The sequence below is a fragment of the Oryctolagus cuniculus genome, chromosome 17, assembly GCF_051225735.1.
Source record: "Oryctolagus cuniculus isolate XC-2025 breed Fujian yellow rabbit chromosome 17, ASM5122573v1, whole genome shotgun sequence".
NCBI lineage: Eukaryota > Metazoa > Chordata > Mammalia > Lagomorpha > Leporidae > Oryctolagus > Oryctolagus cuniculus.
This window is the reverse complement of record NC_142883.1, coordinates 9,752,351-9,824,439: the sequence shown is the minus strand read 5'-3', so window position 1 is coordinate 9,824,439 and position 72,089 is coordinate 9,752,351. Positions and strand designations below refer to the sequence as shown.

Genomic DNA, 72,089 nt, shown 5'->3' with positions numbered 1-72,089 from the left:
ATTTGGGGAATGAACCAGGGGATGGATGATCTCTCTCTCTCTCTCTCTCCGTAACTCTGCCTTTCAAATAAATAAAATAAATCTTTTTTTTTTAAAAAAAAGGATTTGTCTTTCTACCTGTCAGTTCCTCACCCTCTCTTCTTGGACAATCACTAATCTGCTTTCTATGACTAGCATTTTACAGAATTGTATACAAATAGAATCATACAGCATGTTTTTTTTTTTTTTGTACTGCTTTTCTTCAGCAAAAAATATTTTCAGACTCATTTGTGGTGTTGTATATATCAATGTTGATTGATTTTCACTGTTGAGTAATATTCATTTCATGGATATATTATAATTTGTTTATCCATTCATTTGTATTGTTTCTAATTGACATCTCCTTCAAATGAAGCTGCTATGGACATGCAGTCTAAATATGTAAATGAACATATTCCTAATTTCTCATTTTAATTAATTAAGTTATTTGAGAGGCAGAGGGAGAGAGAGATTCCATCCACTAATTCACTCCTCAAATGATCACAGCAGCTGGGACTTGGCTGGGGCCAAAGCTGTGAGCTGAAGAGTCTATCCAGCTCTCCCACGTGGGTGGCAGGAACCCCACTACTGTGCCTTGGTTTGCATTGGCAAGAAGCTGAAATCAGGACCTGGGGCTGGGAGTCAAATGCAGGCCTTCCAACATGAGACACAAGCATTTTAGCCACTACGTGCCCTCTTCATATTCTTTCATTTCTATTGGGCATATACAAGAAGAATGGCTAGATCACATGGTAGGTATATGTAATGTTTCAATAAGCTGGCAAAATATTTTACAAACTGGTTACTGGTTGTATCATTTCGATTTTCACCATATATGAGATTTCCAGTAATACCACACATTAATAAAAACTTGCTATACTTATTTTAATGTGGTATTCTAATAGGTGTACAGTAGTATCTCATTTTACATTTCCTTAAGGAATAATGATGTTGACCATTGTATGCACTTATTTTCCACCTCTATATTTTCCATGTTCAGATAGCTATTTTAAAAAACTCATGTGCATTGTTGATTGGATTGTTTGTGTTCTTGCTGAGTTTTTGGGAGTTCTTTATGTATTTTGGGCTTGTATACCAAGCCCAAATATATTTTGGGTGAAAAGTTTATAAGATTAGTATTTAGTATGGATTTTCACTCAGTTTGTTTCCAGCCTTTTCATTTTCTTAACAATGTCTAACCAAAGAAAAAATACATATAAAATTTTTCATTAGCGCCAACATATTGTGGTACAGTGGGTCAAGTCAAAGCTCATGACCCTGGCATCCCATATCGGAGAATCAGCTTGAATTCAGGCTGCTCTGGTTCTGATCCAGCTTCCTGCTAATGTGCCTTGGAATGCAGCACACAATGGTCCAAGTCCTTGGGTACCTGCCGTCCACATGGAATACAAAGATGGAGATACAGGTTTTGACCTGTCCTAGCCCTGGCTAATGCAGCCATTCAAAGGAAAAAGTCTTCATGTCTTTGTAGGTTGTTTGCTTTTCTGAAGAATTAAGGGAGCTTACATTTTTCTTTGCTTTTTAAAGATGATAAGGAAGGACTTTAAATAGCATATTATCAGAGTAATTAAAAGTTTAACACGAATCTCAAAAACTCAAAAGAAAAATCACTGTGTCATTATAATTTCATAGTTTTCATTCCTTTATGCTAAACACTGGTTGCTCCAGAATTTATGCCTGAACACCTTGAAGGTGAAAAAACTGAAAGATGCACAAACCAATTTTGTTGAGTTGATTTCACCAGACAAAAAATTGGCCATCTCTTGTATAGAAATGTTGAAACATATTTCTCTGATGGTGACTTAGAGAATGGGAAGGCAAAGGTAGGTGAGGTTAGGTGATTGAATTAACTAAGGATATGTGCCTTCCAAATTTGCCAGGACTCAAGAGATGATGAAAGTAAATTCAAGGACAAGTATGATATTTTAATAAGATAACTGCTTGGAAAAAAAAGCAACATGATATTGAGTTAAGATTTTTGATTAATAGTTTAGATGCTGGTTAGGAAGCCTGCATCCCATATCAAAGTACTGAGTTTGAATCCCAGTTCTGGCACTTGATTCCACCTTCCTGCTAATGCAGACCCTGGAAGGCAGCAGTGATAGCTCAGGTGATTGGGTTCCTGCCACTCACACAGGAGACCTAGATGGAGTTCCTAGCTCTCAGCTTCAGCCTGGTCATCGTGGCTGTTGTAGGCATTTGGGATAGGGAACCAGCTGATGGATACCTCAATCTCTCTGTCTCAGTTCATCTGTTTCTCTCTTTGCCTTTTAAGTAGATATATAAATATTTTAAAAATTTTTTACTCCTTTTTTCACCCACATTTATTCATTTATGCACTCATTCAATATTCATGGAGTACTTAGGTTCACGATAGCATGCTAAGCCTAGAAAAAAGTATAGATAATCATATATTATTCTCAAGGTGCTTACAGACTAGTGTGGACATTAAAAACATAAAAGAAGTGATAAATAAGGGAAAGAAGGAAGGATCAAGTGGAAATATAATATAATATGCAGTCTTTCAGAGGAGTAAGAGGTTTTTTTTTTTTTTTTGAGGGTAGGAGTTCATAGATAACAATGTAGAAATGAGTATATGAAGTATAAAATTGAATAAGCAAATGCATAAATAATGTATCTGGAGATAGTAGGATTAAGCTTTCTAAAGTAATAGTTGCCGGCGCTGCGGCTCTATAGGCTAATCCTCCACCTGCGGCGCTGGCACCCCGGGTTCTAGTCCCGGTCCCGGCACCGGATTCTATCCTGTTGCTCCTCTTCCATGCCAGCTCTCTGCTATGGCCCGGGAGTACAGTGGAGGATGTCCCAAGTCCTTGGGCCCTGCATCCGCAAGGAAGACCAGAAGAAACACCTGGTTCCTGGCTTCGGATCAGCACAGTGCACCAGCCACAGTGGCCATTGGGGAGTGAACTAATGGAAAAAGGAAGACCTTTCTCTCTGTCTCTCTCTCTCACTGTCCACTCTGCCTGTCAAAAAAAAAAAAAGTAATAGGTGATTATGGACAAATTATATAGATATATTTATCTTGATTTGGAGACTATGCTATATATATATATATATGTATCAAAATACCACATCATATTCTATAAATACATATGATTTCATGTCAGTTTAAAAATGAATGTATGAGGACTTCAAATTATTCAGTGTAGTTTTATCAGAGGTTAAGGAGAAAAAAGAAAAGAAAAACAACTAAAAATATCCATATATTCTATTTTTACATTCTGTGCTGCCTAATGGAATGTAAATATGCTAACTTCTTTTCAAGTGTTTTCTAAGTAGCCAGATTTTTTAAAAATGATTTTAGTGACATCATAAGCATGGATTGGCTACAACATCAAATTTGTTTCTGCCAAGGTTAACCAACTTGACCTGGATAACATTCAACATTGGGTCCAGAATATTTAACTGGCAACTCAATTAATGTGAAATCTGTGATGATTAATTTTGTGGGTCAACTTGACTTGAACACATAGTGCCTAGATATTTTCCCAAACATTATTATGAGCGTTTCCATCAGGGTATTTTGAATGAAATTATCATTTAAATTGGTAATGTGTAAAGCTGATTGCCCTCGCTAATACGGGTGGGCTTCATCAAATCAGTTGGTGGCATAAATAGACCAACAGGGTGATCAGTCCTTGAGTAAGAGAGAATTTTCCTTCCTGATGACTTTCAAATTGGGATATCATCTCTACCTGATTCTATAGTAGCTCCTCATGTTTGCACTGGAATGAGGACAATGGTATGTATATTTTGGATTTGTCAGTCTCCATAAAGATGTAAGGCAATTCCCTATAATAATAAACTATTTATACACACATAGGCTACCCACCCCCCTTAACACACACATAAATATTCTATCGTTCTTGTTTTTGGAGCCCTCTAATCAAATCTTGTAGGAATCCTAGTTAACATATATAGGCAAAAATAGAACCACCGAGAGTCCCTTGGTGAGAAAAGTTATGTTTAAATAATCACTGTCATTCCTATAATCTAGATAAGAGTTCAACATGCCACTCCAGCCAGCCAGCGACCATTTTTTCACTGATAATATTTAGCCTGGCTAAAGGGAGACAATGGCTTTTGCAGGGCTGAGGAGAGCGCCTGTTCCAGTTGTTCACCCTGATCATTTCCATCCCAAGGTCATATGGTTGGCTGTTGAAAATAGTCATTGCACTTGCATTGGCAAATATTTTGTTTCCCCAAATCAGATCTGTGGTCATAAATACCTGTATGTAGCTCAGCTCTTAAAATAGCTCAATAGCATCCCACAGGCAGTACATACTTCCTGTTGAACCAGCTGGAGAAATCTGCAGAGCACCATGCCAATGGAGAGAGAGCAATGGCAATGGCTGGAACCCAGCCCTGATGCCAGAGGAGCTGGCAAAGGTCTGCACATAAAATGTAGTCTAGACCTGGTCAAGCCTTTAGCTCTTCCAGGAAACTGAGCTCGAAGTGAGGAATTTGGGCTTTTATTTTCCCTAGTGGGAAAATACTTAGAGATCATTCATATGATACTGGATGATTACGTGTAAAAATAATGTTTTTGTTTTCCTTCTTTAAACTCTTGCATTGGTTTTCTCTTTGGAGCCCTCAATTCAACTTTATTTTTCTAAACGCATTCATTGAAAACCTATTGAGCATCCCTTGAATGCCTGTATCATCCAATATACTCGTTCAGAATCCGTAAGTTCCTGTGGCTCTATATCTTGTTTTTGTGGTTTCTTTCTGATCCCCCAAACTACATCCTTTTGGCTACTTGTCTAGATTTTAGTCATTTCCTTTTCTTTTCTATGGCTTGATGATCTGTCCCTTTATCCCTCTCTGGTCCAAAAGAGCTTGACATAATGTGGCAACTATTTCCTTTACATAATGATGGGTTGGGAAGAAAGAGGTGGGTTAACTTTCCTAATAGTCAGCAATTGGAAGGAGTTACCTCTACCAATGTCAGTTGGCTCTACTTCTTAATCTTGATTTTTTAAAATATATGGCAACAGGGAAAGTACTGTGCCTTTACTAACTTTTTTCTAATAAATAAATTAAGAGGGATTTTTAATGGATTCCTCAGATTTTTCTCCATTTTTCTTACAGATTTGATGGAGAACACCTGCTTTTCTTAGTCATCTGTTTGAGAAAATTTTGTTTCTCTTGCCTTTGAAGTCACAGCTAGTAAGAAGGTAGGTAATGAGAAAAATATAATTTATCTAAGCACTCATTAGACAAATTTTTCAGATGTAATTAACAATATCTTTTTAATGAATAAAGTATATTTTCATATGCTCATTGAATATCAGAAACTGAGAAACTCAGATGAGTAGATATAGAAAAATATTTTTAATCGATTGGTGACCTACATTTGCCAAAATTTAGTAGTAGAGTCATTTTAGGACAAAAGTTGGCAAATCTGTTCTATAAAAGGCCAGATAGAAAATATTTTCTGCTCTTGTTGGCCATATAGCCTCTATGACAAATGTGTCAAATCTGCAGTCATAAAAGCAAGCATGGATGTTGCATAAATAAGTACTTGTGGATGTGATCTAATAAAATTTTATTTACAAAGGCAGATAGCTGGGCTGCTTTAGCCTAGGGCTTACTGTTTTAGGAATCAAATTTATACTAATAAAGTAAAAGCCATATAATATCTCTTAGAAACATATTTCTTAAAGGAAACAAAATAGAAGTAAATGTACATTACAGAAACTTGGAATAAATGCTAAAAAACACAGCTACTGTCTCAGACCTAGGGTTCTGAATCTTTAGCAGAACCTAGAAATCTGATAATTAATACACATCAAAGGGAATTATTTTGCACAAACATGAGACATTGCCATCAACATAACACTGTAGGTAAGTGGCTTTGGTTGCCCACAAACCAGCAAACCTAGGAAGCAAGATATTCTTATGGTGGGCCATTTCCTCCTTTTTGAGTTTTTCTTTAAATGCAGGTATACTGTGTCAGTTAAGAGAATGGACTTTTCAATCCATTGAGCATGGCTTCAGATTCAGGATCTGCCATTTATTCATTGAAAGCCATTTGGTGAAGTCAGGATCATATCTACGACAGGACCACTAGGAGAAAAAAAAAATGAAAGACTGATTGTAAAGTGCTTAGCATCTTCCCTACTTCCTTGTCAGCCATCACTTTGTAACAGGTGTTTTGATGCCATCACCATCTGCTTTTGCTTCTGTGATTAATGGGATCTACTCTGTTTGAGATCCCAGAAAATGACATATTATGATGGTGTGGGACTGCCAGAGGTACAGGTCTGGCCTAGAAAGCGCATAGGTATAGTCAGAATTAACAGCCTTTTCCTATGTTTTTCAACAGCAAGGAAATTGACTTCAAATCGGGTGAAACTGGGGTTGGTTCTCTGCTCACTTAGTTTGAGAAACAAAAACAAAGATAGATGAGTAGGTTTATGGAAGAGGCCTCCAAGGAACAATCTGTTCATTCATTCCAGAACTAAAATCCTTTACTTCTAAGAGGATATGAAAAGAATGAATCTTACAGTAACAAAAATATTGACCCTTATTTTATGATGATGTATTCCTTACATCATCAAGTGGCATGTGTTATTATTAGTGCCGCACCATTGATAATGAGAACGAAGTTTAGGGAACCTATGTGGTTTGTCAAAGTCTACACAGTTATCACAGAACTGAGATACCTATAGGGAAGGTGAGAGGGTGAGTGGGAAGGAAGGTGGGGTGGGAGGTATCATTATGCTCTTAAATCTCTATATATGAAATACATGAAATTTATTCACCTCATACAAATTTTAAAAATTTAAGATTAAAACAAACAAAACACCTGCCTATCTCAAAGCCTCTAATTTTAACTTGCTGCCCAGAATAAAGACAGGAACCTTGTCTGTCCTCTTCCTGCATGTTCCCCCTACTACTGGAACAGTCTTGGGTAGGACTCAGACATTTTCATTTTTTTAAACTGTCCCCCACCCTTAGAAGCCTAAGGGGTTTCTATTATGCATCAGGATTGAGAAATACTGCTCTTCATTCTACTTTATTATTTACAACTGCATATTTTCTTCTTGTAAGTGATCCCCACTCTTTGTACGTGTCAATATTATTAACTACAATATCTATAAACATCTCAAATGTTACATTGAAAGCCAGCCAAATACTAGGATATTTTAAAACCTTGTCTTGACGTCAAGCATGGAAGATCAAATACACTAGCTTTGCGGCTGCTAGTAAGCATTCCCAGTGTTTGCCTAGCTCCAAAAAAAAAAGTTCTTGTATTTGTTTTTTTGGCATCTAAAACCAGTCAGTTCCACAAACCACGTTTGCTTCTGATCAAAGGCAATTCTAGGTCACTGGTTGGATGGGACTGATCCAGCTAGTGTGCACAGTCTGATGGTGTCATCTACTTTGAACAAAGTGGCTACAAGATTAAACAGTATTTTATAAGTTAATATGGATGAACTCAATTAGATAGCTGGTCCTAGTAGACTTATTTTTCCACTCTGCTTTACTCTGTGGATTATTTTCTTTTTGTTAACAAAAGATTAATTTGAAAGACAGAATTACAGAGAGGGAGAGAGATGGGGTTCAGTATCTTCCATCTGCTGGTTTACTCCCCAAATGGCTGCAACAGCCAAAAGCCAGAGCCAGGAGCTTTTCCAGGTCTCCCACGTAGGTGCAGGGGCCCAAGTACCCAAGTACCTGGGCCATCTCCCGCTTCTTTCCCAGGGTCATTAGCAGGGAGCTGGATCAGAAGTGGAGCAGCTGGGACTCAAACTGGTGTCCATACGGGATGTTGGTACCACAGGTTTTACCTGGTATGCCACAGCACTGGCCCCACCTACAGACTCTTAATAGCAAAGAATAAGTAATAGCAACCTGAAGAACCCAGGAAAGGTGAATAAATGAGAACACGTAGCCTCTGTGAAATACTAAGGCAGTTGACAAGACTTCTTGCAGTTGAAGTTCTGCAGAGATGTGGCCATGGAGGTAATATGGGATTTGGAGCTAGGGTTAGCTGGATTTGGTTCCCTTTTGATACACTTTGATGCTTATTAGTCAATCTGTTAAAGCCTATATTCTTTTCATTAAACTACACAGAAAAACACCTGCCTTTCAAAGAGATGAACCTTAGTTCTGAAGACTATGAAAAAGCACAGAAGGGGAATTCAATAAGGGATGCTTACTTATGATTATGTATATCAGATTTTCTTGTTGCATGAATTGTTTATGTGACAGTTACTACTTTAGCAGCTGTGTTACACAACCGATTTTCATTAGTTATATTGCCATGACAGCAGCACCATATTGTTCATATTTTTCTCAAAGAGGGCATCATGATTTTGACTGGTCAAAGAGCTGAACTGATGATATTTAAAGCAAATATCTTTGTCCATTACATCTTCTTGGATTGATTAAAAATATCTATTTTCTTTGTAAAATTCTTTTTAATTTTATTTAAGTTAAAAAAGTTTCATATATATTTTAGATATACAGATTTAGGAACATAGTGGCAATTACCCCTTACCCCTCATCCTGCCCATGCTCCAACCCTTCTTCCCACTCCCTCTCAGATTCCCACTCATAATTTTTACAATGATTTATTTTCAGTATACTTAATGATTGTATAGTTAACCCTACTCAGTAAAAGAGTTCAACAAATAGTATGAAGAGAAAGAAATAAAATAAACAAACCAAAAACACTGTTCCTCAATGGAAGAGACAAGAGCTGTAAACAATCATCAGAACTCAAAATGTCTATTTCACTCCAATACATTACATCTCAGGTACTCTATTAGTTACCTCAAATCAGGGAAAACATATGATATATGTCTTTTTGGAGCTGGTTTATTTCACTAAGTATTATGGTTTCCAGTTGTGACTATCTTGTTGCAGAAGACAGGATTCCATTTTTTTTCAGCTGAGTAGTACTCTATAGTGTATATATACCATAATTTCTTTATCCAGTCAGTGTTTATGGACATCTGGATTGATTCCATATCTTAGCTATTGCAAATTGTTTTGCAATGAATATGGGGGTACAGATAATTCTTTCATATACTGATTTGTTTTGGTTTGAATAAATTCCCAGGAGTGGGATGGCTGAATCATCTGGTAGGTCTATATTCATATTTCTGAGTTTTCTCCATACTGTCTTCCACAGTGGTTGTACCAGTTTACATTCCCATCAACAGTGGACTAGGGTATCTATTCCCCACATCCTTGCCAGCATTTGTCATTTATTGATTTCTGTATGGAAGCCATTCTAACTGGAGTGAGGTGAAACCTCATTGTGGTTTTGATTTGTATTTCCTTGATAGCTAGTGATTCTGGGCATTTTCTCAAGTGTCTGTTGGCCATTTGAATTTCCTCTCTTGGAAAATGCCTGTTCAAGTCTTTTGCTCATTTCTTGACTGCATTGTTTGTTTTGTTATTGTTGAGTTTCTTGAGCTCTTTATAGATTGTGGATGTTAAGCCTTTATCAGTTGTGTAGTTTACAAATATTTTCTCCCATTCTGTCAATTTCCTCTTCTCTTTGCTGAGTGTTTCTTTTGTAGTGTGGAAGCTTCTCAGCTTGATGCAATCCCATTTATCAATTTTGGCTTTCATTGCCTGTGTTTCTGAGGTCTTTCCCAAGAAGTCTTCACCTATTCCAATGTCTAGCCAAGCTTTCCCAATGTTATCTAGCAATTTGATGATATTGGGTCTTAGATTTAGGTCTTTGCTCAATTTGGAGTAGATTTTTGTGTAAGGTGTAAGGTAGGGTTCTAGTTTCATACTGCTGCACATGGAGATCCAGTTTCCCCAGCACCATTTTTTTTTTTTTTTTTGACAGGCAGAGTGGACAGTGAGAGAGAGAGACAGAGAGAAAGGTCTTCTTTTACCATTGGTTCACCCTCCAATGGCTGCTGCGGCTGGCACGTTGTGCCGATCTGAAGCCAGGAGCCAGGTGCTTCTCCTGGTCTCCCATGCGGGTGCAGGGCCCAAGCACTTGGGCCATCCTCCACTGCACTCCCGGGCCACAGCAGAGAGCTGGCCTGGAAGAGGGGCGACCGGGACAGAATCCGGCACCCCAACTGGGACTAGAACCCCGTGTGCCGGTGCTGCAAGGTGGAGGATTAGCTTATTGAGCCGTGGCACAGGCTCCCAGCACCATTTATTAAAGAGACTCTTCTTGCTCCAAGACTTGACTTTAGCTTCTTTGTCAAAAATAAGTTAGTTGTAGATGCATGGATTGATTTCTGGAGTTTCTATTCTATTCCATTGGTCAACAAGTCTGTTTTTGTGCCAGTACAAGGCTGTTTTGATTTTAAAGGAGATACTGCATTTCTACAGGGAAAATTTGTACTTTTACAATTTCTAGTTTCTTATGATATTCTTTTCTAGGTTTATGGGGTAAAGTATCTTGTATTTTGATAAGCATTCTAGCCTATAATTGATTTATCATTATGTGTAGGACAAAATGTAGCTAATATTGATAATAGATTCATATGTTCTTGAATATTACCCCCAAATTTAATGATGTTCCATAATCTTAATATTAGTAGTTATAGTTCTGTATTTTCTTAAAAATTTATTTATTTATTTGAAAGGCAGAGTTACAGAGAGGCAGAGACTGAGAGAGAAAGGTCTTCCATCCACTGGTTCACTCCAAGTTGACTGCAACAGCCAGAGCTGCACTGATCTGAAGCCAGGAGCCAGGAGCCAGGAGTTTCTTCCATGTCTCCCACATGGGTGCAGGGGTCCAAGAACTTGGGCCATCTTCTACTGATTTTCCCAGCCACAGCAGAGAGCTGGATAGGAAGTGGAGCAGCTAGGACTCAAACCAGCGCCCATATGGGATGCCAGAACTGTAGGCAGAGGCTTTAACCTGCTGTGCTGCAGTGCCAGCCCTTGGGTTCTGTATTTTATAAGAGTATATGTTGAGTGGAGTGATGCTCAATGAAGTTCCTCAGTAGGTACAGAACTGAAACAATCAAGATTTTTGGAGGATCTTCTGAAGGCTTGGTATTTGATTCTATTCAAGGAAATCAAACCAACCTAATCTGTATGGTTCTGAAGGGACATATAATCATGCTTCACCAGTTACTTATTTATTGAAAATATATTTTTATTTATTTGAAAGGCAGAGAGATAGATAAGGAGAGAAACATGGAAAGAAAGAAATCTTCCATCTGCTGGTACAGTCCCTGGATGCCCCCACCAGCTCAAGTTAGGCCAGGCTGAAGTTGGTCTATATTGGTCTCTCTTGTAAGTGACAGAGATCCACAAATTTGAACTATCACCTGCTTCCTCCCAGGGTATACATTACTGGGAAGGTAAAATCAGAAGCAGAACTGGGACTTGAACCCAGAGGGTGTTCAAAGCAGTGTCAAAGCTGTGCCAAACACACACCACACATTACTTGTTTTTAACAGCTTTATTGAGATATAATAAATAAATCTACAAAAAAGTTTATATGTGTTTAACATGTAATGCTATCAAGGTATTAGACATATTCATCACCTCCAATATTTTCCTTATTTTCTTTCATGTTATGAGTGTCTATGTGTGTGTGTGTGTGTGTGTGTGTGTGTGGTAAGGCTACTTATCATGAGATCATCCCTCTTAAATTTTTAAGTGCACAATACTTTGTCATTAACCATAGGTACCATGTTGAACAGCAGATTTCTAGAGCTTACATATATTACATAACTTAAACTTTGTGCTCAACAACAACCCCATTTCTCTGTCCCTCCAACCCTTGGCAACCACCATTCTATTCTCTGCTTCTGTGAGTTTGAGTATTTTTAGATAAAGGAAATCCTACCATTTCCAACAACATGAGTGAACCTGCACAACACTACCCTAAGTGAAATAGAATAAAGTCACAGAATAACACGTAATAGTGCATGGTTCCACTCACAGGTTTCTTTTGTAAGAGGCTAGTAGAGCATTAGACCAGAGTGTCTCAACCTGGACATAACTGAATTTTTGAGCTGCATGATCCTTTTTTGGGAGGAGCAAAGTGATATATTGTACATCATAGAACAGTTAGCAGCATCCCTGGTCTCACACTAGATGCCACTAGCACCCTCTTCCAATTCTGATCACCAAAGATGTATCAAGGCATTGGCAAATGTCAATGGGAGCCATTTTGTCCCACACTGAGAGTCACTAAGAAAAAGAGAAGAAATTTCATTCATAGAGAGCATGCTCTAATCTACTTCTTACAACTGTTTGGACCTGGAATATGATCACAGTGGTCCTGAATAATCCATAGTTTAATATGAGGGTTCAAGGAATATGTCTAGTAAAACGAGGATACACCTCAAGGTTAGAATCAGAAGTGAGAGAAGGGTTATGTTTTAGAGGTATTGATGTCCGTGCAATGGGGACAATGCCTTCACAAGAGGCATTATTTCTGAGGGTGATATATTATCTGTGATATAAGTAGTCTTGAGAATTCATTTATGAACAGGTGTTTGGTGCAGTGAATAAAACAGTGCTTAGGATGTCTGCATACCATATTGGAGTGCCTATCTTTGAGTCCTAGCCCTCTTCTCAATTCCAGCTTTCTGCTAATGACTGTGCTGGGAGGCAGCAGGTGATGGCTCAAGTACTTAAGTCCCTGCCACCCATACGGGAGACTTGGATTATTTTTCTGGTTGCTGGCTTAAGCCTGGTTCAACTCATTGTTGCAGGCATTTGGGGGAGTGAACTAGTAGAGGAAAGATCTCTTTCTTTGTGTCTGTTTTTATCTCTCTGCTTTTCAGATAAGATGAAAAGAAATAAATAATAAAAGAATTAGTCTACCTTGCCATGTGCTTCTACATTTCCATTGTGATTGATGGAAAGACAAACACTGTACATCCATCTGAATTAAATAGGATGCACATGTCATGAAGATAGGGGCTACAGCTCTCTTGCTCATTATGTTGTGCTTCTGGAAGCATGCTTGTCCTGAAGTTGCTCTCAGTAAATATTTGTTTAAGAAGACTAATGAGTCAACAAACAATTTATGGGGGAGACAGTTGGGCCAAGAGTCTGAGAATAGTTATTTTTCTTCTATCATCTTATTGAGAAAATCACTTCATTCTCCTGGTACCTGACCTGAGACATGGATAGCTGTGTTATGTGATTTCAAGAGTTTCTTTCAGGGGCTAGCGTTAAGGTGCAGAATTTTAAGCCATCCCTTGTGATGTATTATCCCATATCAGAGTACAGGTCTGATCCAGCTCCCATATATTGCCCTTGGAAAAGCAGTGGAAGATGGCCCAAGTGCTTGGGCCCCTGCCACCCACATAGGAGACCCAGATGGAGTTCCTGGCTCTTGGCTGTGCCAGGTTGTTGAGGCCATTTAGGGAGTGAAACAGCAGATGGAAAGTCTCTTTTTCTCCTAGTCTCTCCCTCTTTCTCTGTCACTCTGCCTTTCAAAAGAAATAAAATAAATCTTTAAAAAACTTCTTCTAGCTGTGAAATCTCATGGCTTCTGGCAGCACACAGATAGTGTTGTGTAATTGTTGCTATAAAAATTCCTTGGTAACTCGAGCTGAGTGCTTAGAGAGGAGAGCAGGCTAGTCTCCCTAGGGAAGGTATGTTGCACCAAAGGGGATCAGAGAAATCTGGGCCACAGTTACATAAAAGAACACCTACTGCAGGTGTATATGGAAAGAGTAAAAGATGAAGGCAAGGTGCTAGACTATGTGATCCTTTCACTACTTATGTTAGATGTTTGTTTCTCAAATAAAGGTAAAATACTGCACATCTAGTGTGAAGAGATTACTTAACTGACTACTACATGCACTAGCATCATGTAGTAGTACTAGCATGTAGTAGTCAAGAGGTTATTGTTTATTAGATATATTGGAAATGGGTAATAAATAAACTTTCAGTATATTTTTAGGATATATCTTTCATGGTAGGTATACATTAGTCCAAATGGTTTTTGGCTCACACATGAGCTATTTATTAATAATTTTAGAGCATCATAGTATCATCATAAGAATGTTCAGGTATATAAGTAATTTTAGAGCTTCATCTGTCTCAGACTGCAAGCCAAAGAAACTATTTCCACAGGAAGCCTAATTACCACCCACATAAACTAGTCAGTAAAAGTGACCACAGTTTTACACCATGGGAAGTTGGAAAGGTAGAAAGCAAGAAGATTGCAAAAAAGCTGCCCATAATCCCAGAGCAAATCCAGATGTGAAAGTACCATGTTTCAAGTTGCCTACTCGTGCTGATTTAGCCAAGGTTATGTAGATAATGTTAAGTATAATTTATGGTTGGGGAAGATTTGTTGGCAATGTGAAGGAATTTGTGAGTGCATATGTGTGTGCAGTTTGAAAAAAATAGACATCTCTGAAAATTATTACAGATTTTTAAATTAAGAAAAGTTTGGTGACAGAGAAATGTGATTAAACACACATGAATAGGCGTTAGAATTCTGTGTTAAAACTTGGTACTGTCATGGGGTAATCTAGGAAGAGCATAGAACCAAGTCATGGGAATAGGATGAGAGTTCAACAGGAGAGGGAGTACAAGGTTCTGATGCCACTGAGGATGGGGGATAAGCAGGACAGAGCTCAGCAAGCATCATAGCATGGGGTACCAGAGTGGATGTTGAAAACAAAGGACGTTTAACCATGCTGACTGCCTTTGGATTGACAGTTCTAAACTGTGGCCATGACGGAAATTCTGTGGAAAACAAAGCACAGAGTTTCAGAAAATGTTAGACAGTGGAAGCATGAAGTAAAAGAAGATCCTTCACTAGAACACAGTAAAGGACACCTCTACCAGGATCTAGCACGCTAAGGCTGGTACAAGGAAAATCTTAGGAATTTGAGACCAAGAATTTGGCTAAAATCTGGTTTAGTAAGCAGGATGACTCTCCTAGAACAGTCACAGAGTTGCAGATTGTTTCTGTCAACAAAAATAATAACAAAAATCTACATTTTTGCTCAAAGTATCATCATAGGTTCTGAGACAATAAGGATTAAATTTGAAATATTATTATCCCTGTGAAATACATTTAATCTGGAAAGGAAGTCAGAGGCATAGAAGTCAAATATCAAGGTGTTGTGAAACTCTGAGGAGTGATTACTTGGTACAATTGATGAAGGCTTCCTAGAAGAAATTGCTGAAGACTTGTCTAGAAAGAGGATGAATAAGAGTAAAGAGTTAGGAAAGTGCTGTGGTTAAAAGTGACACAAGCAAAGGTGAGAATTTCTCCATCAATATGTGAGGTGAGTGTATGTGTGTATGTGTGTGTGTTAAGAAATTAGAAGGATTGAAATTTCTTTGATATTTGGGGTTTAAATTCCAAACGGGTAGTAACAGACATGGGTAGAATAGAAGTAGGAGAAATGCTGGGAAAGCCATTGTATGCCTTATAAAATTTGGATTTTATCCTATAGTAGATTTTTTTAAAGATTTATTTATTTATTTGAAAACCAGAGTTACAGAGAGAAAGAGAAGAAGAGGCACACAAGAGAAGGAGAGGCACAGAGAAAGAGAGATCTTCCATCCTCTGGTTCACTCTCCAAATGGCCACAGCAACCAGACCTGGGCCAGACTGAAGCCAACAGCTTGAAGATTCTTCTAGGTGTCCCACATGTGTACAGGGACCCAAGCACTTAGGGCATCCTTCTCTGCTTTCCCCTTAGCAGGGAGCTGGATTTGAAGTGGAGCAGCCAAGACTTGAACCAGAGCCCATTTGGAATGCCTGGTGCATCAGGCCATGGCATGATCCTTTGTACCACAGTGATAGCCCCCATAGTAGTTTTAAGGAAGGGTTTAACCATAGTGACCATTTGGATATGAATATTTTTATAATTTTTATTTATTTATTTGAAAGGCAGAGTTAAACACACACACATGGAGAGACAGAGAGAGAGAGAGAGAGAGAGAGAGAAACTTTCATCTGCTGGTTCGTTCCATAAATGGCCACAATGGCCAGAGCTGGGCCAGGCAGAAGCCAGGAGCCAGGAGTTTCTTTCACATCACCCACATGGGTTCAGGGGCACAAGCACTTGGGCCATCCTCTGCTGCTTTCCCAGGCACATTAGCAGGGAGCTGGATCAGAAGTAGAGCAGCAAGAACTCGAACTGACACCCAAATGGGGTGCTATCATCACAGGTGGAGGCTTAACCTGCTATGCCACAATGCCAGCTCTTAGATGTGACTATTGAAGAGTATGAAAGACAACTTTGAAGTTGACAAAAAAAAAGAGGCAAAGAGTTAAATTTGAATGATATTTGTTCAACTTAACGTTGGATAAGAAAAGAAAAGGCAGATGAAAATTAAGTAAGTGTTTAGAGGGTGAAATTACCAAGATCATGATTCTTTAAATGTCAGTGTTGACGGACAAGACTGACTCCACCATGACTCTCCGGTTTCTGGCTCAAGAAATGTTGTCTATTGACCAAAGAGAAATATAATAGAAAGAATGGGCAGTAAGATAGGCAAAATAACCACTGAGATTCTTACAAAATTGCCAAAGTGTACATCAACAAGTTAGATACAAAAATGTAAAATCCAATGGCAAGCTCAAATATGGAAAGCAGGTATTTTAGTCAGTGGTAAATCAGTGGGTGTGATTTGAGCACAAAGTATTTGTGGATTTTTTTCCTCAAATTTTATGTTTTTGGAGGAGAAGGAGGTAAAACCTCTAATAGTCTACTCAGATGGAACCTGGAGATTCCATCTGGAATTCCAATGGAGAAAAAGATAATTGTTACCTATTGTTCTTGGTTGAGGTCAGGACTGGTACAAGAGATTCATATTAATTATTTAATAACTTCAATAAGCAGATACAGTAATTAAAATTTAAGATTTACAACTTGTAGAAATGGGCTAATAAAGATATGTGTGTATTATTTTGAGTAGAATTATAAATTACTCTGTGTCCTATTGAGATATACAAGGATTGCCCGGTGATGATTTGGAAGGAAATGTACTCAACATTGCAGATATTTAAGAGTAAGCTCAAGAGGCCAACACTGTTGTGCATGGGTTAAGCTGCCATTTGACCACTAGCAAACATATTGGTTTGTTGGTTTGCATTCCCATGTTTCTGCTTCCATGTCAAGTTTCTGCTAATGTGCCTTGGAAGGCAGCAGAAGATGGCCCAAAAACTTGGGCTCCTTTCACTCACGTGAGAGACTAGGATGAAGTTTCCTGGATCCTGGCTTCAGCCTGGCTGTTTTGGCCATTTTAAGAGTGAAACAGTGGATAAAAGATCTCTCTCTCTCTCTGTCAGCACTGTGGCATAGTGGGTGAGGCTCCTACCTGTGATACTGGCATCCCATATGTGTGCTGGTTTGAGTTCCAGCTACTCTACTTCCAATCCAGCTCCCTGCTAATGGTGCCTGGAAAAACAGTGGAGGATGGTCCAGGTGCATGGGATCTTGCACTCATGTGGGAGACCTGGAGGAAGTTTCTAGTCCCAGGCTTCAGATCTGCCCAGCTCTGGCCACTGGGGCCATTTCATAAATGATCTGCTAGATGGAGGATCTCTCTCACTGTCTCTCCTAACCCTCCTCTCTGAAATTCTGCCTTTCAAATAAGTGAATACATCTTCTAAAAATATTGTCTCTCTCCCCATCCTCTAATATTCCACCTTTCAAGAAAATAGATAAATACATCTCTTAAAAAAAAAAAAACAGTAGGTTCTATGATTACTAGACATGAATGTTATAATGGAAACCTCTCTTGAAGACCAGAGTAGGTAATTAGATGGACCATTAAATAAGATCACCATATAACCATATATTCAAATAAAAAAATCTAGGAAATACAGTTTCTGATTCATTGACTTTATATAAAATATCAAACAAAGGTATACAGCTAAGTCATATTTTTAAAAAATCTAATAAATGTCATATTTGTTTTACAGTAGAATTTTTTCTCTCTCTATTTTTGAAGATTTATTTATTTATTTGAGAGGTAGCGGTACAGGGAGAGAGGAAGAGACAAAAAGAGAGAGAGATCTGTGGGGAGCAACTGAGACTAGACTAAGTTACTGGAATTAAGACTTATTCTATGCATCTGCTCTCCCACAATATGGTGCTGGGGAGGACCAAACAACTTCTACGCAGCTGCCTCATCAGTTTGACTGATAAGCTGCAGGAGCTGATCCTGCTCCTGATTGGAGGAGAGCAGCGTGCTCGGCGTGTGGGTAGCAGAGTTGGGATTGGTGGAAGAGGACTATAAAGGAGGAGAGAGACAACGTGCACCAGGAACATCTGAAGGAACACCTGAGCAGCCCCCGAGAGCCGGCCCGCGGTGTGCCGCTCCTCCGCGGAAGCGGGAAAGCAGCAGGGGGGGCTGCACGGAGGTGGAGGGGCCGGCAGCTAACCCGGGAAGAGCCGGGCAGAAAGAACAGTGCAGGGTCTAGTGTCATTCCTCCGTGAATGGGGGAGCGACAGAGATCTTCCCCTCATTGGTTCATCCCCAAATGGCCGCAACAGCCAGGAATAAGCCAAGCCAAATCCGGGAGCCAGGAGCTTCATTTGGGTTTCCCACATGGGTGGCAGAGACCCAATTACTTGGGCCATCCTCCACTGCTTTTCCAAGCTCATTAGCAGGGAGCTGGATTGGAAGTGGAGCAGCTGGGATCCGAACTGGTGCCCATATAGGATACTGGCGTCATAGGTGACAGCCTAACTGCTACATCACAATGCCGACCCCCAAATGGAATTTTCTTAATATGTAACTAATATAACTTTCAAAATTATTTCTAGCTATAAGATTTCGTGTTGCATCCTCTGTGATTAGTATAGTATTTGACATTTGGTGGGCACAATAACTGTGTTTAATACATGTATGGATATTATTGACGACACAGAGCTTAGACTCAATTATTTTTCTCATGAAGAAGCAAAAAGTGAGGAACAATAAAATAAAGCTAATAATGTCACTAACTGAAGTCATTTCAAGTACACTTATAGAACACAGCTAGGAAAATATTTTGGCACCAGTTTTGAAAGCATGAATTCTAGACTTTTGTTGGAGTTATAGAAGTTGTCTGGTCTAATAATAGGCACATTATCATTCTTAGCTAAAAGTATGTATTTTTACAAAGAGACTTTAATGGAATTTTTAAAGTGGAAAATAAATAGTACTAAGAGGTGAAAATAGTCTATCATACTCTTCATTCAGAATGAAGTTATATTTTCATTTTACTATGATTCAAATGTAAGCTCCATTAGGACAAAGATCTTAGATTTGTTTCATGTACCTCATATTACTTGGATGTATTTAATTCAGTTAATAATCTTAATTCCACTAAAGTGGATGATATCTAAATACTCAAAAAATAAGGATAAACTCTCACATGTGCTGCCATGGTCTTAGGACAAAGTTATAATATACACCTTTTTTTTTAAGGATTTATTTATTTATTTGAAAGTCAGAGTTACACAGAGAAAGAGAGAGACAGAGAAAGAGAGAGAGTCTTCCATCTGCTGGTTCACTCCCCACTTAGCCGCAAAGGCCGGAGCTGTGCTGATCCAAAGCCAGGAGACAGAAGCTTCTTCCTAGTCTCCCAGGTGGGTACAGGGGCCCAAAGACTTGGGCCATCTACTGCTTTCCCAGACCATAGCAGAGAGCTATATCGGAAGTGGAGCAGCCAGGACTCAAACCAGTGCCCATATAGGATGCCGGTACTGCAGGTGGCAGCTTTACCCACTACGCCACAGTGCCGTCCCCTATAATGTACATCTTAACCAAGAACTTGTGAAGTTAGTTGTAGGAAGGGTCAGAATAACAGCAGCAAAGACATCATCTCTGGCTTTTGGTTACTACTTGGGAATAAGGTAGGAATAGCAGAAAATCTTGGGCAACTTGATTTCATTTCCTAAAAAGTATCAGGCATCTGAGGTTTCAGAGTAATGAGCGAGCCCAGAATCTAAGAAGAGATAAGTGAATGCAGAAAAAGTTTTGGCTGCTTGCTTACCTTGGGTAGAAACAGCCTGAAACGTTCATGCCTAGCAGGAGGGCAAGAAAGCCTACAAAGTGTGGGGGCCTGAGATCCCAATGCACATTCACACTCACTGGCAGATTCTTTTACATGGACCCCACTGACCATCTCCCAAAATTACACACCATGATCCTGCAGTTATTATGAAGCTCCTTCACAATTAAACACTGAAAACAAGCCCAGCTGCCCTCTACTCCTCATTTGTAAGTTGCCTTGTCAGACAATTAAAGAAGTTACTTTATATCCTTTTGCCTCTTCAGCAAAATGGGAATAGAATTAGAATTATTAACTTGGCTTCTACCATCCTCATAAAAATGATTTATGCTGATTTCAGGAACTAGAGATTTTCTGGAGAATTATAGTATAACCTCTAATCAATTGTATATGTATATTTATGTATGTGTATACAATCATATATAGGTCTGTCTCCCATCCATCTCTCTCTCTAAATATATAAAAATATCATCTATATATTATTATATAAAATTCTTTCAAGATTCATTATAGTGTCATTACAAACATTTATAAGCCAAAGAAATAGCAGAACTATTATAATAAAACATTTTGAAAGGAATATCCTAATAAAACATTGATAGGATTTAAAATATTAGAATTACAGAGTTCTCTGCCAAATATATAGTTGAAAAGACATTCCTATTTAAACTAACAGAAAATATTGGAATTAGTATGTTAGCAAAGGATTATTGGAAACATATTTCTTCAGCTAAACAATTACATCTTAGTGAGAATCAGCTGCATTTCAGCCAATGAGGAGGCAAAGAAAGATTCTACAGGATCTAAGTCTACTCAATTTCTTTGTGACAATTTAAGGTCATTCTGTACTCAAGTGAATAGAAATGCCAATGAATGTGTGTGTTCTTTTTAAGCATATGGAAGTTAGAAAGTTAACTGAGTTGGTTTAATGTGCTTCAGTTGAAAGGACATAGGGGCATTTATTATTTATCGACTCCCCTTTCCTTAGCTTCTTTGTGCAAAGCATAGAGGTGAAATGGTCTTTGATATTGTATTGGGTTGATTTATAACCCAAGCTCTTAAATTTTCTGATCTTTAGTTCCACTTCGTTTTAAAATGAAGATAATATCTTATATGATTTTCATAAGGATTGAGTTACATTAAATGGCCTATCTAGGAAACGTAGCATGATTCCTGGGCTATAATTACTTCTTAATACACATTAATCTCATCAATCATGCCTTAATCCCTAAAAAGTATCCTTAGTTTATTATCCAGCAGTGAATATGCATGGATGAAGAGAACAGGGATTCCAAATTTTAAGTATTAATCCTGGAATCTTGAAGAGAATTTGTACAGAAATCAAACCTGGATCATGTAAATGGAGAAATATGATGGAATTGAAAAAGTTGTAATGATTAATAAATTGCACCCTATTAGAGAACTGAAAAACATTTTAATCTGTACCGCTTGAATGGATACATTATAGTAAGAATAAGTATTAAGGTAGATTTAGGGGCTGGTGTTGTGGCGCAGCGGGTTAACGCCCTGGCCTGAAGCAATGGCATCCCATACGGCCTCTGGTTCTAGTCCCGGCTGCTCTTCTTCCAATGCAGCTCCCTACTCTAGCCTGGGATAGCAGTAGAAGATGACACAAGTCCTTGAGCCACTGCACCCACGTGGTAGACCTGGAATAAGCTCCTGGCTCCTGGCTTCAGATCGGCACAGCTCTGGCCATTGGGGTTATCTGGGGGAGTGAACCAGTGATGGAAGACCTCTCTCTCTGTCTCTAGCTCTCTATGTAACTCTGTCTTTCAAATAAATAAAATAAATCTTAAAAAAAAAGGTAGTTTTTTTTTATTTGACAGATAGAGGTAGACAGAGAGAGAGAAACAGAGAGAAAGGTCTTCCTTCCGTTGGTTCACCCCCCAAATGCCGCTATGGCCAGAGCTCGATCCGAAGCCAAGAGCCAGGTGCTTCCTCTTGGTCTCCCATGGGGTGCAGGGGTCCAAGCACTTGGGCCATCCTCCACTGCCTTCCAGGGCCACAGCAGAGAGCTGTACTGGAAGAGAAGCAACTGGGACTAGAACCCGGCCCCCATATGGGATGCCAGCACTGTGGGCGGAGGATTAAGCAAGTGAGCCATGATGCCGGCCCCCAAAAGGTAGATTTAAGGGGTTGGTGCTGTGGCATAGCCGGTAAAGCCGCCACCTGAAACGCTGACATCCCATATGGGCACCGGTTTGAGACCTGGCTGCTCCACTTCCGATCCAGCTCTCTGCTATGGCCTGGGAAAGCTGTAGAGGATGGCCCAAGTCCTTGAGCCCCTGCACTCACATAGGAGACCTGGAAGAAACACCTGGCTCCTGGCTTTGGATGGGCAGAGCTCCTGCCATTGTGGCCAGTTGGGAAGCGAACCATCGGATGGAAGACACCTCTCTCTCTCTCTCTCTCTCTCTCTCTGCCTCTCCTTCTCTCTCTGTGTAACTCTGACTTTCACGTAAATAGATAAATCTTTTTTAAAAAAGGTAGATTTAAATAATGGGTTCTATATTTGTAGATTTTTATATTTGACAAATGTATTCCTGACCATCATATCACTGAAGAGTCACAATATCCTATAAGATTAGAATTATTATTCTCATTCTGCAGATAGGGAAGCTGACTCAAGAGTATTAATTCACATCACAAATCAAATTCTCTAGATTTGTTCAGGACAATTATACAAGATTTAAAAGTGGGTGCCCGAATATTGGATGTCCTCTCAGTGGAATGCTGGTTTTACATATGCATACATAAAAGTCTGAGTCTTTCATTCATCTGAGCCTAACATAAATATTTCTTATGTGTTGAGATATGTAAATAAATTTTCCCTGGTAGATTTCCAATTGATTTCCACCTTGTGTAATAAATGACTCAGTTATTACATTTTATTCCTTCTGTATATTGACCTGTTTTGCAGCTAATAGCAAACTAATTTCAGCATTTATGATTATATTTTTATCTGTGTTTAGATTTTCTTCTCAACTGGTTTTAACATTTTTCAGGTTTCCTCATTGGTTAAAAATTGAAATGTTTGTTATATAAAGTTATAAGAGTCATAATTTTACTGTTTTGAAAATTATAACAGACTCTTTGACTACGACCTTGTCTAAATATGATCAGAGTTGGTGAACTCAAAAGGCTTCCATAGCCTTGGCAACTCATGACAAGAGCCTAGGGTGATTACTGATGCCATAAACAAGAGTGTCAATTTGTTAAGTCAACAACAGGAGTCACTGTGCACTTACTCCTCACGTAGGATCTCTGTCCTTAATGTGCTGTACATTGTGATTTAATGCTATAACTAGTACTCAAACAGTATTTTTCACTTTGTGTTTCTGTGTGGGTGCAAACTGTTGAAATCTTTACTTAATATATGCTAAACTGATCTTCTGTATGTAAAGAGAATTGAAAATGAATCTTGATGTGAATGGAAGGGGGGAGGGAGAGGGAAAGGGGAGGGTTGCAGGTGGGAGGGAAATTACGGGGGGGAAAAGCCATTGTAATCCATAAGCTGTACTTTGGAAATTTATATTCATTAAATAAAAGTTAAAAAAAGAAAATTATAACAGATGTAAATTCAGTTCTTATGTTTCTTTTTTTAAAAAAAGATTTATTTGTTTGAGAGGCACAGTTACAGACAGAGAGGGAGAAACAGAGAGAAAGATCTTCCATCTGCTGGTTCATTCCCCACATGGCCACAATGGCTGGGCCTTTCTGAAGCAAAAGCCAGGAGCTTTTTACAGGTTCTCACATGGGAACAAGGGACCAAACACTTGGGCCATCTTCCACTGCTTTTCCTGGCCATTAGCAGAGATCTGTATCAGAAGAGGAGCAGCCAGGACATGAACCAGTGCCCATATAGGATGATGATGCCACAGGTGGAGGTTTAGCCTACTAAACCACAACACTAGCCCCAGGTCTTATGTTTCTAATCCTAGGATATTTTAACCATGAAAATTCAAAAAAGCTAAATACATTTTGTCTCAATCAATTGTAAATTCCAAAACGACCACCCATCACACATGGATGAGACCTACTGAAGTAATAATGCCATTCTGACAACAAAATGTATTTACAGGCATACTCACAGACTGGAAACAGATAAAATGGTTGTTAGCCACAGATGACATGGTTGTGTATGTAGACAATCCATACAAATCTATAGATGAAGAATATGTATGAAAATATGCATTAATAAACAATTTTTTAAAGATCTCTGGATAAGACAAACATGATAAAGAAGGTACCATTTGTAGGTTTAATCTAATTTAATTTGTTTAATCTAAACAGAATATTTAGGAATACATGTAAAGTTTTATATTTATATAAATACACATGTACTTGGAAGATCCAATCGTTTACAGATTACGTATTTTCCCAAATTAATTAACAGAATGAATGTAGTCATTGCAGGTGCTTCTGGAAACCATCAAGCTGATTCCAAAATTTGTTTGGAAGTACAAAGGGCCATCGATGGCCAAGACAATGTGTAAGAACCACTAAGTTGGAAGACACATAGTTCCAAAGTCAAAAGCTGGCAGTACTCCAGTTTGTGAAAATACGGCATTAGCAAAGAGGCAAAACAGATTAGGGAGCACAAAGAAAGAGTGCATATGTGTGGTTATTTGATTTCTTACAAAAGTGAGTGTGATGATTAATTTTGGGTATCAACTTGGTTGAATTAAGTGATTCCTAGAGAAGTGGTAGAACATGACATGTGGGCGTGTCTGTCTATGGTAGTGTTTCCAGAGCAGATTGACCTGTGTGAGTGAATTGAGCAAACTGACCCAACCCAGTGGGGTCCCAGCCAAATGCGGTCCCAACTGGAAAGCAGAAGAGAGAAACGCACACACGCGTGCACACACACAAATACACACTACTGATTCTGTCCCTCTGGAGAGCCCTGACTCATGTAGTGAGACAGCAGAAAGGTAGCCTTTTCATTAACTGGATTTAAGTAAATCTGAGATTTCTATGGAGAAAAATACATCTTTCTTTGGTCTATTGTCAGCTCCTCAAAAGAGCACCTCCAAAACCATTATTGAGCAAACTATGTTTGACTGAAGTCAGAGGACTGTATTTAGGGATTTGGATTTGAATTAGGGTTTAAGAGCTAGACTTTTCAAAGCTGGATACTGAGATTAGGAAAAAGTGCACATAAGACTTTAAGATTGGTGGACACAGAGAATGGCTTGAAGTGAATCTAGATGAATAAACTGATTTTTGGATACCTGAGCTGCTTGCTGATGTGATGAATCTATTACCCTGAGAAAGAAAGGTAGTTTCTTAGAAAAGTAAGCTATTTTCCTGAAGAATCTGGTTTGCAGAAATTTCCTGAAGCAAATAGTTACGTCACACAACTGGCAGCCTCAGTCTCTGTTCACTAATTATGTTATCTCTACTCTTACTTCCTATCTCACACCATACCTAAAAGCCAATTCTAGAGAGAATGCAGGCCTAAATGTAGAAGAAAGTAAATCTTCTAGAAGAAGATGTACAGAAATATCTTTGTAACCTTCAAAAAGGCAAAAAATTCTTAAACCAGACAAAAATATCTACTTATCTATCAAGAAGAAAAGAAGTGTATAAATTGAAGTACATTCAGTTAAGAATCTCTTCATTCTAGAGCCGGCGCCGTGGCTCAATAGGCTAATCCTCCACCTTGCGGCGCCGCCGGCACACTGGGTTCTAGTCCCGGTCGGGGTGCCGGATTCTGTCCCGGTTGCCCCTCTTCCAGACCAGCTCTCTGCTATGGCCAGGGAGTGCAGTGGAGGATGGCCCAGGTGCTTGGGCCCTGCACCCCATGGGAGACCAGGAAAAGCACCTGGCTCCTGGCTCCTGCCATCGGATCAGTGCGGTGCGCCAGCTGCAGCGGCGGCCATTGGAGGGTGAACCAACGGCAAAGGAAGACCTTTCTCTCTCTGTCTCTCTCTCTCTCACTGTCCACTCTGCCTATCAAAAATAAAAAATAAAAAAAATAAAAAATAAAAAAAAGAATCTCTTCATTCTAAATAAACCACAAGAGAGCAAAACGACAAAAAAATTAATGAAAAAGTGGGTAAATGTTTGAATGACAACTTGATGAAAAAGATATACAAGATGAATAAAGCTGAGAAAATAGTATTTTATAACTCACCAATTCCATTTCTTATTGTAATTGCATAAAAATTCAAAAAGGGCACCTTTAATCTTTGTTATTATAATTGAGCAGTTTACCTTTGGTAGTAACTGAAATGGAACATCCCAAGTTTCTTTATTGTGGGAAATGTTCTATGTAGTGGTCATTTTGCCAGCTTTATGTACAGAATATGCTTATATTGTGAAAATTAATCATGCTGTGCTTTTTCTGTCTTCTCATCTGAGCTTACAAGAAAACTATGAGAAAGGATAGAAGAAAAGGAGAAAGTAAAGACTTAAGCGAGGGTCACTTCTAGGAACTGACAATCTAATATTCCCCAGAATGACATGAAAAGCAACATGGAAAAGGAATAACATAAATTGATTACTTTTTGCATTAAGTAAAGCAAATTAAAGAATGAGAATGCTAATCTGGCATGATTGTAGCTTGTTCACCTCTCTCTCAGTTCTTAGACTTCTCCACTGGCGTGTTTTTCTTGGTGTCAAACTTAGTCCTTCATACCTCATTAGGGAAGCATTTACAGTTGGATGGGTGATAGTTCTCTCCACTTGGAGCCAAATGTAGATCGTAATTGACAGCCCAGACCCTGTTCTCTTTATTCCCCGTGTGCAATTAGAAAGAAAGAGCATATGTTTTGAAGTTGAAGCTCAGGAATGGGATGTTTGGAGTTCCTGAAGTCATTCTTCACTCTGCGAAACCTAAATTCATCCCACTCCCTCTTGATTGCACATGTGCAGTGGAACATTTGCTACAAGGGGACTCTAACATGAGCTTCAGCTGACATCCCTTTCTGCTGGTTCCAGAAATACAAATTAGCCTGTGCTGGCAGAAGATTAGGGACCGCTCTTCAGGCAGTCTTTCATTCTGCAGTTTTATTTTCCATTCATCTTGCCAAGAGAGTATCTTTTTCCAGAAGTTTCTCCTCTGCTCTCCACTGCCCTCCTCTTCTCTTATTTTAGTTTTTTTTTAAGTCCCAGATCCAAGTGTATCCTCACTGAAGCCTCTTGCTGTTTCTTATCTTCATATGTTCATTCACTGCTTATATCTTTCATCCATGCATTTTATGTCTAATTTTAACATTCTTGACCAGTAGGAAAAATATCTCTACATTAAGGCCAGGTCACAAAGTAAGGAAACTACCTGTTTTGCTCAATAGAATTTTATTTATCATTCAAATTTTCCTAAATCCCATGAATTTGAGAGGTCAACCATAATGCCCTACCAATTATTGATTGCTTGTATCCTATCCATAATGACAGTTGTATTCTCTCGTTTTTATATACTTTTTTTAAAAGATTTGTTTATTTATTTGAAAGTCAGAGTTACACAGAGAGAGGAGAGACAGAGAGAGATACAGGTCTTCCATCAGCTGGTTCACTCCCCAATTGGCCGCAACTGCTGCAGCTGCGCCGATCTGAAGCCAGGAGCCAGGTGCTTCTTCCTAGTCTCCCAGGTGGGTGCAGGGACCCAAGGACTTGGGCCATCTTCTACTGCTTTCCCAGGCTATAGCAGAGAGCTGGATCAGAAGTGGAGCAGCTGGGTCTCAAACTGGCGCCCATATAGGATGCTGGCACTTCAGGCCAGGGCTTTAACCCACTGCACCATAACGCTGCCCCCCTGTATTCTCTCGTAAGTCATACAATAAGAAGACAACTAGGGGCTGGCACTGTTGTGGTGTGGGTTAAGCTGCTGCCAGCGGCACCAGCATGCCATATGGGTGCCAGTTCGAGTCCAAGTTATTCCACCTTCAATCCAGCTTCCTGCTGATGCACCTGGGAAAGTAGAGGAAGATAGCCCAAGTGGTTGGGCCCATGCCATGCCCCTGGGAGACCTGGATGGAATTCCTGGCTCTTGGTTCCAGCTTGGCCCAGCCCAGGCTGTTATGGCCATTTGGGGAGTGAACCAGTGGATCAAAGATCTCTCTGGCTCACCTCTCCCTCTCTGTAACTCTGCCTTTCAAATTAATAAATGTATTTTAAAAAATAAAAATATGTACTGAACTGCTAAAAAAAATCACAATCATCTTCTGTGTCTTTCTTTGTCTTTTAAATTTGGTCTCCCCCACCCCCTGCCCAAAATACTTGTATAATATTCATATGTAGGAAGCCTGACTTAGTTTAATTAGCATATTACTCAACACATTAATGTGTCTAAGGGAAGCACTCTTTGGCCTTAGCAGCAGGAGAATGAGAGAAACCCAGAGCCAGAAGATTGACTCTTCATTCTCATTTTCTTCTTCTAATTCTGCCATAGTAGCTATTAATTTCTCTTGTTTACAGTTTTCATCTTTGAAAGTCTCATTATCAAAAGTCTTGCCACTTACACACAGGAAGGATGACTGTAGCAGTGGGGTCTGCGGTTAACCTTTGCTATTCGGGTATCTCGAGGGAAGGAGGAAAAGACGGTGGTTAGAGCCCATGGAAACTCTACCCCGTGACCTGGACCTGAGCGTTGGCTGAGACTTTTGTGGTGTTAACTCACATCCTTCAAATTAAAGCATTTAGAATCTCTCTCTCTCTCTCTCTCTCTCTCTCTCTCTCTCTCTCTCATCTTCTGTGTGTTTGAAATAGTTCAGCCTTACTGCTAAGGCATATTGATGTTTGGTCCTTTGTTATGTTTTAAATGTAATGTACTTCTTGAGCATGAAGTGAGTATCTTATGAAGTTATGGGCACGTACAGTAACACCCTTCCCAAAATTTTGCTTTTATTTCTACTGTTTTAGAAGAAAAAGTATATATATATATACACATATACTCCCACTAATATTTAACATATTTTATTTCCATTTCATGATTAGTTGGTAGTATCACTTGAATGTAATTGAATTGTAAAGTCAATAAAAGAGATGAATTTTGGCAGTCCTTGCCAGAATAAGAGATTCTAGAGTTATAGTTTATTATATTTTAAACACTGATTAATACTGATATTTCTTTTTAATTTAGACAAGTTAGTGGTCTAAAAATGCAGAGAACAGTTGGGATAAAATTTCAGTTGTCTGTTGAGATTTTCTGAGACCTTGTCATTTGGATTCCATGCCATGAGAATGACATGTGGGAAAGAGGTATTTGCTTTTCATCAATATTTCTGTTATGTTCTGTCTTTGGAATATGTAGAAGGAGGAGGAAGAAGTAGAGTTAGAGGAGAAGAAAGTCTTGCATCACCCTTATTCTGTAGAGTGAAATGTTACAAAAATAATCTAGGATCCTACCTCTCCCAGAGCAGCTGAGAAAATCCTGACAGAAATAAGCATGAATCCTATATCTAAAGAAACAAAACAAAAGGATTCAAATCTTGAGGTGAAATGAGATAGGTTAATGAGTAGTTGTCCATTTAAATGTGTCCGCTTGGGGTTTGGCTCTGGTTAGAGAAGGAAACAGATGAAAATGACCACCTGGATTTGGAATAGACAATTTCGTGCACATCTGTATTATTCATCTCTTGATTTTCTAGCTTACTTAAGTTTCATCCTCCAGTGGGACAAAACATGCCCACTTAATGTCTCCTAGGGATATATATGTCATTACAATGGTGATGACACTTTTATTTAAAATATGCCTAAGTTTTCCATTTGTAAAGCTTGAGACATACAGTTCTATCATTAAGTTTTACAATAATGTGTATGTCTACTGCTTTTCCATCAGCTAAATCACTTTCCTATGTATTATTTGGGTCACAAAACTATCTGGAGAGGTGGATAAACAGGCAGGATGATTTATATTTTACAAATAAAAACTTCAGACTTTAACATATTGTAACTTTTCCAACTCCAAGGTGACATATTTGTAAAATAGCAGACTACAGGCTACTATTTTAGCATCTTTTCAGTATATCTTGATCCATTATTGTTCACTCTACAAGTGTTAAGTAAAAATTTTCAAAATTCCATTTACTTTTTTCAATTATATCACCTCCTCCCATAAAAAAAAAAAAAAAAAAAAAGAAAGTATTTTTAACCACTTGGTCATTGACTACATTACCTGGAACTAACCAGGAAAAACTAAGCTAAACAAATCTAACTGCAAGAAAAAAAATAAAGTTCTTACTCTCTTTAACTGAATCGATTTAAGGCATAACAAGGGAAATGGAAAAAATTGGACTATCCTGACAGATAAGTTTGTTTGCCAAACTACAGGCAGATCAGGATCTAAGAAGCTTAGTCTTAAACCTCTGGAAAATAAGAGAATGATTCCAACTGGAAATAAAAAAAAAAAGACTTTCAAAAGTAGGACACTACAGGTCGGTACAAGTGTACAAGTACAAAAGTTAATCAAGAGACTATAATTAATCAGACTCTAGATACACTTCCCAACATATCTGAAAGAAACCTATGTGTGTTACCATTGTTTTTGTTACTGGTGCAAAAAATTCTATACCCTCAACAGTTTCAAATGGTCTGTTCCAGTTTATGATGATTAAAACCCACTGAAATCCACGGGGCTACAGGATAAACATAGATATATAAACATGCATGCATTAAATGTCTTCACCAGTGACCAAAATGTTAAATCGATTTTATGAGAAGTTGGTTTTCCAGCCACCGAGTGGCTGTAAATGTTAAGCGTTTTTACAGGTTGTTGCTCTTCCAGCAGCTGAACTGCTTTAAATATTACCTCTCTCTCTCTCTCTCTCTCTCTCTCTCTCTCTCTCTCACACACACACACACACACGCACACACACACTCACTCTTCCAGCTGTTAAGCCTCTCTGCATTTTTATGAAGTTTTTCCTCTTTTACTTGCTAAATCTATTTATATTTTACTCACAAAAGCAAGTGCAAAATTGTCTTGGCATCATCCAACTTTTATTTTTATTGAATTTTTTAAACGACAAATAAAAATTCCATCCCTGTTTCAGTGCTTTCCAGCAAGTAGGGGCCCCAGTTATAATGAATCCAAGATGAACATTACGAGTTCATCTCAGAATTTAGATACCACAAAAGTACTCTCCTTGTGGTATGCTCAGTGGAAACACTGTTCTTGTGGTATTTCCATTGGAAATATTGTACTTGCGGTATTTTTCAATGGAAAAACTATTACTGTGGCATTACTGAGTGCTGTGGGAAATACTAGCTGGGGTCTTGTAACACATGGCCAAGGGGGAGATGCTCAGCAAAAGAGTTAAATTAAGGAAGCAATGCATGGAAAGAATAGGTTAATAAAAAGGGTGATAATGATGATAATGGATATTTTATTTCAGAATTCAAAATTAAATCCCAGCTACATTATATATGGGAAAAGTGGGGGATTATTTTCTCATTAGGAAAAGTTTTATAAAAGCCCTAAGATAAAACCGGGGTGAGAAATAAGACTCACACAGAGAAGGATGAAAATGATAGAAACTAAAGAAAAGGGAGATCGTGAGTCACTTGAGGGAGGGCAGTTCTATCATAGTGTCTGTTCATAAACTGCAGGAAGAAAAATGTTCAAGGAAAAAGTTAAACAGTAAAAGATATTCAAAGAAAAAGACAAGGGAGAAATTTCTGCAGGATTTTCCATTTCAAATTTGAGGCTGGACCGTACTGAAGTAAGCCAGCTTAAATTATGAGAGTTCTTCAAAAAATTTATGGAAAAATGGAATTGAAAGGTGTTTAGTTAGTGCAAAAAAATTGAAAGCCATGCATAGTGTTTTTGTCAGATGCATTTCCCAGATATTTCTTTAAAGACCCCTCATAACCAGCCCCTCCCCAGCCTTGGCTGACTTTTGACTTTCTTACTCAGCACCCCAAGCAGGTTTCTCTGCTTCTGTTGAGCACAGTTGTCACAGATTCCCACTGATGCCTGGTTTCTTTTTATATTTGAGTTTCTGCTTGTGATTGTCTTCCTTCCTGGAATATCTGTCATTTATCTAAATTCCTTCTAGGCTTCAAGCCAAGGTCGAAGTTCAGCTTATTAAATAAAACCTTTCTGAGCCCTCCAGCCTTCATGGAGTTAGGTTGTTTAAAATGTAAAATGTCAGTTAATACTGTCTCTGTTCTCTTGCACCTTTGCCAGTGATGTTTGCAATAGACAGAATGCCTTATCTTTCTTTGTGACCAACAGTACCTAGCGCAGCTGAGAGCATTGAGTTAGGTGGTTACTAATTAGAAGTTGCTTATCAGAGATAAATACCTCGATTTCTCTGAATCCTTGAATGATTGTTTTACCTATGAGAGCACCAGCTGCTATAACAGAGGAACCCACACATCACGCAGCCTAAAACCAGAACCACTTACTTCTTACTCACACCATATTTCTCTGTGGGCATATCTGGTGCAAGTGGTTCCTCTGTCACTGGTGACTCAGGGAGCCTGGACGCTTCCCTTTTGTGGCTTCAGCACATGGTTTACAAATGTACTCAACGTGTGGTCTATGGGTTGGTCATCAGGAAGGAGAAAAGGGAGTAGAGGGATGCATGTATAGGTATACTATGGAATTGACATTCAAGTGGCATCTATAACTCCTGCCCATGTTATTTTTTTTTTTTTTGATAGGCAGAGTTAGACAGTGAGAGAGAGACAGACAGAGAGAAAGGTCTTCCTTCCGTTGGTTCATCCCCCAAATGGCCGCTACAGCCGGCACGCTGTGCTGATCTGAAGCCAGGAGCCAGGTGCTTCCTCCTGGTCTCCCATGCAGGTGCAGGGCCCAAGCACTTGGGCCATCCTCCACTGCCTTCCTGGGTGGCGCCCCAACGGGGACTAGAACCTGGAGTGCTGGCACCACAGGCAGAGAATTAGCCTAGTGAGCCACAGCGCTAGCCCATATTATTTTTTTAAAGATTTATTTATTTATTTGAAAGAGTTACACACAGAGAGAAGGAGAAGCAGAGAGAGAGAGAGAGGTAGAGGTCTTCCTCGCTGGTCCACTCCCTGATTGGCTGCAATGGCAGAGCTGTGCCGATCCGAAACCAGGAGCCAGGAGCTTCCTCTGGGTCTTCACATGTGGATGCAGGGGCCCAAGGACTTGGACCATCTTCTACTGCTTTCCCAGGCCATAGCAGAGAGCTGGATTGGAAGTGGAGCAGCTGGGTCTTGAACTGGTGCCCATATGGAATGCCAGCACTGCAGATGTCAGCTTTACCCGCTAGGCCACAGCGCCAGCCCCGCCCATATTATGTTGATCAAAACTCTACTATAAGGGTACTCCCCAACACCCCAGATTCCTATGTTTAAGTCCTACCTCCCAGTCCCTCGAAATATGGCTGCATCTGGAAACAGGATCTTTAAAGAGGCAGTGAAGCTAAATGAAATAGTTAGAGTGGGGCCTAGCCCAGTATACCAGTATCGTTATAGGAAGAGGAAGTGTGGACACAGAGGAGCACAGAGAAAAGGTCACGTGAAGTACGCAAGGAGATGACAACCACCTTCAAGCAAAGGACAGAGGCTTCAGATGAAACCAGCCAACCTTGCCACCACATGGACCTCAGACTTCTTTGCACCCGAATTGTGAACACACATTTCTTCTGTTTAAGCCATCAAATCTATGGTACTTCTTCATAGCTGCCCCAGCTCATTGATACACATGGCCATGCTTTAGACTAAGGGAGGCTGTGGAGTATAGTCTTGCTGTGAGCTGAAGAATGAAAAAGAAACAGATTTTGCTGAACACAGAACAGTTTCTTGCACAGGACTAGAAATAGGGTTCTAGGGTCCATCTACTCCACCAGTCTTTTTTTCTAATAAGATTTTTATTTATTTATTGAAAAGGCGGAGTTACAGAGAGAGGGAGACTGAGGGATGGAAGGGGGAAGGAGAGAATATTTTCCGTCTGCTGGTTCATCACCCAGTGCAAGGCCAAGCCAGGAGCCTGAAACTCCATCCACATCTTCCACATGGGTGCAGGGACCCAAACACTTGGGCCATCTTCCACTGCTTTTCCAGGTGGATAGCAGGGACCTGGAGTGGAAGCACATCAGCCGGGTCTGGAACTGGCACTGTGATGCGGGCATCAAAAGCGGTGGCTTAACCTCCTGTGCGGTGGCTTAACCTCCTGTGCCGTGGCACAGGTCCTACCCTTTTCTTTTTAAAGAGCCAAATAAAGGTCAATAAATGATCTGACTTATTTAAGAATCTTCCGAAATTGTAGGGACATACTGAACTAATTTCTGAATTTTTCATGAAATGTATTAGATCTAAAATTGTGCTAATGATTATTTCCCAGCAATGTTCCCCATAGTGCCCTGTCATTTACTAAGTTTCACCCTAGGCTGGATACATGATTGTGAAGCTTGCTGCCAAATAAAGATGTGAACCCTTATTAAATAATTATTAAGGATTTCAAGAAAGTGACAGCTGAACATTGTCAGGCATATTAAATTCTTCTTTGATTTGTGGAGCCTTGTGTAACTGCACGGGTTATGTGCCAAAGAAGCTATTCCTGGGACAACTTATCCTACCATTACTCTGAGGGTTTATACCTTGAAATCCATATTGAAAGATGGAGAGGACTGGGCGATTAAGATGTCCATGTCTCATACCAGAATGCATGAGTTCAAGCCCTGGCCCTGGCTCCCAATTCCAACTTCCAACTTATGCAGAACCCGGAAGGTATGCCACCCACATAGGAGACCTGGTTTGAGTTCCTAGCTCCTGGCATCTGCTTGACTACTTCAGTCATTTATGTGTGTATGTGTGTCTGCCTCTTGAATAAAACAAATAAATAAAAAAATGGAGACAAATTCTAAGAGCTAATATACCCCCAGCTTATGTTAGGCAGATTATCAATAACAGTATGGCATTGCTTGGCCTAAAAGTTGTTTGTAAAAGTAGATTTGTTTCCTGTTACCAAGCTTCTTATTGTTGGTTGGATCACGTGGAATGTGTGTGGAGGGGAGGGGTAGTATTTATTTTTTAATGTATAGATATTTTAATTAATTTTGTTAAGGTTGGAGCACAGATGAGACACAGTTTTTAGATATCTCCAGATAATTCTGTCGCCGAAGCTAGGACTGGGCATCATAGGTTACAACAAGTTGAAATCTTATGGGCCTATAAACCCTAACCTATTTGGCACCCCAATTTTTCATCCCCTCCTTCCCTTACTCAAGAAAGTATTTTCTTTGATGATGATATTTCTTTGGATGAGATTTGAGAATATTAAGTCCAGGTACCCCCAAAAGTCCTAAAGTCTATAAAAATCAGTTTTCTATTATCTACTTCCTCTGTCCTTAAGTTTCACAGGGGTTGTCTCTGGAGACCTTAATAAAGACAGGGTCTCTTTGTTATGTCTACATTTGCTTCATCAAAACTATTCTCAGGAGATCTACTAAATGTGTTATTACCAAAATATAAAAGAGACATAAATTGACAAAGCACCATTTGCCAGAGTATTTCTTTTTAAGAGATAAGAGGATGACACAAATGCTTCACTGCAGAATTTCATGCATTGATGAAATTTTAATAGGCCAAGAGTATATACTATGGGATTTTTCATTTATTTGCTCATAGATTATGTTTATATATTTTTAAGATATATTAAATCCAGTAAGAGTTATTTCTTACTCTTTGTGATTCAGTTTGTTCTCTGTGGGATGGGGAGTATAATGTATCTTTAAGGCTGATTTGCAGATCAAATTGAAGAGTGCATATAAACATAATTCAGTGCTCTTTGTAACCAGTGATGTGGGCTCACAAGACAAGATCCACTCATTTATTCAGAAGTATTAATGTGTATTATGTCTACACAGATTGCCCTTTTCTTTTACGTGATATCCTTTAAATTTAAGTAGATTAGCTTGACTTTGGAGAGATCAGAATTTGAATGGTAGATTAAAATGTATGTAGATCAAGTTCAGAGTTTTCATGTCCTATAATTTGTTACCTTTCTTTTTATTTACATTTATCTTTTTTTAAAATTTGTTTATTTTTTGACAGGCAGAGTGGACAGAGAGAGAGAGACAGAGCGAAAGGTCTTCCTTTTGCCGTTGGTTCACCCTCCAATGGCCACCGCGGCCGGCGCGCTGATCCGATGGCAGGAGCCAGGCACTTATCCTGGTCTCCCATGGGGTGCAGGGCCCAAGTACTTCAGCCATCCTCCACTGCACTCCCGGGCCACAGCAGAGAGCTGGCCTGGAAGAGGGGCAACCAGGACAGAATCCGGAGCCCCGACTGGGACTAGAACCCGGTGTGCCGGCGCAGCAAGGCGGAGGATTAGCCTAGTGAGCCGCGGCGCCGGCCTACATTTATCTTTATGATCACAGCAGAAAACTCAATTTAGGGTGTGTGATACACACTGTATACACAAAATATTGATAAATATATGCAAGTATATTCTCTTGAATTGAAAATTTTGTAATTTTCACCTAAATAATGGCACCAATGTAATTGCTCAAAGTGAACAGGCACAAGAAATTCTATAATTGTGTTTATTATGCTTTCTCAGGATTATTTTTAGCATTTTTACTTCTTATTTCTTGGCTTAAAGTAATACAATAGTAACAATTCCAATGAGCTTGTTAACAGACACACCACAGCAGGAAAAATGATCAGATATGATATTCATAGGGTCCATGAGATAAAAACAAATGTGTCAAAAACTTTTCTTCCATTATATAGTTCAACCTGTTGACCATCTCATGGTCACCTAATCTTAACCTCTTCCCTGCATTCATTTTTTAAAAACTTTGCTTTGGTCACCAGTATCCACTAGTAGAGCATACAATCCTACTAGTGGACTGGAATACAAGTTTTAATTGTTGTATCACCCTGTGCCTGACACAAGGCAGGACCTCCAGAAGATATTTATTTGCATAGTCAATTCATAACCAAACTTTTAAGATACATGTCAAAAGTAAAAAAGATAGAGTGAACTTTTCACTTTCAAAGCAAACCATCAAGACAGACAGACTGATTTAACCTGTGTTGGGGAAAATGGAAGGTGATAAAGTGTATCTCCATGTGTGTATAGAAATGACTCTGGTAACTTACTATCATTTTCACATGGAATAGAATGGAAATATTGAGAGTTATGGCTTGCTAAGAAAGGAGGAACTATTGAATACATGTTCTTCATTCTAAATTTCTTTTTTTTTTTTTTTTTTTGACAGGCAGAGTGGACAGTGAGAGAGAGAGAGACAGAGAGAAAGGTCTTCCTTTGCCATTGGTTCACTCTCCAATGGCCACCGCGGCCGGTCCATCGCGCTGATCCAAAGTCAGGAGCCAGGTGCTTCTCCTGGTCTCCCATGGGGTGCAGGGCCCAAGCACTTGGGCCATCCACCACTGCACTCCCAGGTCACAGCAGAGAGCTGGGTTGGAAGAGGGGCAACCGGGACAGAATCCAGCGTCCCGACCGGGACTAGAACCTGGTGTGCCAGCGCCGCAAGGCGGAGGATTAGCCTGTTGAGCTGCGGCGCCGGCCTTCATTCTAAATTTCTATCAGCATCTAAATCTCGGTAGGATAACTATCTGAATTCATTGGGCAAATGGCCTTCACTTGCTTTGAAACAAAAAAGTTATCTTGCTTTCAAATTTTAAGTTTCCTATTAATAGAAGTGTCTGTATTTTCAACAATTTATAGTACACTCTAGCATATTTAATTGTATGCAAAGTTCAAATGATCTAGTTGCATTATTGTGTAAGCAGTATTATTTTGGCCTTTAATTCCATAACTCTGTAATGTTTATCCAATTTGGGATGACTTTGGGCATTTCATCACAGCTACTTTCTATTCATATATTTATCAGCAAGTGATTTCTACAGGTTCACAATGTGCTCAGTACTGTGTGTGACAGAGAGACATGGTACCATTAATCAGGGAGCTTACAGCCAAAGGAGAGAAACAGCTACAGCTGGGGAAAGCGTAATTCTAGGTGCCATGGAGTGGTGCAGAGTCCATCAGGAGCTGAAGTTTATGAGAAGAGAAGTAACTTCTTGGATTGAGCTGGCAGAGATGAGGAACGACCGGCCTGTGGTCAATTAATGCCCATGAAATCATCTGGTTTGGCCCAACCAAGGCAACCATAGGTGGGACTCAAAAGTCAATTAAGCTATAGCAGATTAATTTTATTTATTTATTAAAAGATTATTTATTTGAGAATTACAGAGAGAGGGAGAGAGAGAGAAAGAGAGAGAGAGAGCGAGCTGGATGGGAAGTACAGCAACTGGGACATGTACCCGAGCCCATTTGGGATGTCGACTTTGTGGGCAATGGCTTAACACACTACGGCGCAGCATGGGCCCCAGCAGACTAATTTTTAAGTTGATAATTTTGTATGGCTTACAAATGCTGTGTAAATCTCTAAATGGCCTTTGGCAGGAAACAGTTTTCCCTCTGGGAGGGAGTGGCTTTGGATTTAGTTGGTAATAATATTTTAAAATTGGATTTCTATTAAAGAGTACTTTAAACAAAAGTGTGGAGGAAAGGAAATGCAAAATTATAGGGTGAACGAAATTCAGGTTGAAGGATCTAGGCTGAGTTCTACTATGTTGACATTTATCTGGGGGGAAGGGGAAAGAGATGGTGTTAAAATCTTGATGGAAGTGATGGAAAAATCCATGGAGAGCATTCATTGGTGGAAGTATATGGGAAGGTACATACTACATTTTAGTTCCTTTACATATATTCTGCAGAACAGTGCCCGAAAAATGTCACAGTACATTGTCCAGAATGGGCAAATCCATTGAGCTAGAAAATAAATTAGTGGTTGCCAGAAGCCCGGGAGCTGGGGTGAGGGAGATATGGGGAGTGATGGCTAAAGGGTATGAGGTTTGTTTGTGTGATGATGATAATGGTCTGGAGCTAGACTGTGATGACGGTTGTGCAAATTTATGAACGTACTAAAATCCACTGAAAAATAATATGTGATTAAAATTAAATATCCCCCACTTTTAAAATTGTTCCAATTTAACTTATCCATATGTTTGGACACTATTCATTAGTCACTCTTTGTTTTTGTTCTATATTTTGGTTAAACATGAGACCATATACTATGCTCTATAGATTAACAATCCTGTTCGGTATCCTGGCTCTGACAATGGCCCTCCTGGAGGGCACCGTTTCAAGACCTGTGATGTTTTCTCCACTGGTTAACAAGAGCCGCTTCATAGCAGGTAAAACACTGCCTACCTGCAGCTTTGCTTTGCCAGGTTCCAAGCCTGAAAGGACAGGGAAATTGTGCAGATAATTTTATTGGAGTCAGAGAACTAATTCAGCAGTATTTTAGCTGAGTTACAAGCTACTGAAATTTAACCTAGAGTGAGATGGGAGTATTAATTAAAAGAAAGGAGGAAAAAGAAGTAGATCATGCAGAAGAATGGACAGGAAGTGGTTCCAGATTAAATGCAAGATAAAGTAGCCCCTGAATATGCCACATACTATCTCAAATGCACAACTTCTACTAAAGGGTTTTATATCATGATTCATGCTTTACATAGTATCCACTATAGGATAAACATCTGATAAATTATGTGACTTTTGTTTGCTTTCTCTTAATCCAGGGTCAGTTGCTTCCAAACTAGTACATTAATCATTATCATTACTATCTATGAAAGTCTGAAATTAGCAACCTCATATTGTAAATAAGACCACTGAAGTTCACTAAAATTAAATGATTTACCCAAGGCCTCCATATTGGACTTCAAACGGGTAGAAAGGTAGAGTAAATCCTATGGTGGGAGATCACCAGAGGTGAGAGAATGTAGGAGAGCAAAATGGAGATGGGAATTTGGAGATAGAAATGGAGACAATGAGGATGACAAAAAAGGCAATGTCAATTAAGAACATCTCTGCACATCAAGACAACTGAGAGCAAGACGTAGCTTTGGGGGTTTGTATTGGCAGCACTGAGCCTACCAAACAAGCCAGCAGGAAGAGGCAGAGGATGCCTTTTCTTGTGCCAATACCTTGGAGAGAGAGGTGAGGGGCCCTGGTAACCTCTGCAATCAGGAAAGAAGGCCGTGTAGGGCAGAAGTCTCAGAAAAAGTGTTTATAGAAATACAATTTTTTAAACCTACTTTCACTTTATGAGTTATCTGAAAGTTTCAGAATCAGGCATGGAGCAGTAGATAGGCTAATTAGCCTGAAACTCCATGTTTAAGACCAACACTCTTGACATACTAAGAAACTGACTTTCATAGAAGAATAGCCTACATGTTGCCCAAACCCTGCTGCTGCTCCTGAAAAAGCCATCAGCTATCTTGTCCTAAGACCAGTCTTCCCTTTTGACAAATTCCACTGCCATGTAATCATCTGATATTTGTCATTCTTGTACAATATTTTTAAAGATTTTTTTATTTATTTAAAGGAGAGAGAGGGAGAGAGAGAGAAAGAGGAAGAAAGGTCTTCCATTTTCCATTTGCTAGTTCACTCCCCAGATGGCCTCAACAGCCAGGGATAGACCTGGCTGAAGCCAGGAGCCAGGAATTCCATCCAGGTCTCCCATATGGGTGCAGGGGCCCAAACACATGGGCCATCCTCAGCTGCTTTCCCAGACCATTAGGAGGGAGCTGGATCAGAAGTGGAGCAGCTGAAAATCGAACAGGTGCCCATGTGTGAGGCTGGCATCACAGGCAGTGGCTTTACCCACTGTGCCACAGTGCTGGCCCCAGTACATTACAAGTCATCTTTCCATGTATCTATGCTATGTTCGCAACTAGACTATAAACTCTGCCAATATAGGTGTAGATTTTATTCTTTTCCGATTTTTCGAATACATTGCACACATTTAATCAAGCAACTGATTGATTGTAACAAATGGAGACATGACTTCCAAAATAGACTGACTAAAGCCCACATAGCCAAAATTGGGTTCTCAAGCAGCACATTCTGAGATGGAATTTATAGTTCAAGAGCATTTACTATTTACTATTTACTCCCACTATTGGGACCCCTGCATATTGAGGGAGGAGAAGGAAGCAGACTGGGTAGAAAGTGAACTTCTGTAGAGACCCAATGGGAGATTCCTCAGGGTGCAGAGAACTAGACTGGTCCTTTGCAATTCTTTCAGGTTGAATTTTGATGGACAGGTCCTTATAGCTGCTCATTGTTTGACCTCAGGCAAGGTTATATAATGGAGGCAACCCTTAAGAAAGCTCGCAGCCTATGACAGTCTGCTGATAGCGTTCTCACAGCTGAAGACCAACAAGTTCTTCAGCAAATCCCATCTGGGTGGCGCAGCACAGTGCACACTACATTAAGTAATTCCTGGTGTATTCTTTATAGGTGAGACTGTTCCATATCCTCCACTTTGGAGAACTTCACTGAAACCAAGACCAAGGGCATCAATGCCCACAGAGTTCAATTACACTGAATTTGTTCTAATAGCTTAAACATTTGAAGAAAGGCAGAGCACTGTCTTTGCCATTGTGCTGGGGCACTTTCAGAATAAGTCCCTAAGGTACATGGTCTACAGAAAGGCTGACGGGGGAGTGATGTCATGCTCAATTTTGACTCTGCTTTGTCTTTCTTAAGAGAACTTCAACTGCAGTTTGGATTGAAGTCACATTGACAAACAAAGGAGACAGAGGAAAGAGAAGCAGTCTGTTAGTACTTTCTGCTAGATTCTTCAGAGGAATGACCTTATTTCATACTTAAGGAACAAGCTTAAGTAGAGATGAAAGTCATGGCATTGGAAGACTGGCTGGCACACCAAAAAGCTAACGAAGGGCAATGCAGGTTTGCAGCGTGGGTACTTGGCACTTGCCTGCAAATAGGTGAAAGAGAATTGCAGATAGTCAAGCTTAGGGAACAAAGAGCAAGGATGGAACATTCTCCCCTCCTTGCCTGTTGAAGTCAGCAGATAGCACACCTGCTGCTGTGCGAGATCCTTCTGCCAGGCAGAGCAGAGCAGCTGCAAGACACTCAGCTGCTGGCGGCTGCTCTGAGCCTTCCTGTCTTCAGGGATGGAGCTCCTCCCAAGGCAAGTTCAATCAGGTTCTTTGGCAGCCAAAGTCTACGTGGACCCTACAAGAAGCAGTGGACAAAAGTGAGTTTGACATGCTTGGAAATATTTAGATCTGGGATGTAAACTGCAAGGAAAATATTTACTCTGTTTGTTTTAATACCACAGAGGTTTGGATCCCAGGAATCTTCAGAGAAGTAGAAAAGGCTCTTGCCAAGGCACCGATTTAACAATTTGGTCAGTGACAAAAGGGCATCCTGCTTAGCAAGTCTGAATTTAACTAGCGTGTTTCCAATGTATTCTAATGTCTGACCCATCTATTTGCAGAACTGTTTTCTTTAACTCCTGAATTTTTGGTTTGGTTTTTGAATTTGAGCAGAATCAGAAATGTTTTCCTGAATTAAAAGGTAAGCTAGAAAACAGGTTGTCGCATAGCTGACAGTGCTGCTACCTGAGCCCCCCAAAAAAGCTTTCCACACTTGACCATTTAGAGTCTCCAGCTTCTTGCAGAGTGCTACAGGCTCTTTTGTCACAGTGTTTGGGGAAATACCCCTCAGTATCTCTACGAGCAGTTCAGATATACTGCAGACTGCTCGTGAACTATCTAACCATCAAATGCTCAGTGAATTTTAACCAGGGATTAGGAGGAAAGAGAATGCTTTTGTAAGCGTGATTTGTAAAGTGGCATATTTTGAGTGGGTCCTTTATATTTCATAGGGAATCTCAGCTCCAACAAGAGCTAACTGGACCCCATTGATTTCCCTCTAGTTGTCTATTCTTAGTCTCAGCAGAGTAGAAAATGGTTATTTTAAAGGGAAGTTGTAAGAGAATGTATCAACTGTGTTCACAATGTGTCTATAGATCTAGGGGAGAAATGTACAAAAAAAAAAAAGTGACAACACAATGTTCCTGTATAAAGGTTTTAAGAGATTATTTTGGACCCATTCCTACCTTCAGATAGCACACCAGGCAGAGAAAATTTTAACAATTTTTCAGCTTTCAGAAAAATAGATTTTGTGATCTCATACTGTTTCCTGTTTCTCTGTTGGATGAATGTTTCTCCTTTGGCTTTTTTTTTTTTTTCTTAATTAAATCCCCTTTGCTCTATTGCCAAGCCAGTTCCTCCTGTATTGTTGTTTCTAGATGTGGCAAACAACCAGCTGCTTCTCAATCAATGGTCACAGTTGTATTTCAATTCTCTTTTAGCAGCTGTGAAACAGAATTCCTATTTAGAATTTTGTAACCAAAAATTGCACAGAAAGGCAATTCTCATCTCTCTGGTAATGGAGATTTTATTTCCAAAATGGACATAGAGAAGTGTACCATCTCCAGGTCTCCCTCAAGCCCCCTTTCTCCATCCATCATTGTGACTTTTGTCAGCACATGGGTGGTTGCAACCTAGTCTGGAGTCTATTGATCAAACTTTAAACATTTAAAGTCCTCTGGCCAATTTTCTCCTGAATCGAGAGAGAAAGTTAACTCAGCTCTCCTCATCATTTAACAAGTAAACATATGGTCATTCTGAAATTATCTATTATTATCACATTGTTTTCTTAGTTTCATATTACTCAGGAGAACAATTGTAATGGGAAAAGTCAAACATGCAAAAATTTATGCTTTTACTAATAGATCATGAGAACCATTAAAGAAATATGGACTTGGGGCCAGTGTTGTGGTGTAGCCAATGTAGCTGCCACCTGCAATGCTGGCATCCTATTTGGGTACCAGTTTGATTCCTGGCTGTTCCACTTTTGATCCAGCACCCTGCTAATGCAACTGGGAAAGCAGAAGATGGCCCAAGTGCTTGGACCCTGCACCACATAGGAGAACTAGATTGAGATCCAGGCTCCTGGCTGTTACCTGGCTTAGCCCCAGGCATTGCTTTCATTTGGGGAGTGAACAAATGAATGGACCGTCTCTTTCTCTCTCTGTCTTTCTCTCTCTTTGTAAGTCTGCTTTTCAAATAAATAAATAAATCTTTTTTTAAAAAAGAAATATATACTCACCTGATTTATGGCAGCTTAGAATAGAGAGGGATCTGAAACAGATAATCTAACTCTAATTCCTGTCATATTGGAGAAAGAAAGACAAGCCAGGTCAAAAGAACTTTTTCAGAGTTGGACAACTCACACCTGGGGTGGTTTGTGTACCCCAGAGCTCAATTTCCAAGTTTTAGTAGCTTCTTTTCTTTTTAAGCAGTGGTCTTCAGAAATCAGAAAAGAGGAGGCTATGGAACATTGGAAGGTAAACTAAGAAAACTACATGTTGTTATTTGGCTAGAATAATAATTCTCCCACTCTCCAGACCAGACTAAACCTCCATCTGGTAGAGATTTGAGCATTAACCATAATCCTTTGTTCCCCTCTAAAGTTCAAATCTTTCTGGAAGGTATCCATCTTATGCTTTTTAGGCGTTTACACTTAACATGAACAAAACTCGAGAGTGTGTTTTGAAAGGGTAAACGGAGTAGATGCATGAAGGGTTTAAAAGTGTCATTTAATTTAAGCTTAATAATGTATTGTTAGTGACTGTATCCTAGTTTTCTGATGCTGCTACAGCAAATGTTCATGAACTCAGTGGCTTCAATAATATGAATTTATTATCTTATTTTTCTGTATAATGTGGTTCTTACTGGGTTCAAATCAAGGTGTTTCCAGGGCTGCTTTCCCTTCTAGAGGATCTATTTCCTACTGTCTTTTTTTAAGATTGTTTATTTATTTATTTATATTTATTTATTATGAGATAAAGTTAGAGAGGGAGAGACACAGAGAAAGGACTTGCATCTACTGGTTCACTCCCCAAATGGCATCAACCGCTGGAACTGGGCCAATCCAAAGCCAGGAGCCAGGAGCCTCTTCCAGGTCTCCCATGCAGGTGTAGGGGCCCAGTACTCGGGCCATCCTCTACTGTTTTCCCAGGCCATAGCAGAAAGCTGGATCAGAAGAGGAGCAGCCAGGACAGGAACCAGCGCCCATATCAGATGCTGGCACTGCAGGCAGCTTAGCTCACTATGCCACAGAGCCGGCCCCTGCTGTGTTTTTCAGGTTCTAGAGGCCACCTATGTTCCTTGGCTCTTCCTTCATCTTCAAAGCCTTCGTCACTCCTGTTGTAAATTCTACTCTGGCTTCCACTTTTAAGGACTATTGTTATTAGATCCAGTTCATCTGGATAACCTAGGATAATTTCCTGATACTAAGGTCTGCTCACAAGCAACCCAAATTCTATTGGCAACCTTAATTTTCCTTTGCAATACAAACTAATAAATCCACAAATTCCAGGGATTAGGGAGTGGAAATCTTGGGCGGAGGGGGTTGTGCAGGCAAGGAGGGTTATCTTTCTTGCTAACACAGAATTTAACATAAATGTTGCAAATCTCAGTGGCTCAACTGAATAAAAGTGTATTTCTTACTCCTAACAGGTGTTTCTGGTAGGGAAGTCTTTTAAGAGACCAATATAGGACACAATGTCCTTTCATCTCCTGGATTCTCCTTCCTACTGAGTTTGATCGCCTTCTCTACTCAGTTACTTAATATGTATGTAATGGAAGCAAAGCTCTTGCATGTGCAGTTTTATGGGCCAGGCCTGGAAGTAGTAAACCTTATTTTCACTCATATTGTCAGTATTCAATTATGTGACTATGTCTAAATACAATGGAAGTTGGGAACTGTGGCCTGTATATGTGCTTGGAATGGAAAGAAAAGGTAGTTGATGGAGAGCTAGCCAACTGCTGCTCCCTCTGTCCCTCAAGTCATCAAAACACTCATTTCACTTTTCCCTCCCCAAAATCAGTGCATGTGTCCTTCCTGAAGGTAGAAAACCCACTAGTCATTTCATCAGGATCAAAATCCAGGATCTGTAGGTGGTGCTCAGATCCCAAAATGAGGATTGAAGATTCTTTGAAACTATGAACTTGGTACATGTATACACACACCAGTATGCATTCAGCATCCAGTGGTGATCCAAGTACACAGGGCAACATATTTGAAACACTTGTTTGAAATGGAAAGAATGAATGGCAGCACCTATGACTGGTCTACAGTAACTGTAAATTCCTGCTGGGTAGGTATTATGAAGGGCCTCACTCTTTGGGTAGGAAAATTCTATTATTTATTCCCAAATCATGCTCTCTCGGGCTTTCCAGTTCCATTCCTCTCTACTTTTCTTGACTTATATGTCTGGAAGATTCTTCTTTGTCCCTTTTTCGTCATGTCCTTTCATGACCTGAGTGCAGGGAATTGTGCCTGACTGTGGAGAAATCTGGGGGACCCACTACCAACAATATTATTACTTTTCAAAACATTTCATATACTTGAAAGGCAGAGCAAAAGGGACAGTGAGCGAGAGTGAAAGCGAGAGCCAGATTCCAATGCCTGGTTTTCACTTCCCAAATGCCCCCGGGCCAATGCCAGAACACCAGCATGCCATCTGGGTCTCCCATGTGGGTGGCAGGGGCTCAAGCACTTGGGCCATCATTTGTTCCCTCCTAGGATGCACTAAGAGGTTTCTGGAATAGAGTAGCGGAGACTCGAACTGGCACTCCAATGTAGGGTTCCAACATCACAAGTGGCAACAACCTTCCACAGTGCTGGCCTTCCTGATACCTATCTTAAAGTGTAAAAAGTTGGACTTTTTAGTCCATGTTTTCAGTATCTTTACTGATAATTTTTTTCTAAAACCAAGAATACTTTTTGTTTCTATTCATTCTATGTACCATTCTCCACATTTGTCATCTTTTCATAGTCATAATCCTCAAACCTGATTGTTTGCTTCCTCATCTATTGCCTTCCAAGTCAATCTCAAACTCTTTGAAGCCATGTAAGATAACATTTTCAAATACCATGTTTTTGAGCTAATCTTTGTCTTACCATTGTGCTACTTTGTTTGTACTACGAATTTTTGTTATTGTAATTTAGCACCTTTCCCAATGTATCTGTACTACCTGAGGTTTAGAAGGACTCAGATTTACCAGTCCTATAAACCATTGGTCTCTAGGGACATATCCACCATGAGTTCTGCTTCAAAGTAAGCCAGTTTTTGTCTGTGCTCATTTCTTTAATGTTCTGCATTGCTAAATGAAGCCAGTGACACAACTGACGGTTTCTCTTGAATCAACCTCTTGTATGTATAAGACCTGTAGGTTCAATAGGCACATGAGCTCTAGTCTGACATTTTATATATTGTATTTAATTTAACAATATTTTTGCATAAGAGAACATGAACTCAATCTGCACCTTTGCTGCCTCATCTATAAGCTTTTCTACTACTTGCTGGCTGTAAACCAGTGCCACAGATTTTAAGTTTGTTGTGTTAAAATTCCATTTCTTTTTAAAAATTTATTTATTTATTTGAGAGGTAGAGTTACAGACAGTGAGAGGGAGAGTCAGAGAGAAAGGTCTTCCATAAGCTGGTTTACTCCCCAAATGGCAGCAATGGCCAGAGCTGGGCCGATCTGAAGCCAGGAGCCAGTAGCTTCTTCTGGGTCTCCCATAGAGGTGCAGGGGCCCAAGTCAGATAACTACATGCAACTGTAAGTGTGATAAGAAATGTACTGTTGTGTGTGTGCCTAGTGGAAAATGGCAATGGGTTCTGGAGCATGAGGAAAGTCTCTGTTACACCAAATAGCTCAGAGTTGAGTATGTAGACATGCTAAAGGCCCTACACTATGTTTTATGGTGTGCTTTGGGATCTGTGATTGGTTATTGATAGTAATCCAAACATTAAAAGCAAAAACATTATTGATGTCATGATATTAATGTGCAAAGATAGAAAAACCTCTACAGCACCATGCATAGACCAGAGGACATTTACTTACTCAAGTGTATTTTTGAGTGCTCACCATGTACTGGACACTGTGTTAGGTACTGGGCAAATGGAAATAAATATAATAAATCCTTGACTTCAAAAAATTTTCAGCACTTAGTATTCTAAGGCAGACAAAAATGCACACAAGTAGCTAAAATAGATTTATTTTGGTTTTATGATAAAATCACAAAAATTGTACAGGAGGCGGGAAGAGGGAACTACTATGCCCCAATCTTACAGAAAAGTAAACAGCAGGAGCAAGAAAATAGTAAACAGTTATTAAGGATGTCCTGTTTTTGTTCTTCATTTTCCTTGGCTTTCTGTATAAATGTGCTATCTCACTGCATAAGGAAAATTTTATGGGCAGGGAGTTATCAAAATACTGAACAAGCTGCACTAAAAAAGCAAAACTCAAAGGTGTTCAAAAAAGGTCATTGGCTTGTCTAGTCCAATGTTTTTGGGAAGAGATCTTAAAATCTTAAAATCCAATCTAATGTTTAAAGTAAGAAAATCAGCAAAGCCATTTCCCCCCTTCAGTGGTTGCCATTGTTGACATTGAAGGGTAACTGGAATGAATAAGTTAAATGGTCAAAAGTTTGTTTTTGAGATGCCTGCAATATGGCACTTGGGCAACCTCCCATGATGCCAGGTCCCTGTTGGGTCTGACGGAGGCAGACATTCATTAAGACTCTCACCACCAGCAGTTGGAACCCATCCATTTCATGCGAGTAGACGACCACAAGGATTCCATTCCGTACATCAGTACCAGCAGCAAGAAGCATGGAATGCACACAGTATGCTTTGAACCTCATAATTGTTCCTTATAATAATAAATTTTTACATTTGAACCTGTGAGTTATCAAGGAAAAAGAAACACAAAGCCACTTTGGTTAAAGGATAAACTTAAAATAACAGGAATTATGGAGATGGAAAAATACAACTTTTCTTTGTTGGCTCAAGGATTTATGTTTGGGGAAAAAGTGATTCAGAGGTGATGGCCTCTCTTGGACATTTACAAACTGTAGAGAAGTGTGTGTCCCTGACAATGGATGGTGTGTAAATCTAACAGGGAGGGGTGGTGGCAGAGAAAAGAGAGTTGAGATCAGGCAGCTTAATGTTTATTAAGGGAGGGACTCTTTGGATTAAAAAAAAAATTGGTAAGGAATATTTATTATTGAAGTTACTTCAGGCTTTCCCAGAAAGTGGGGAAAATCGTGCTTTAAACTCAAATATGAATATTGATAAAAATGATATATTCATACAAGCAACGAGTTTTTCCCAGCCAATTGGTTATACCCCATTCACGCTTATCAGATTTTCAGTTTTGCACAAATAAATTCCAGATGGAAGAAACAAACATTTAAACATTAGAAATCCCATGACAAAACAGTAAAGAAAAAAATAGATCTTTCCCCAGAGTGGAAATTATAAGGAAAAAGCTGACATTTATAATTTTAATACACTTAAAATATTTATGTAAGAAACTGATTTTATATTGAAAGACAGACTACTTGCATTAAATGGAGTATAAGTCTATCTTTTCTAAATACTTAATGCAAATATATAAGAAACTAATCAGTAGATTCACTGATGAATGTTATAGCTACTTTATAAGTGAGCAACTATAAATATTCTAATGGAAAAGTTTAGTTATGATAAAATCATTAACTTGAGGTCTTATTTCAGCTATTCCATTATATGGAATATATGGAATATATTCCATTAAAATGGAATATTTAAAGCTAGTGAGAGCATCAGGGGACTGAATCCCTTTCATTGTTGACGTTGCAAATTGGTTAAAAATGTTTTAGAATGTAATTTGAGCTTTCTAATTGAAAAAAACTGAGTTCAATAGTATGAAATTATAAAATAATTGTATTTTTATTCCATGAAAACCTGTTAAAGTTCTATGTGAACTATTCCAGAAGGTAGAAATAGTGGCCATATGATGTCTCAGTACTTTGAAATCCCAGCTAAATCTGAGACGATGGGAAAAGTTTTGGGGGGGAGGGCGCATTTGGACTAGTGTTAAATTTCCAGCTTGGACATCCATAACACATGACAGAGTAGCTGGATTTAGGTCCCAGTTCTGCTTCCAAGTCCAGCTTTCTGCTAACGCTGACCCTGGGAAGACAGCAGGTGATGGCTCAATTAGTTGGATCTCTGCCACCTACGTGGGCAACCTGAATGGAGTTACCAGTTCAGAACTTCAGCCTAACCCAATCCCAACCATTATGGGCACTTTGGGGTGGGAGAGTGCCTGGAAACTTGATCCATATGTTTGTCTGTCTCTGTCTTTCAGGTAAATACAAAGATTAGCTTTTTGTCAATTAGATATTACACAGACAAATTTTCAAAATTCTAAGCCTTTTATCCTATAGGAAAAAACACCCAAAACCTAAATTATGCACAATCTATATGCATTAAAAGTTATTATTGTATTGATTAGAAAACTATAAAGTTCTAAAATGGTATTTTGAAAGTAATCCAATGTCCCATGATAGGACAAAGATTAAGGAAATTAGGGGATACTACATTAAGGAAAACCATGCTTCTAAAATAAAAGCGGATCACATTCCATATAGGAAAATATATAATGTTATATAGGGTAAAGGGACACAAAACTGTATTCACATTATATACTTATTAAGAGATTTGGGCTGAGAAAGCAAACAACTAGTTTTCCAACACAGCTGTGAGACTTGGCAGCTTGGTAACCTTGAGGAAGGTATTTGTACTTAATTTATGCTTCCAGTACTTCTATCTAAAAAAGGAGAATATTTTCTATTGTCATAAGACTTATATGAACAAAGTGTTGCCTAGAGGCTAGTAATTACTTGAAAGCTCTGTTCAAAGATTTCAAAAGATATACAAAAATGAAAAGGAGTGATATTAAAATGGTAAGATCTTTTTTGGTTTATTTGTAATCTTCCTATGATGTTGTTAAATTACTTCTATATCTAAAAACAAACTGGGGTTGGTGTTGTGGCATAGTGAGTTAAGCTGCCACTTATGATGTCAGCATCCCATACGGGCACTGGTTCAAGTCCCAGCTGCTCTACTTTCAATCCAGCTCCCTGCTAACGGCCTGGAAAAAGCAGTGAAAATGGCCCAAGTGCTTGGAACCCAGAAGAAACTCTTGGCTGTTAGCTTTGGCCATTGTGGCTATTTGGTGAGTGAAACAGCAGATGGGAACTCAGTCTCCCTCTCTATCTTTCTCTCTGTGACTCTGTTTTTCAAATAAATAAATAAATAAGTCTTAAAAATAGAAAACAAACTGAACAGTGTAGAGGCAATATATTGATGATGCTAGCCAACAAATATGAATGACGATTTCTAGGCATGACATTGCACAGAACTGAGGCTTCCTCCCTATCATGGACAAACCAGTTTTCCTGGATATATCATGTTAACCAGTCAAAGAAAGATTTTGATTGTCCCAATCAATTGACATTCTCTGGTAATCTCTCTATCACCTGGGTGCAATTCTCTTAGACCACAGAGATATACCACAGTGGGTCACCTTCCTTTCTTTATAGTCCATTTATGTCAAATAATAAAACCCAAATAGTGGCCTGCTATGTGGTGCAGGGGATTAAGCTGCTACATGTGATGCCAAACCGGAAGCTCTTCTGAATTCTAAGTTTATTCCTTGTTTGTGAAGGGGTCCCCTGGCTTCGTCAATACCTGATACCCTGTTAGTGAAAATGCTGACATCAATCACATGTGTGATTTGAAAATAAGGAATCCTGCTATTTATTGAGGAAGGCATTTTATAATGCTTGCTTTTTCCCAATATTTAAGCATGTAATAAAAAATCAGAGATAGATATTTTTTCTCCTTTTGACACAATTGCTTTTAATTTTTCTCAAAAGTACAAATAAGAAGGGCAATAATTTACTACACAGTTATTTGAACTTGTCCCAGTAAAAGAGTAGAGATGTGATTAGAAATAAACTACACAAAAATGCTAGTCTTTCTTCTTGCCATCTATTCTGGGTTTCACCAAGACTGTAATGAAGAACTAGAACCATTGTGTTGCCATTGTGATCATCCATCCATCCTGCTACTTATGTGACCTCAGTTGTAAGTTAATGAAACATGCCACAGCTGGTGGAGAAAGGCTTATGTCTCTGAAACTTAAGAGTCCTTTTATTGTCTCTGATAGTATTTTTTTCCCTGAAATTCTATGAGTAGAACTTACCTAGCTTGACTCTTCAATACTTGACAATCCATAATAGTTATTCTTGGGAGGGAATAGATGGAAAAAAGTTAACAATGTTTCAGAATAGTTATTATTCTAGGTGGATTCTTTTCTAGAAAGATTTTTTATTTAGACTTAGATAAAAAACATTTATGAGATTCACATTAGGTCATTCACTAGGACAAAAATTGTTTTCATTAGAATTTCAATTGTAGCTGTGTGCATTGGTGGATTTGATTCTTGTTCTTTTTCAAACATCTTGAAATTGTTTTCTTAAAATTATTTGGGGAGGCAGAGAGAGATGGGGTGAGTATGGGAGACAGAGAAACACCTCCTGTCTACTGACTCATTGCACCAAATGCTTTCAACAGCCAGAAGGCTAAAGCCAAGAGCCATGATCTCAATGCAGGTTTCCCATATGAGTGATAGGAACCCAACTCCTTGAGCTACCACTGATGCCTCCCAAGGTCTGCATTAGCAGAAAGCTGTGTGTCAGGTCAGGATCCAGGAACTGAACTTAAGCACGCTAATGGGGGACGTGAGCATTCTAACCAGCATCTTAGCTGCTAGTCCAAATGCCTGTCCCTCAACTTTGTTTTTAATGACCTTTTTTTAAAAAATTTTTTCTCTCTTGAACTTTAAGAAGACAATAAAATGAAAAACTTTTTGCTACAATTTTGTTTCAAATATCCTTAAAAAATTAACCTGAGGAAGTAGTGGCATTGTCTCCAGAATCTTTTCATAGAGAACATTTAGTCTTGCTCCTATGACTGTGATGGATGTTCCTTGGTTAAGAATAACTACTAACTGTGTAATGGAGACTGAAACCAGGAGAAAGTCTGGGTTCCATGACTAATGCTGGATTTCTGGAGAAAATTATCCCAAAGAAAAACAATAAGTAAAGGAAGCTCCTTTTCTTAATATTTTGTAATCACATGCTATAACCTTGTCAATTAAATGAAGTGTATTAAAATTCTTAAAATTTCCAAAAATGGGAAACCACTATGTAGGATTTTCATGGTGTGGACCTACATGTTGTAGTTTGGATATAGGAAGGTAGGGGCATCTATAATCCAAGAAAAATGTCAAATATTTGAATGCTTTGTAAATGCTAGTTAGTGCCTTTACCAAAACAATCCCTGTAGGAGTGAGAGATTTCTTCCTGTTGTCTAACAAGGCAGCGTTTTGTTGAAGAAGGAGGGAAAAACCTTTGTAACAGGACTGAGCTTTGGTGGAGAAAGAAGGGAAAGGACTTTGTAATAAGACAGATCTGGGCACAATTCATCAACAGCTTCAATGTTGGAAGATTTCTTTGACTACCTTTCTAGGTACATTAGCAGGAAGCTGGATCAGAAGTGGAGCAGCTGGACTCGAAACAGCACTCCAATTTGGGATGGTACTATAAGTGGCAGCTTAACCTGCTGTGCCACAATGCCAACTCTCCAATTTTAATTTTGGTAAAGCAAATCAGACTGGATGAAATCTTAAAGCCATTCTTAATGGAGATCAATGTTTGGATGTCCTGAATGTGATGAGGTTAAAATTGGCCTTCAAATTTGAAGAATTGTTCTTCTGGTCTAGTCTTTTGTATGGAAAATACTATCTGGAAACAGCAAAGTTATAAAGGATACAGATGATCCATTCTAAGGTTTCAAGAGCATCTTTCTTCCATTTCTCCCTCAACATGCTTTCATTCATTGTAGGAACACCTAAGAATATAGACAAGCTGCTTGGACCTGTGAATATTGGCTTTCTATTCTGCTCTTTTTTGTACAGATATTTGATAATGCTGAACATAAACAATTAAATACTTGTGTATTTTATTACAACTAAATTTACAGTTTTCAATGTAGTAATTTTTGCAAGATTTGGAGAGACATCCAACCAAAAAAAAAAAAAAACTCACAAATTGCCCTTAAATATCAGTTTGAAGCAAATGCATTTGTTCCCTTTTAGTTTTGCCAAAAAAAAGAAACTTTTAAAAAAATGTTTGTTGGATTTTCTCAGACAAAGGGTATAATGTCCTCATTGCTGAGGTCCTCTGGGAATCATTGAGACAACTTGTAACTCTCACATTCCCACTCTTTCAGGAAATGAACAAGCATATCTTTCACAAAGTAGCAATGGGACTGACCTGTTGGAGAACTGAGATGGACAGAATGTCCTTTCTTCTTCTGTAGGTGTCTGTTATTTCCCCCTACATAAATTCTATAGCTCCAAGACTTCTTAAAAGTTCATTTGTGTGTCTTCCCAGTTAATAGTTCTTAAGTTTTTTCAACCTTGGTTCTGTTGACATTCAAGTAATCTTATTCTTTTTTTAAAAAAAGATTTACTTATTTATTTGCAAGTCAGAGTTACACAGAGAGGAGAGGCAGAAAGAGTGAGTGAGAGAGAGGGAGAGAGAGAGAGAGAGAGGTTTTCCATCCAATGGTTCACTCCCCAGTTGGCCACAACGGCTGGAGCTGACACTTCAGGCCAGGGCATTAACCCACTGTGCCACAGCACCGGGCCCCATGAAAGCATTGATATTTTTATGGAAGCTTCTTTGGTGGATGATCCCTTAAAAGTTCAATTCTGTTATAGAGAATAAGAAAAATAATCTATTTATAGATTTCAACTGTGCTATTTACAAACCTCCAATTAATCCATAACTCTGAAAAATACAAAGGTATATTCCCTATCAATGCTTACTTTGTCCAAAATTGAACCCTCATCCTTTAACCTGAAACTGATTTCTTCCACTCATGCCTATCCTAGCTATGGAGAGTATAAGTGCACAAGAGTATTTTGTGTGTGAGTAAGGAATACATTCTCTTTGAGAATAGTGCAGCAGTTTAGAATGTGTATGTATAAGTGAACATCCACTGGTCTTTATATTTTCTGGGTGATAGGTTAGGAAGGAAGACTCCAAAGACCAGTTTGTCTGATTTCTGACCTGAGAAACTAGAGGAGATTAAGGTGTTTACCACTGCTATCATTTCTCCTTGAACCCTGGGGTTTAAGAATCTAAATCCTTAAATGTCTATCTGTACTCTCCATGTTGTGAGGAGATTTTGATTAACCCTTTTAGAAATATGAAAATAGGCCAGATTTTCACACCCATTTCTCATCTCTTGGACTCTCATAAAACTGCCACTGGTGGGTGGTCAGCAAGGGTGTGTATGGAGCAGTAGGTGAGTCAGTCACTTCTTGGGAATGCCTGCATTCTGAGTGCCTGGTTCATATTCTTACACCATTACTCCCTATGGATGCACACCCCGAGAGGCAGTAGATGATAGCTCAAATACCTTTGTGCTTGCAGCCCATGTGGAAGACCCATATTGGGTTTCAGATTCTGGGTTTCAACCCAGAGCTGCTTCAACCCAACTTAGTCCTGGCTATTTTGGGAATTAAGGAGTGAATCAGCCATGGTAGATCTCTGAATGGCTGTCTCTTTCTCTCTGCTTTTCAAATAAAATTGAAAAAAAAATTTTTTTAGAAAACTAAGCACACTAGAACCCCTATATTGAATAGGTCCCACACACTCTGCCTTGACTAAGCCAAAACCATTCATTCAACACTTAACAAATATTTTTGATCATTTACTGTGTACCAGGAATTGACCCAAGGACCCTAAATATAGTGAACTATAAAAAAGAATTCTCTCTGTAATGGAGTTTATATATTAGTGTAAGATAAGGAGAGAAATACAACAATATGGCAAATGAATAAATCAAGAAAGTTAAGTCAGATAGTGATAAGCACTAGAAAGAAACTTGAGCAAGAGGATGGGATAGGAAGTAATGGACAGGATGTAGAGGAAACTTCGGTTGGCTTGTTCAGGTATGACTCTTTGGGACATGAAATTTGTTTTGAGAAATAATGGTCGAGAGTCATTCAAAAAATGGAGCTATGGGAAGACCATTTCAAACAATGAATTACAATCCTAAAGATCTGAGACAGGAAGCAATTTGATGCCTTTAATATCTGTACTCTAGGGAGTAAGATTAGATATGGCTACAGACTGAACTATGCTCTTTAAAAGCTTATGTGTTGAAATGTTAGACTCAGTGTGACTCTGTTGGAGATAGGGCCTTTGAAAAGGTAATTTCAGTTAAGTGGTGTCCTAAGTGTGGAGTACTAATCCAATAGGACTTGTGTCCTTATAAGACAAAGAAAAGACACCAGAGCCTGTTCCCCACTCTCTGCACAAGTAAGAAAAAGAACCAAGTGAGGACACAGTGGAAAGACAGTCATCTAGAAGGAAGGTAGAAAAATCATATCACCACCCAAAACAAACTTTGTTGGCATTTTGGTCTCTGGCTTCTAGCTTTTCTCAAAACTGCAAGAAAATAAATTGCTAGTGTTTAAGTCACTCATCCTGAGATACTATGCCATGTGGCCCTAGCTGAATAGTAGAGAGCCTTAACTTTGGGACTCGTTAGGAATGAGGCAAGTTAGAAGTATGTTATTCTATTGTAAGGAAGGTTTGATTTGATTTACATGTAATAGAATCAAATTGTAGATATAAATTTTGAGTTTATTAGCAGGTGGAAGGTATTTCAAAAGGTACTACAATTATATTTCCTACAGATGGAATGTGGATAGAGTTGAGGTTATATGACCAAGAGTTGAGGTTATATGACTAAGATTCAAGTCACTTCAATATTAAGAGTTCTCTCAAACATTTTAAGAAGAATTAGCACCAATTCTACAAATCTTCCAAAGCAAATAGAAGATGAAAAACACTTTATGATACATTAAATGAGGCTGATTTGCCTCGATATAATAACCAGAAATAGCACAGTATAAGATCAGTATCTCATATAAACTTAGACATAAATTTCCCAAGCAAAATACCTTTATGAGCAATTTGTATATAGTCAAATGTAAAAAGTAATGATGCATCATGGTCAAGTGGGGCTTCTTCCAAGTATGCAGGCTAATAAATATTTATAAGTCAACATAATCTAATATATTAACAGACTAATCATATGATCATATCAGTTGGAGGGAAAAACATGACAAAATTCATCACCTATTTATTATTTTAAAAATAAAATTATCCAAAAATGAGATATAGTGAGTAGTATTATTAAATTGATAAAAAACATTTTCAAATAGTCCATGAGCTAGCATTGCACCTAGTGATGAAAATCTGAATAAGTTCCCTCTAAAATCAGAAGAAACAAAGCAAAGATGTTTGTTGTCATCATCTTTATTCAACAAATTGCTGGAAGTTCTAACCAGTACAATAAAACAAGGAATGGAAGCAAAGGTAGTATAAAGTTGAGATTGGATAGGAAAAAAGTAAAACTGTCTCTATTTCTAACTCACATGATTATATGAGAGTACTTCAGAAAGTTCTTGGAAAATGAAATTAAAAGGTAAGTTTATTTTGATGAAAAAAAAATTGGGATCCAAGAATATTTTTTCCAAATTACACATCTGAAAGCCCTTTTGTATATAAAAATAACAAGAGATCTTTAAAAAGGCCTAGAATTAATAGAAGAATTTTACAAGATCACAAGAGACAAGACCAACACATAAATACCAATCATATTTTATATATTAACAATGAATGTGTGGAATCAGCAATTAAAAATATAAGTGCATTTAAAAGTAGAAAAAAATAAAAAGAAAAAATAATGAAAAAAAAACAAAAAATGAAAAAAGAAAAAATATATAAGTGCATTTATAGTTATTCCAAGAAAGAGAGTAATAATTAAGTATAAATCTAACAACATAAGTGTAGAACCTGTATATTAAAAATTTCAAAATATTGATGAACAAGATCAAAGAGCATTTAAATAAAATGGAGAGATGACTGTATCATGAATGGGAAGAGTTGCATAAAAATTCTTCTCTAATTGATCTATAGTTTAGTGTAATTCATATCAAAACTCCAGAAATACATATTCATGCATACAGAGAAGCTTATTCTGTGACCTGCTACCAGGGAACGTCAGAAAAGCCCTTCCTTGGTTTTGTGAAGTGCTTCGGGGGAGACAGACAAACGGAAGTTCCGAAGCCCCTTCTGCTTCAGCAGTTTTCTCAAATGGCAAGGTGCCACTTTTGGGGGTTACATGCTGAACAACGCTATCATCGATTGATAAAGATAAACCCGAATTCCAAAGTAAATCTAGGACGAGTGCTCTTGCAACTCTTTCTGTCTCTTTGGTACTGTGGATAAAAAGCTCCTGCATATTTTGGTGAAGGTAATCAAAAGAGAATTAGAGAAAGTAAAAGGAATTTATGGTATCTGTGTTATATCTCAATAGAACTTTTTTTGAAAAAGATAGAGTACAATATGCCAGTTTGGTTTCTGAAATAATAATATTCTTAAATAACTTCCCAAGACCCAGATAATAGGCTAAGGCCTTGTTTACCATCCATTAAACCCTTACAATAGCCCTGAGAGATGAGAAAACAGACTTAAAGAGATTACAGAATACCTTGCAATTTATGGAGCTAGTAAATGGTGAAGTTAGGACCAGATTTCAAGTCCATGCATCAACCTCTGCTTTGTCCTCCTGAACTGGCCATGTGATAAGGAACTTCTTGGCAAGGGCAGCAAACAAGTGCTAAGTATTTCACATGTCTTGGCATCAGTGCGTCTGTTTGTTTAGGTAAGGGTAATAATGAAATCACTCTCTTTTTCTTTTGATAATAAATCCTCCAGTCATGCATGCTTTACATGTAAATGCTTTAGAATTCAGTAGAGCTGCGTATGCTTATAAAAGCGGGATTAGCTCTCAAGTGAAGTGGTTTCTGAAAGAGTCACGCATGTGAGGCTGTGGTGGTGCTCTGGAAGTCTCTTTAGATCAGGACAGGTCCTAACTGGCACAAAGGGAAGGAGTCACAGCAATTAGAATAATGGGGCGAGATGGAACAAAAAAGAGCTCCGAAGTCTCCTCTTTCTAATCAAGAGCTCTGATAAAAGATACACAGACACTCAGCAAGAGCATTCCAAGGTTGAATCAGGGGCTCAAACTTATTTCCAAACCTGCTGTCATTTGAAGTGTAAGTTCAGAAAAACAAGCAACCAACAATCAAACAAATTCTCTCATCTTGGGCCAAATTTTGAGCTGAACGAAAACAGAATATTTTCTAGAAGGTTATTAAATGTTTGGCACACATTAAACAATCCTTTATTTGTTGTAAAATTAATTTTAAGCTCTCACAGCTTCAATGGTACTAGCAGGTTTAAGTAAAGAGACAAATGTGGAGGAAAATGTGAATGGTAACTATTCAAATCAACTCACATGAAACACAAGGGTGGGACCCCATTAATCACTCCTTGTATTATTACAGGTGCCCACTTTGATGACTTGTTGTGCTGGTGCCTTTGATCTCCATTGTCGGAAAGACTCTGCTCCGTTTCAAAAGAAACTGCATGTCCCCATTCCCCATTCACTGGCTTTTGAATCAAACCAGTAATGGGCCTCACAGATAGAATTCCACCATTGGCCATTCACAAAGGGGCAAATGCTAAGTCTGTTGCATCACTTCCAAATATTTCTTTCAGCAGAGAGTATTTTTTTAAACCTGTTAGCTAATATTGCCATCTGCTCTGGTTACTAATAAGGCTTAAAGTCTAGGCCTTAATCATAAAATATTTTGCCAAAGTCTTTTTATATTCTGCTATTTTAAGGAATAAAATATTAAGCCTGGGTAGACATTGTAAAAAATGTTTTTCAAGGCTGGTTTTATGCCTTTGCTGCTGATGACAATAACATTCCTATTTGTAATTCAAAGCCTTATTTTAGATAAGGGTGCCTTCACTGAGCCCTGGTCAGCAAGAGGAGGACCTTGAATTTTCCATGGGATTTTCCTACGGGCTCACATCTCCAATCGTAGGGCCAATCACATACTTATTTTTGGTGCAGAGGGAAGGTACTTTGCCTTCATGAAGGACAAAAATAAACAAAACTTGTAAAGAAAAGGGGCACAGATTGGCGCCTCCTCACACAGGACACCAAATATAAGAAAAAGAGGCTCAGCACAGAGAGGAGACAGAATACAAACTCGCAACCAGACTAAATTCATTCAGAGAAAATAAATCTGCAGAGGTGGGTGACCACCTGCCTGTGTGGACACAGACTGAACACGTGGCAGAGGGCCCAAGAGGTGGCTGACCAACGGCTGGTGTGCACAGACTGAATCTGTGCCAGAGGGCTCCAACCCCAGGGGCTGGGCTTTTCTATATTTTAAGTGGGCTGGGGTGGGGTTAGGGTAGGGGCAGCAGGTGGAAGTGAATTCCTCCATATAGGTCTTTCAAGTTTGGTCTGCCTGTTTCCAAACCTGGGGAAGAATGTGGAGGAAGGGGGTGAAGACAACAGGGTGTGAGACCAAATTGAGGTTCAGGGACAAGGGATCAATTCTGATTTTATCTCTCTTTTGGGCAATGGGCTGGAATGGCCGAGGTTTCTGTCTTTGTCTTATCAATCCTGACTCTGAGGATAGATAAGGGAATACATCTTTTCATGTGTTGGTTCCATCTCTTACCACACTGATTTATTGGTGTAGAAGCAACATTCTTCACCCAAAAAGAGACAAAATCCTCCTGTCTCTCGACTGTGAGATCTAGTCCCTGGTGGTTCTGGAGAATTATGGCTGCCAGTGAATCCATCTGATCCTGGAGGTGAGACAATTGCTGTGCTAGGTCGTTTATGTTTTCTTTGAGACTGAGAGATAAACTTTCAATTTTATTTGCCTTGACTACTGAAATGGCTAGTCCAGCCATTCCTGTTCCCATCAAGATACCCAGTGAGATTATCAAAGGGGTGAGTCCAAAACCCCTCCTGACAGGGTGGGTTATAAGAACAGAAAATGGAGATTGGTTTAGGGTATGGGACAAAGGAGGAAACAGGAAGGCAAGTGTATGGGTCCCTGTCCAGTTAATGGGAGGCAGATGTACGCCTGGTTGCAGGAGAGAACGCATGCTCCTGTTTCTGGTCCTATACACTTGATCATACGGGAAGTGATAATCTTTATGCTTTCCTGCTGCAGGTGAATATGATGAGTAAATGCCCTTCACTGGGTGTGAGGAGTAGCGGTGGCCAGTAGGGGGTGGGCCTGGAAGAGTGACAACTAGGTCACAGGTGCTGGGTAATGAATCTGCATTATGGGAACAAGGAAAGGAACTGCGCATGATGCATAAAGGGACTTGACCAATCAGCGAGGCCCTGGCAAAAATACCATGGACAGGTACAACAGATGGATCCTCTGGTATTATTTCCCTATACAATACCAGTGTTTCTTCCTCTAGCCCTGCTGGCATTTCTTCCTGGGAATTCCAGAAAACTCATAGCTCCTCGGGCTCTGCCTTTCCTTAAATAACTGGCCCTTGTGAGCACAGAAAATGTGGTTCATTTGTACTAGGTTTTAAGTATCTAAGGCTCGATAAAGAAGGTGATATGGTAGAGTGGACTTGCAGCCAGGAGTCAAGGAACCGAAGGCCTAGTTTGCCCTTACTGATTGGTTAACCTTGGCAAAATCAGTCCATACCTTACAGGCTCAGCTTCCTCATCTGTGATCTGAGGTCAGTAACATTGGCTTATCTCAATGAGCCGTTGGCTTACTATTTCAGTTTGTAAGTGGCAAACCGCAACATGGGTGTTACACAGAATAATGACTGAGCTACAAGGCTTAGTTGTGGGGAATATGGGACGGGGTAAGGAAAAGAGGAACAAAACAGAGAGGAGATGGGATACAAACTACAGACAAATTTATTCAAGGGGAAATAAATTCGCAGAGGTGGCCAACTGCCAGCGTGCACACAGACACATGGCAGAGGGCACAGTCCTCCAGTAGACTGGGTCTTACATAGCTAAGGGTCCGGCAGGAGAGCAGTGGGCAAAAGTGAGATTCCTCTTACAGGTCTTTCCCAGGCTTTCAAACCTGGAAAAAGAATGCAGGGGTTGAGATAGGGAATAATACAGGACATGGGCCTGAGCTGGTCTCTTGAAATAAAGCAGGGGTAAACAGGTAAAGGGAATTCTATCTGCTTTCAGGCCAGGGAATAAAATGGCTGAGGCTTAAGTCTTATTCCATCAGAAAGAATTATAAGAACTGAAAAAACAATACAACCTGGAAAAGGGAAATGTCTATTTGTATTAGTCTTCTGTCGTTGCGTCATTTATTACCCCAACCTTATGGCTTAAAATAACATGTGTTTACTACTTCGCCAGTTTTGTGAATCAGGGATCCAGGTACAACTTAACTGAATCCTTAGGAAAGGATTTGTCTATAATCAAAATTTCATCCAGACAAAAAAAGAAGGCAATCCTGCCTTTTTCAACAATATGGATGAAGCCTGAGGGCACTTTCAGACTCAGAAAGATAAATAGATCTCGTGTAATAGGTGAAATTGAAAATCTAAGCTCATAGAAACAGAGGATAGAATGATGATTGCCTGGAACTGGGGGTAGAGGAAATGAGGAGATATTGATCAGAGAGTATGGCTTTCAGATATAAAACAAGAACGTTCTGAGGATCCGAGATACAGCATTATGACTAACTAATAATACAGTTGACTTTCTACATCCATGGGTTCCACACCTGTGGATTCAACCGACTGTTGGTCAAAAACATTTTTAAAAATATTTTGCATGTATACTGAACACACAAAGACTTTTTCCTTGTCACTGTTCCCTAAACAATACAGTAAAATAAATATTTACATAGAATTTACACAGTATTAGGCATATGAGTAATCTAGAGATGATCAGAAGAGTTAGGAGGTTGTGTATAGGATGCATGCAAATACTATGCCATTGTAGATCGGAACTCAAACTCATGAAGTCATCACCCTGGTTGTAAGGCTGAGGTCCCCACCTGTTTGCTGACTATTGTCCAGGGGCTACTATCAGCTCCAAGAGATTCTCCACAGGTCCTTGCTATGTGGCCTCTCACAGTGTGGCACCTCATTCCTTCAAAGACAGAAAGACTTTAGCCTGCCCCATACTAGCAGACTATATATAATATAGTACTCACGAGTGACATCATTGCCTTTGTCAAATACTGGACATACTCACAGGAGTGACATCATATTACTTTTGCATTTTCTGTTTGTTAGAAGCAAGTCACAAGTCCTACCCAGATTCAAGGGGGGATGCACAGATGACACAAAGGCATGCACACCTAGAGGTAAGATTATGGGAGCTTCCTTTGAATTTTTCCAACACATTATTCATTGTTGTGCCTCTGGAAGTTAAGTGTACATACTAGAGTATTTTTTTTAATTCATAGAATACATACTCAGGCTTCTCTTCCTGTTGTTTCTCTGTTTGCTTTTGGTTTTAAATAGATCCTACTTTGGAATGTAGCATATACTACTGAAGTAGAATATCTCACATCCCTGTAATGTACAAAACATACAGAGTATCCTACTGATGAGCCCAGACTGCTATTGAACGTTATCATTGTCCTCTAAGAAGTCTTCTGGTTTCAGTGAGTGTGTCTACCTGAGCTACCCAGCCTTGTTGAAGCTCTGCACCTGCTTCCTACCGTGCTCTTTTTCTGTGAGCTGAGAGGCTGAACTGCATAGCTGCTAAGTCCTGTGCATTCCCAATGCAATCAACCAACAGGAGGCCAGAGCTGAAGAGAGAAGAATGAAGCTGCTTCACCTAAGACCTTGTCCCCTCTCTGTGGAATCAGCTTTAGGCTGCCTCTTCTCATGGCGCGCCTTCCATGACTCTACTACCACCATTCAGCAGATGCTCTTTTCTCTCTTTCGCGTTCAGTCATGGAAATGACAATAACTTGGATGTTATTAGACCCTGGTTACATCCCTGTTTTTGTTTTTACTTTTGTGATCTGGTTTCTCTGAACCTTGCTCATACCTTTGCTAATAGTTCTTTTATTACATCTTCCTGAAATAAATTGAGTGTGGCATTTTCCTTGCTAGGAAACTAGCAGATTTGTTACACAAGAAATTAAAGCTCTATGAGCACAGGTGTTTGCTCACATGATAATCAAATGTTGTTGAATGAAAGAGAAAAGCAATGACCGTTGCCAGTGAATGGCCTTTCCCCCATTTGATCATTCAACATATCTTGGGGGCTGCCTCTGCCTTCTGCAGTTCTAACAAAGAGCCAAAGTGATGATCCCAATTTTCCGGAAACTTTTCCTAGTGGTCTGCAATTATAGATATGTTTACTCTAGAATGGATGAGAGCATTGGCTTTCTTTTTATTTTTTTAAAACATTTATTTTATTTATTTGAAAGACAGAGTTACAGAGAAAGGTATATAGAGAGAAAGCAGTCTTCCATCTGCTGGTTCACTCTCCAAATGGCCGCAACAGCTGGAGCTATGCCAATCCGAAACCAGGAGCCAGGCGCTTCCTCTGAGTCTCCCACGTGGGTGCAGGGGCCCAAGGACTTCGGCCATCTTCTACTGCTATCCAGGCCACAGCAGAAAGCTGGATCAGAAGAGGAGCACCTGGGACTATAACTGGCGCCCATATGGGATGCCGGCACTTCAGGCCAGGGCGTTAACCCACTGCACCACAATGCCAGCCCGAGCATTGGCTTTCTGTTGTCTCTTTTACTTTTAGTCTGAAGACAGGTGGGGAAGGAAGAGTAAAACTAAAATATAAAAAAATTAAAATTTAAAAAACTGGATCTGTTTATTTGCAATAGGACCTTAGAATTGACTTCAGTATTTAATAAAATTATAATGTACATCTGCAGTGTAAGAGACAACAGTGCAGGAGCAGAGGTTATAATACTAAAAGAGAATTAATAAAACACTTCAGAGAAAGATAAGATATGTTTTAATACTGGATAAAGCTAAGCTTTAAAAAAAAGGAAGCATTCCATCAGAATACTATAATTAAAAATGTGTGAGATTATGGAATGCTCAAGGAAGTGTGAAATTTTGATTTTAAAGGATAATTAAAAGAGCATTTGACAGGAGAGCTAATATTGCATGTGGTTGAAAACTTGGAAATCATGCATGATTTAATCAATGATTTTAAAGACTCCATGTGACTAGTTTAGAAGACTGCTGTTTTTTTTCCTATCAATCTTTGCCCAGTGGTGTCTGATCAATATCACTGAAATACCTTAAACATTTGTTTTAATCATACAGATATGAGTTATCATAGCTTCAAATATGAAATAAGCTACTGCCAGACTTCTGGACTTTGTCTACATTCTGTTCTTTTATTAGTTTCGACATTGCAGACACAAGATATCCTGGATGGACCAAGGACTTTGGAGTATGAATCCCATTTCTAGACATGGAGTCATTTTGTTTGTTCGTCAGCTCATAGACCATTTATACTACTTCCTTTAGTACTTTAAAAATAGGACACAATATTTCAACACTAAAAAATCTACTCTTCCACAAGCAAGTCACTTTGCATTTAAAAGAAATAAAGACCCAGCTCAGGTACAATTCATAGGCACTGTGAGTTTTAAGATATATTTTGAACAATGGCTTTTATTTGAAGTTTATAGACAATATACTTGTTTACTTAGTACTATCAGAACTCAATTAGTTGCTCAATATATGTGCACAGAGGCCAGCACTGTGGCACAGCAGGTCAACGCCCTGGCCTAAAGTGCCGGCATCCCATATGGGTGCCAGTTTGAGACCCGGCTGCTCCACTTCCAATCCAGCTCTCTGCTCTGGCCTGGGAAAGCAGTACAAGTTGGCCCAGATCCTTGGGCCCCTGCATCCACGTGGGAGACCTCCCGGAAGAAGTTCCTGGATCCGGCTTCAGATCAGCCCAGCTCCAGCTGTTGCAGCCAATTGGGAACTGAAACACTGGGTGGAAGACCTCTCTCTCTCTCTCTCTCTGCCTCTTTCTCTGTGTAACTCTTTCAAATAAATAAATAAATAAATCTTTTAAAATATGTATATATATATATGCACAACATATTCTGTTTGTTTATCAATATCTTTAGAAGATCTTTACTAATTATTTATTTCTATTTTTGAAACTTTGGTTGGAAATCACAGATTCTGGTGGCAATTGTGGAAGAGCTACAAGAGATGCAGCACTGGGTCCATTGTTCCTGGGACTTGTGTTCCATGCCCATCTCTGTCACCAACTGCCTATTCACAGTCAATCACTGTACCTCTCTGACCTTCATTTTCATCTTCTGAAAAGTTATCATACAAAAACAAGAAGTTTGATTGCATAATCACTGTGATCCTTGTTTTCTAAGGTTCTCTATTATATACTTTGATTTTAACTTACTCAAAATACACTTAAGCCTCATAGTTCATTTGCAAAAATTTATATGTTAACCCACTCAAAAGATTTATTGAACATTTTCTGTATTCAAAGTGTTAGGTATGGTAATATAAGCAAATAAAAAAAAAAGACATAAATGAAAGATCTTTGTGAGTGAAATCCCAGCAGAAAGAATGGGCCCTTAAAGAAGGAGGTACCTTTCTCTGAAGGGAGGAGAGAACTTCCACTTTGAGTATGACCTTGTCTAAATAAGATCAAAGTTGGTGAACTCAAAAGGCTTCCATAGCCTTGGCAACTCATGACAAGAGCCTAGGGTGATTACTGAAGCCATAAACAAGAGTGTCAATTGTTAAATCAACAACAGGAGTCACTGTGCACTTACTCCCCATCTAGGATCTCTGTCCTTAATGTTTCGTGCAATGTGAATTAATGCTATAACTAGTACTCAAACAGCACTTTACACTTTGTGTTTCTGTGTGGGTGCAAACTGTTGAAATCTTTACTTAATATATACTGAATTGAACTACTGTATGTAAAGATAATTGAAAATGAATCTTGATGTGAATGGGATGGGAGAGGGAGCAGGAGATGGGAGGGTTGCGGGTGGGAGGGAGATTATGGGGGGTGGGGGAAGCCACGATAATCCATAAGTTGTACTTTGGAAATTTACATTTATTAAATAAAAGTTTAAAAAATAAGCAAATAAAGTTAACACAGTTGTTGAACTTCTTTTAAAATACTCTATAAAGATTATCACTACTTTAAAAGAATTTATAATCTATCAAAGAGCAAAATTACATTCACAAATAAGCCTAGTACTTGCCAGTGAGTGACAAGAGAGCCTGAAATCAGGATCCAAAGCAGTGGACAATGGTTTTATGTCTAGTAACCATGGTAAGAATGGAAATGATAGCTGAAATCTAATGTTTTTTGTATGCCAGGTCCTGGGTCAAGTGCTCTTCTGGCTCAAAATAGTGTTAGTAGGTGGATACGTTACATCCTCCAATCTACATGTTGGGAAAGGTTGTCACAGCCATGGATAGAACTACACAAGGACAGAATGAGGATTTTAATTCAGGCTGCTATATGATAGAAAACCCACTCCTTTTAATATGCAATCAAGATGTTTGATATATTTTCAGCAAAAGTAAGATAATTTCCAGCATATGACATCTAAGAAAACTTAAAATATTCCACATGTTATGCCTTTACATCGGTTTTCAAAAGTTCTCCACCTCAAGGTTATCTTATGAGAATCATTTGGTTGAATTTATGAAAAATATAGATTGCTGAGGCCAAAGTGGGGCATAGCAAGTTAAGCTGCTGTTTGCAATGCCAAAATCCCATATCAGAGTGTCAGTTCCAGTCTAGCCACTCTGCTTATGAATCAGCTTCCTGCTTCCTGCCTATGCATGCCATAAGGCAGCAGAAAATGTCCTAAGTAATTGGGCCCCTGCCACTTACGTGGAAACCAGGAGGGAGTTCCTGATACCTAGCTTTGACCTGGCTGAGATCTGGACACTGAGGCCATTTGGGAAGTGAACCAACATACAAAAGATTCTCTTCTCTCTCTCTGTCCTCTCTCTCTCTCTCTGTCCTCTCTCTCTCTTTCTATTTCTCCATCACTCTGCCTTTCAAATAAATAAATGATTAAGTTTTTAAAAAATGCAGATTCCTTGTCCTACCCTAGACCTAAATCAAAATTCTGAGATTGTGCTAGATAATTTGTATCTTTAACAATAATTTTGGTTTATGCTGATATACACCAAATGCAATACAAATCTTAAAGAATAATATTGGATTTCAATAGATGAATAAGTTGTACAAAAATTGTAGATGGAGAGAATATGGATGAAGGGGTAACAACCAGTCTAGGGGTTTGAGACCAAAGAATTGCCTGGAATGTAGGGCATACATAAGGAAGTAGCAAGATACAAGCCATCAAAAGCACAGGTAAACTTATTGTGAGCCTTGAGTAAAGTTCGTAGGATTTTGGGTTTTATTGGACTTTTTTTCAAATGGAGCCATCTGTTTTTTGTTTTTGTTTTGGATGGAAAAATAGTCTATTAAAGTAAGATTTGGGAGCAATCATTTGGGGGCCAGCATTGGAATGGCTTAGATGTGGGTGAATTGACAAGAGCTTCCTTTATTGAGGCTCTTAGTTAAAGTTTGAATGAATAAATATGCATAATGTCACTCGATAGTATGGAATTTCCAGAAGGAACTAAACTACATTGTGAGAAAACAAAACAGAACCATGTAAGACATTTCCTGGTTATAGATATTGTTAGAGGAATTCAAATGATAGAAGTTTGGATGTCTGAAGGTCTAGGATGATGCAGCATCATTAATAGGAAGAGAGTAATCAGAAGGAGGCATTGGTGGAGTATTCACGTTTACAGATTATTGTAGTGTCAGCAAGATGTGCCGATCTTGAGGTCCAATAGGCAGTTGGAAATTGAAGTCAGAATTAAAGATAAAATGTGATTCCTTGAGGTCTAGATCGGATGTGTTTTAATTACTGATAGGAGAACGTTGAAGGTGAGGGAGAAAATGAGGCTATCCAGAGAAATGGACACAAAGCAGTGCCTGGGGAAACCTTCACTGATGCTGTGGAGATGAGAATGAGGGAAGAAATGAAAACTTTATTCTCAGGAGGAGTAGGACAGAAATATAACCTGAAATTACCCTTCAGTATATTCTCGTCTTAAACAGCAGGGAGAGAAAAGCACACATGAATGTCTTAAAATATTACCAGTAGCCATATTACTTACATTTCCAGAAACTTATGGTGCAAGTTAAAATAATTTTCTGCTCTGGTGGCTATGAAGATGGAAATGGATTTCATGTCTCCTAGTCACTCTTTAGATTGTAGACTAATAGGTCTTTAGATTTTTTATAGAATATTAAGTTAAATAGTATTTGAAAACATCATCTAGAGAGCAAAAACCTGTATCTGATCAAAATTATTTGATTCTGAGAGGGCCAGACATAGGACTCTTGACTTAAAGGCTCCTAGTGCATTCTATCTGGGTGGTGGTGAGTTTACTCAGGTACAACTTGGGACCAACTATGCGACATTCAAAAGTAAAGTTTCATATTCTTCAATAGTGATAGTCCTCCCATAAATATACCTTATCATGAAGAACTTTACTACAATGTATTTTCAAGTCCAGCCTGGAATCAGAACAGGCAAGGCAAGGAAATATCAAAAGCCAAAAGAAAATCAAATTGATAGAAGTATCAGAAAGCCAAGTTCAGATGGCTTCAGTCTTTGGTGAAAGTTCAAGGAAATCGTTTTCATTAGAGTAAGTTTCCTTTCACTGACTATGCCTCTGGGCATGCAAAAGTGTCCTTCCATGCAATGGGGAGTTAGCATATTTGTGCATGGGGATAAGGCTGCCTTTGATAATATAAAACCCCATCATTACCTCATTTTGGTATAGTCTGATATTTTCCTAAACAGATGTCATGGAAAATTCATTGAGAAAGAACATAACTTGTTACAAAAGTAACCCACAGATTTTATCTTTCTTTTTTTTTCTTAAAAGTTCAAAGTAAGGAGAAAACAATTTAATTGAGGTAAGTCTTATAAGAAAAATAACTGAAAAGTAATTCATGTGGTACTAACTGGGTAGTATTTCAAGTAAATTGTGTTAAATGGAGGTTTATTTGCCCTAAAGACCCTGTGATGGTGTTTGACCTGTCAAAAGTATTCTATTTTCTTTAAGTCTTTATCATTTTTTTAAAATCTACTTATCTGAAAGGTGGAGTTACAAAGAGGGAGAGGTAGAGGCAGAGAGAGAGAAGTCTTCCATCCACTGGTTCACTCCCTAATGGCCACAATGGCCAGGGCTGGGCCAAACCGAAGACAGGATCCAGGAGCTTCTTCTTTCATCTCCCACAGGGGCCCAAACATCTGGACCATCTTCCACTGCTTCCCAGCCTCACTAGCAGAGAAATGGATCAGAAGTGGAACAGCTGGGACTTGAACTGGTGCCCACACGGGATGCCAGCATTGCAGGAGGTGACTTAACCTGCAGTGCCACAGCTCTGGCCAGCCCCAAGTCTTTATTACCTTTATTTTATTTAGATTCTTTCTATATTAAGAAGATGCCATTGTGAACAGACAAGTAACTTTTTAGTTCATTTGTCTCTTTGTTCATGAGCTGTTGACATACTATTGCCATTGACAGCAACAAAGATGTATTTGCAAATAATGGACTGAGTTCAGAGCTATGACAAAGGGTAAAGACACAGTACTTGATTGTTGGATAATCAAATCCTTGACTTTGATTCTCAGTTAAACACTATTTGAACTTGTCACAAAAACAAGGAAATATTTCTTCAGGCTTATATCTTGGAAATTAGTGTAGAGGAAAGCTGCAACCATTAGTATGACGCAATAAGTAGTTATTCAAAGCATGGCTTTACGATATGCTTTATACTTCTCAGAATCCAAGCCTGCATAGCCTTGGAAGGGATCTGAGAATCCGCTAATTCACTTTTCTCTGGAGTCTTCTAAAGAACTACGCTAACTACTATTCACTTGTTAGAATTATTCACACACATATGCTGATGATACCAGTGGATGATGAGGATGTACAACATTAGAAACTATCACATATTGCTCATGGGAAAGCAAGATGGTACAGTCACTTTCGGAAATCTGCTGACAGCGTCTTATAGAATCAAACAATAGGAAATTTGGGAAATACGCTGACAGTGTCTTACAGAATCAAACTTACCACAGAACCCGGCAATTTTACCCCTTGATATTTACCCACACAGTAAAAGAACATTTAGGATCATATAAAAGCTTGACTATGAATGATGAGAAAAACTTTATTCATAACTGTCAAAACCTGGAAACAATCCAGATATTTTCAATTGTTGACTAGATAAATAAACCATGATGCATCTATGCAATTAAACTGTATTTACTAAATAAAGAGGGATGAATCTCAAATACATTTTGCTTGGTGAAAGGAGCTAGCCCCAAAAGTCTACGTACATACTATACAATTCAATTTATTTAACATTCTGGAAAAGGCAAATTATAAATAAAGAGAACAATCAATGGTTGCCTAGTGTTGTGAGGGTGTTTACTATAAGGGACAGTGTAAAGGAATTCGGGCAATTCTAAAACTGTTGTGAACTGAATCCTTTAGAATTGTACATCACGTAGTGAATGTTATTGTATTATAAGTTTTATTTTTTAAAATGTTGACTTCTTTATTTTCATTTACTTGACAGGGAGATTGAGAGAGAGAACTTTCATCTCTGGTTCACTCCCAAATACCCCCAAGACCGGGATTGTGCCAGGCTGCAGCCAGGAGCTGAGAACTTCAGCGTGATCTCCTATTAAGGTGACAGTGGCACAAACACGTGAGCCATCAGCTGCTGCCTCCCAGGATATATTAACAGGAAGCTGGATCAGAAAACCACAGTGATTATAGAGAAACCACCTGTGTGATGCAGGATAACCACTCGGTTAGCAACCATAATTCCATCTGCTATCTTCATTCTCCTTTGCCATGGAATGTAACAAATTCACTGATTCTATGGATTAGGTTATGACAACATTGGAAGTACATTGTGCTACCTACCACAGGTATATCCATCTCATTAAGAATTGTCACTCCCCTGCGATAGATTATAGAATTAACCAAAATATTCTAACCAGAAATAAAGTAAAAAATAATGTCTGAATGTTGCCGGACTTCACCAGCGTCTTTTATTTTACATTAAATAGGATCTCATGCTCATATAGATTATAGGTCATCCTTTAAAGAAGTAAATAAGCCAGTGTTCAGAGGAATACAGACAGCGAAAAGTTATCTACTCTCTTGATCTTCCTCAGTAATTAAGAGACCGCCAGCACCATTTTGTCTCTACTGAAAACTGTACTAAAAAGTTTA

At 39.0% G+C, this 72,089-nt stretch overlaps 1 long non-coding RNA gene across 1 annotated transcript; it reads left to right on the top strand.

Annotated features, from left to right (window-relative positions):
* The first annotated feature begins 41,578 nt into the window (after positions 1-41,578).
* Positions 41,579-71,880, top strand: LOC149121095 (uncharacterized). The gene is made up of 2 exons (XR_016223963.1): positions 41,579-42,057; positions 71,425-71,880. It is a non-coding gene; the product is annotated as an uncharacterized LOC149121095 (long non-coding RNA).
* The last annotated feature ends 209 nt before the right edge of the window (positions 71,881-72,089 follow it).